Source organism: Heterocephalus glaber, unplaced genomic scaffold (assembly GCF_053883595.1).
Source record: "Heterocephalus glaber isolate CG9 unplaced genomic scaffold, H.glaber_assembly_v1.0 deba00001673, whole genome shotgun sequence".
NCBI lineage: Eukaryota > Metazoa > Chordata > Mammalia > Rodentia > Bathyergidae > Heterocephalus > Heterocephalus glaber.
In genome coordinates, this window is record NW_028258410.1 from 3,684,063 (window position 1) to 3,751,821 (window position 67,759).

The window sequence follows — 67,759 nt, forward strand, 5'->3', positions numbered from 1 at the left end:
AAGAAATTCTGTTTTAATACTGCACTTACTGTGAGCACATTCTACCACACACAGCCCTCATGAGAGCCCTTTTCACCTCAATGTTCCTCAGGCTGTAGATGACAGGGTTGAGTATCAGGGTGATGACCCCATAGAGCATGGAGATGAGTCTGTTCCTGGCAGGGGAGTATCTGCTGGAGGAGGGCCAGATGTAGGTGAAAATGGATGTGCCATAGAACAGACAGACCACCAGGATGTGGGAGGCAAAAGTGGAGAAGGCTTTGAGCTTCCATTCTGCAGACTGGATCTTCAGGATGGTGGAGATGATGTAGACCTAGCAGATCAAAGTGGTCAAGAAGGAAATGAATTCACTGATACCCTCTACCACTAAAAGAAGCATTTCAGCCATGTAAGTGGATGAGCAAGACAGAGCCACCACTGGAGGGATATCAGAGTAGTACTGGTTGACCAGATTGGACCTGCAGAAGGACAGGCTGAAGGTAGAGTCTGTGAGGATGGCAAAATTCAGGAACCCATCTGCCCAGGTCTCAGACAAAAGCTGGACACATCTAACTTTGATTACAATGACAGAGTAATGAAGGGGGAAGCAGATGGCTACACACCAGTCATAAGCCATGACAGCCAGCAGAAAGACTTCAGTCCCAACAAGTGCCACCAGGAAATACAGCTACAGAGCACACCCAACAATGGAAATGCTGTGGTCCTCAGTAAAGAGTTTGTGCAGAATGTAGAGGACAGTTGTTGATGGGCAGTATGTGTCTAAGAGGAACAAGTTTGCCAGAAAGTAGTACATGGCAATGTGCAGCTTTGCCTCTGTCCTGATGGTCAAGAGGATGGCCCTGTTTCCCACCAAGGTGAGCTGGTAGATGATGGCAAGGCCCACAAAAAGAGGGTAGCACACCTCAAGGAGATCAGAGAGCACCTTGAGGATGAACTGAGTCACCATGGTGACATTGTAGATGTCCATCTCTTCCACATGGGTCTTTCTGGAGGGAAGAAATCAAGGAACACAGGTTAGGGAGTCAACCAATGTGCTTCTGAGAAATTCTTGGAAAACAGTTCCAACTTTATTTACAAATCTCAGTAATCTGAACTACTGTATTCACAGTTTTTCTTGAAATAGTTACCCTCTGATGTTCATGGGGAGGGTGCCCTGTGATTACTATAGAGATCCTTGACAAGTCATCTCATTTATTATGATTTTTAGCTTTCCACATTGTTTGTGGTTGAACATTCATGGAGAGCCGATGGTGGCTTTCTCACATCCTTGTGGGGACTTGCTTCATGTGTTTCATGTTACTTTGCCGAGGAACTTTTATAAGCTGTTGAAATACTAACATCTTTGGAAGCATAACCTGTTTGATGTATTGGGATGTATTTTAGACATGTTTCATACTATATATCAAATATTCATGTATGATATAGATTATGATTATAGATTATATATACAAGTATACTCTTTATACATAACTTTAAAAAATACAAGGAATTATACAAATAGAAAGTCATAATGAGCCAAAGGATTGTATAAATGGTATGTTATCTGTTCAAAATATCTACTGAAAAGACATAAGAATAGAATGCCATTGTAAGTTCAAGATCATAATATTGAAATCTGAACATTAGATTTGCCATAGCAGTCCACATAATCACAATGTTTAAGAAATTCATTGAAATTCTGAACATCAATACTCTGGAAATTGTTCTGTCACTTTGTAAACTTTTTTCCTTCAAATTGCATATATGTGATAGTGAATTCATAAATGAAAGTTGTCTTGAAAATAAAATGCAAAGGTAGGTCTCGCGGAAGATGCCAAAACAACCCGCTGCAGACAGGCAGGTCTGCCCATGCCCTACCGAGGTCCTCAGTCACACAGAACATATCAATTCAGCCTGCTGCAGACAGGCAGGTCTGTGCACAGCCTACTGAGGTCCCCAGTTGCATAGAATAAGCTGAATCAGCCTGCTGCACACAGGAAGATCTGTGCACACCCTACGGAGGTCCTGAGTCATGCAGAAGACACCGAATCACCCCACTGCAGACAGGCAGCCACCTGGTTCCACACTACAAAGAAGCAGAGGACACCAGACCACGAGACCAAGGTAGTGAGTCCCGCTGTTCCTGGCCCAGATTTAGGGGCTTCTGAGCCATCGTCCCACTGCACCTGGTACAGAGGAAGGGGCTTGCAGGCCACCATCCCTCTCACCGCTCCCAGCCTAGAGGGAGGGGCTTCTGGGCCACCATCCTACTGCTCTTGGTCCAGAGGAAGGGGCTTCCTGGTCAACATCCCTTCTGCTGCTCCCAGCCCACAGGAAAGGGCTTTTGAGTCACCATCCCTACTGCTGGACCCGGACCCTGTCACATCTGACCCAGCTCAGAGGAGGTAATCCACGCAGGTGCTAACAGACCCCCAGCACAGTCGAAATGAGAAAACACATAAATAAGTCTCAAAACCAGACTTCCAGATCACCTACAGGAACCACAAAGAGAAATGAGATGGAACACTCTGATAATCATCTGGACACACTGAACTGGCAACAAAAGGGGATCTGGAAAAAATGAAATCAGAAATAATTTCTCAGATAACAGGAGAAATTGTGCCCCTAGTGCAAGACATGATTAATAAATCTAGAGAGGAGCTCAGGAACATGATGGAATCCCAACATAAGAAACAAATGGAATCCATAAAACAGATGCAAATAGATTTCCAGGACATGAAAAACTCCATTGAAAGTCTACACAGCAGAATGAGACAATGTGAGAACAGAATTTCACATATAGAAGATAAGATTGCAATTAGTGACCAGGAAAAGAAAAATTGCTTCAAAATTAGAAGGGAACATGAAATCAATCCAGCAGCTGCTAGATGATGCAAAGAAGAATAACAGAAGACTGATTGGAGTCAATGAAAAAAACAGGAGAGAGTGGAGATGACATAAAAAAATCTCTTCACAGAAATAATGGTAGAAAACTTCACAAGCAGGGGAAAAGAGTTTGACATACAGATAAGTGAGGCATATAGGACTCCAAATAGCCTTGATAAAAAAAAATCTACACATAGGCATATAATTGTTAAGATTCCAGAAACTCAACAGAAGAACAAAGTTCTCCAAGCAGTCAGAGAAAAGAAACATATCACATACAAAGGAAAGCCCATCAGAATCACAGCAGACTTCTCAACACAAACCATCAAGGCAAGAAGAACTTGGAGTGACATATTCCAAGCCCTAAAAGAAAACAGCCGCCAACCCAGATTGATGTACCCTGCAAAACTATCTTTCAAAATGGATGGAGAAATAAGATACTTTCATGACAAAGAGCACCTTAGGAACTTCGTGAATACCAAATCAGCACTCTAAAGAATTGTACACAATAACCTAGGAACAGACATTGATGATCACAACCCCAGGAAACAAAGCATAATGAATCCATCTGACATGACAAGAAATTAAATGTAAAGGGGGAGAACCCAACAAAAAGAAAAAGTCATGGCAATGACAAGTCAATACATTTCAGTTATAACCATCAATGTTAATGGTCTCAATTCACCAATCAAAAGAAATAGACTGGAAGAACGGGTCACGAAACAAAATCCAACAATATGCTGCATACAAGAAACACACTTAATTCAAAAGGAAACTTATAGATAGAAAGTTAAAGGGTGGAAAACAATGCTCCATGTGACGGGAACCCGAAAAAATGCAGGAGTAGCTATCCTCTTTTCAGACCAAGTAGATTTCAAACCAACACTGATTAAGAGAGATGAAGAAGGACACTACATACTTGTAAAGGGAAGAATTCAAGAGAAAGAGGTGACAATCATGAATATCTATGCACCAAACACCAGTGCACCCAACTATATAAAACAAATACTAATGGACATGAAAAGTCATATATGCACTAATACAATTGTAGTGGGGGACCTCAACACTCCACTGTCACAAATAGATCAACTAGACTAAAAATAAGAAACGGAATACTAGAACTCAATCAACCTCTTGAACAAATGAAATTAACAGATGTTTACAGAGTCTTCCACCCCACAAAATAGAATACCCATTCTTCTCAACTGCACATGGGTCATTCTCCAAAATAGACCACATACTCACACATAGAACATGTTCAAGTAAGTGCAAAGGAATTGAAGTTATCCCCTGTATATTATCAGACCATAGTGCGATGAAATTGGAGATCCATAGCAAAAGAAACTCAAAAAATTTCATAGACATGTGGAAATTGAACAACACACTTCTGAATAACCAATGGGTCACAGAGGATATAAAAGAAGAAATCACAGTTCCTTCACTTAAATGACAATGACAATACAACATATCGGAACCTATGGCACAGAATGAAAGCAGTCTTATGAGGAAAATTCATAGCAGTGAATATGCATATTAGGAAAACAGAATGAGCCCAATTAAACAACCTCATGCTGAACCTCAAGAGTCTAGAAAAAGAAGAGCAGGACAACCCCAAACCTCATACAAGGGCAGAAATTATAAAGATCAGAGGAGAAATCAATGCAATTGACACTAAGAGAACGATACAAAAAATCAATGAAGCCAAGAGTTCGTTCTTCGAAAGAATCAACAAAATTGACAAACCTTTAGCCAACCTTGTCAGAAAAAGGAAAGAAAAGGCCCAAATCCATGCAATGAGGAATGAAAAGGGTGAAATTACAACAGACTCAGCAGAAATCCAGAGGATCATCAATACTTATGTCTAGAACCTATATGCCAATAAGATGGAAAACACAGAAGAAATGGACAGATTCCTAGACACATATGAATTACCAAAGTTGAGCAATGAAGATTTAAACTTCTGAACAACCCAATATCAACAAATGAAATTGAAAACATAATAAAAAAAATTATTAACTAAGAAAAGCCTGGGCCCTCATGGCTTCACTGCTGAATTCTACAAGACATTTAGAGAGGAACTACTGACACTACTGTTTAAACTCTTCAATGAAAGTGAAAGGGAAACAATACTCACAAATTCATTCCTGGAAGCAAGTATCACCTTGATCCTCAAAGCAGAGAAAAAACAAATCAAAAAGGATAACTATAGGCCAATCTCATTAATGAATATAGATGCAAAAATCCTTAATAAAATACTGGGAAATCCAATGCAGGAGATCATCAAGGAGATCATACACCCTGATCAAGTGGGATTCATCCCAGGGATGGAGGGATGGTTGACAATATGCAAATCAATCAATATAATACACTATATCAATAGAGCCAAGGACAAAAACCATATGATTATCTCCATAGATGCAGATAAAGCATTTGACAAAATCCAACATGAATTTACGATAAAAACCCTACAAAAAATTGAAATAGATGGTCTCTACCTCAACTTGATAGAAACCATCTATGAAAAACCAACAGCCAATATCATACTAAATGGTCAAAAACTGAAATCCTTCACACGAAAATCAGGAACAAGACAAGGATGTCCACTATCACCACTCTTGTTCAATATAGTTCTGGAAACATTAGCCATGGCAATTAGACAAGAGAAAGAAATAAAAGGAATAAAGATGAAGAAGTCAAATTGTCATTATTTGCAGATGACATGATACTCTATATAGAAGACCCCAAGAACTCCACCAAAAGTCTTCAAGACTTAATAACCAATTTCAGTCAAGTAGCTCGTTACAAGGTCAAAACACAAAAATCAATAACTTTCCTCTACACCAATGACAAACTCACTGAGAGAGAAATAGGACAAATAATTCCTTTCACAATAGCACCCAAAAAACTGAAATACCTAGGAATAATCCTAATGAAAGAAATCAAAGACCTCTTCTCTGAAAACTATGGCACTCTGAAAAGAGAGATTGAAGATGATATCAGAAAATGGACAGACATCCCCTGCTCCTGGGTAGGAAGGATTAATATAGTGAAAGTGGCCATACTTCCAAAACTGCTATATAGATTTAATGCAATTCCAATGGAGATCCCAGCAGCATACTTCATAGATGTCGAGAAAACAATCCAAAAATTCATTTGGAACAAGAAGAGACCCAGAATAGCAAAAGCAATTCTAGGTAACAGAGACATGGCAGGGGGTATCACAATCCCCAACCTGCAACTATACTACAAAGCTACTGTGATATAAACAGCATGGTAATGGCAAAGAAACAGACTTGAGGATGATTGGAACAGATCAGAAAATGCAGAAACAATGCCAGACACACTCAGCCATCTCATCTGAGACAAAGGAACCAAACACCTTCACTGGAGGAAAGATAGACTCTTTAATAAATGGTGCTGGAAAAATTGGGCTTCAACTTGCCAAAGATTAAAACTAGACCTGTATCTCTCACCATGCACTAAACTAAAATCAAAATGGATTAAAGATCTAAATATTAAACTAGAAACTCTGAATCAGTTGGAACAGAGGTTAGGTAGAACCCTTGAAGACATTGGTGTAGGAAAAGATTTTATGAACAAAATCTCAGTTGCCCGTGAACTAGCACAAACAATCAACAAGTGGGATCTTTTCTTATTAAAAAGCTTCTGCACAGCAAGTGAAACCACAAGCAGTGTGAAGAGACAACCCACAATGTGGGAAAAAAATCTTCACCTGCTCTTCCTCAGACAAAGGTCTACTATCATGAATCTATAAAGAACTTGAAAAGATCAGACCACCCAAATTTAAAGACCCAATTGAAAAATGAGCATCTGAAATGAACAGACATTTCTCACACAAAGAAGTAGAAATAGCAAAGAAATACATGAAAAAAATGTTCAACATCACTGGTCCTTCGAGAGATCCAAATGAAAACAATGCTGAGATTCCACTTTACTCTAGAAAGAATGGCTGCTATCATGAAATCAACCAATAACAAATGCTGGTGGGGCTGTGGGGAAAGAAGGAACCTGCCCCACTGCTGGTGGGAGTGTAAACTGGTGCAACCACTGTGGAAATCAGTATGGAGATACCTCAAAGAACTAGGACTGGAAGTCCCATTTGACCCAGCTATTCCGCTGCTGGGGATCTTCCCCAAAGAATTAAAAGAATCATACCACAGTGATATATGTGTGCCCATGTTCATAGCAGTGCAGTTTGTAATAGCTAAAACTTGGTAAGAGCCAAAATGTCCATCAACTGGAGACTGGATAAGAAAATGTGTTTTTTTTTATAAAATGGAGTACTACTCAGCCATAAAGAATGAGAAATTGGAGACATGTATAGCTAAGTGGATGCACATTGTGGCAATAATCTTAAGTGAAATAAATAGGACACACATGTGTAAATACCAAATAGTTTTTCTGGTATGAGAAACTGAAAGTGTAAATAAGGACTAAATGTATGATAGGTGATGTGAAATAGGAAGAAAAGTGGCAAAGGTGAAGGAAGTGGGAGGGCTAGGGGAAAGGATAGAAAGGAAGGGGATTAATATGAGAAACTGGAAAACTAGGAACTAAATGTTTGTAAAATAGGGAGGACTGGAGGGGTTGAAGGGAGGGCTGGGCAAGGGTAAAAAATAAGAACCAAGAGGGACTATGTAAAGGTGCAAATTTCCAATGATGAATGCCATTATATTCTCAAAAAAAAAAAAAGAAAAGGTAGCCACCTTCTAATATACTCTGGAGATCTCCTACACTGCTTTGTTTATGTGTGATAAGTAATGATTTATTTTCACCAATGATATGAAGTTCCATTCTGATTTAATTTTTTCTTCTAAGATGTAAATAAGAATTGCCAAGAGTATGGGCCCAGATGGGGTTACATTTATCTCCTTAAGCAATATCAGTTTTGTGCCATAATTTGGAGAAAATCAACATTTTTGGACAATCTCTTCAAATCATGAAATATAAGAGAAGAAATGGTGATAAGAATGGCAAAGTTCTTGTGCACCATCCAGTTTTAAAGAAAGCTTAATGACTGACAATTATTTGAACAAAAAGCAATTGTCATGTCAGTTGTTTGGTTTTCAATGTTCATGATTATAGAGAACTATTAAATTTTTCTCTACATTTCTGCATATAACTTTTGAAAACAGAAAAGCAGATATGGATAACTATTACAAAAAGTAATTTCTTAAGTATTGAATATTAATTTATATATAAATATTTATTTTAATTTTTGGTCATTTTAAAACTTGACTTTTTAATATAAAAATTATATGAAAGTCATAATCAAATTAATATGCATAATATGTTGTTTCTCATTACATAATCACCACATAGACATCAAAAATTGTAACAGGTTTTGCCTAAATTTTGCAATTGATTAATCTTGCTCAGTGAAACTTATTGCCTTCATCAATAGAAAGAATTTTTAATATGATGAAGGAGCTTATATTTATGTGAACAATCTCTTATACAAATTAATCTATATCTTATATATTTCTGGTCTAATTTGGAAAATCAACAGGATATCTCATCAATAATGTGTTATTTAGGAAGAATTTCTTTAGCCTGCCTCTTTAATCTGAAAGACCAGTGGCATAGTTCATGATTCAGGAATGTTCCTATGAAATGTCATCTCCCCACATGATTTGTATGGTTACTGGAATCAATGCTTATTACAAGTATTCAAATATGTAGTGACAAAGAGCACAAGGAATATGTGTCTAACATAAATTTCTATTGGAAATTGCCCAGAATTTGAGCACACTTATTAGTTATGATTTGCACTCTTGCCTATAGTCTATCCTAAAAGTACTATTTTTCTTTTCAGAAAAGTTATACCAAGTAAACAACACTTCAAAAATAGCACTAACTACCTGAGCAAAAATGTCATAAGTGGATATTACAGCTAAAGAAAATTAAAATTGTGTTATTTACTATCAAAATAAAGAATATATTCCTTTGAACAAAAAGAGATCACATTACTGAGAAAAGTTTTCAGCGAGTACAGAACATTATGCAGCCAATGGATTGCAGCTGTCAATAAAAGCAAACTCATCACTTATACCTGGAACTCACATCAGTTTTTAACTTATAGTTCATATTATGCCTACCTCCCTAAAGAAATATCCTAAGAATTCCACATGGAATATTCTTATTTTGCCCAGTAATCCAAATGAGGAACCACTGGCCAATAAATTTCATGTAAGTTTAACCATCATTGTCAATCACAGGAGAGACATTTTTGTTGGTTTTTATGATCTAGGGTAAGGTAAAAGGAAGATTTTTTGTAGTAATTTCATGAGCAAGTAAGGATAGAATAAATTTGTGCTGCAGGCATGGTGGGACATCCCTATAAACTCAGCAATCCAGAGACTGAGGCAGGAGGATGGTCATGAGTTTGAGGCCAGCCTGTGCTACATAATGAATTCAAAGCCAACTTGAGCTACACAGTGAGACCCTTCTCCAAAACCCAAAACAAACAAACAAACAAACAAACAAATAAATAAATAAATAAATGAGTAATATTTAATTGGTGTTATGCTAACTTTGCTGTGATTATAGTAATCAATCTTCCAACATATGGCTATTCCATTAAAGTCTTTTATAAAACATTTTCATGGGAGAACAATAAACATTTTTTGCAGGTTTTTTTTTCTTAAATTCTTTTATTGGTACATTTTAGGTATACAATATGTTTACATTTATCATTGGGTGCTTGTACCTGTACATGATGTATCTTGGTTTTCATTTTTTCCCACATTATCTGGGTGCCCCTCACTCCTTCCACCCTTCCCTATTTACATAGACTGTTTCCATTTGTTTTCTTTTCTCATAATTTTTTTTCTTTCCTTTTCCCATCCCCTCCCACCACCCCTGCCCCTTTGGACCTTTACCTATTTCAAAGTATCACTTATTTATTATTAATCCTTTTAATCCTTATTTACACTTTCAGTTTCTCACACTAGAGAAACTATTTGGTATTTACAAACGTGTGTCCTATATATTTCACTTAAGAGTATGGACTCAATATGCATTCATTTAGCTATGAATGACTCTAGTTTCTCATTCTTTATGGCTGAGTAGTACTCCCTTTTATAAAAAAACACCCCACATCTTCTTCATCCAGTTTCCAGTTGATGGACACTTGGGCTGTTTCCAAGCTTTAGCTATTACGAACTGTGCCACTATAAACATGGATGCACATATATCTCTTTGGTATGGTTCTTTTAATTCTTTTGGGAAGATACCCAGCAGGGGAGTAGCTGGGTCAAATGGGACCTCCAGCCCTAGTTCTTTGAGGTATCTCCACACTGATTTCCATAGTGAGAACATTAAACTTTAACTGAATTTTAATCATGATGGCATACTTTTATTTTGTGAAGACTATGTGTCATCCACATGAAGAACCAACATGAGAACAGTTTAGATTAAACGTGTGTGGAGAAACAAAAGCATTTTACCTATAACTCAACAGACAAGTGTACATTGATATATTGATTAAAAATATAAATAATCCTTGATGATAGATGATAAATGGAGGGAAGGAGGGAGAAAGAGACCAAAACAATTGCAGTATGGTTAGGGAATATAAGGCCAAATGAGAGAGCTACAGTATTTCAATTTTTCAAGTTATGATGTTTCTAATTTTTCAAAATAAAATGGAAAATTTCAAACAAGAACACAAAAAATAACAGAGAGATTAATAAATCTCACACTTCACCCTGCAATCACATCCCTGATCAACTGTATGTTACTGTAGAAAGAGCAACAGCTCAATTTCCTAACACACCTCACCTTTGGGAACATTTCAGGCACAATCATGTGCTCAGGTGGGCCATGTGCTTCTTGTTAACATAGTTCATGGGCAGGTGCTGGGCTGGAGGGCCTGGGTTCACTTTTCAGCAGCTCAAAAGGAAAAAATTCATGTTTGCTATTTTGGCATTTTTTAGTCTTTCTTCAGGTTTTATATTAGTGTTTTGTAGTTCATGAAACAGAATTTAATCTATATTTTTATATATGACTTTAATTATTTTGGGCATGGAAGAATATTGATACCCATTATAAAATATGCAAATATGCCTATATATTTCACATCCCCCAAATCCTTATCTCTTCCTCTGGAATTCATCTGAAATTTGTGTGACTGGAGATCCCAATGCCTTGTCTTTGAGAACTTCTCTTAGCCATGGTGCTCTTTCACACTCAGGGCCTTGCCTCTCTCCCATCTGAACCTGCAGATCTGACTATCCCAGCAGCCTCCCATGCTTGGTACTCCTTAGGGTCCTCCTGCTCCCAGGCCTGGACCCAACATGGAGAGAACCTGGCTCACAGCACCTCCTCACCCAAAGCTTCAGAGGCCCAAGTTCCACCCACCCATCTCCCACTCGGCTAACCATGCACTGGCCAGGTTGCTTTACACAGGACAGGGCTGCTCAGACCCTTTCTCTGGGATGCTGGGTCCACAGCAGTTCAGCCTGGCGCTCTGCTGCCTTGAGTTCCAGACACCCTGGTGGACTCAGCAAGGATCCCCACAGGAGAAGACAGGAGGTTTGGGAGGCAGGCCTGGCTAGCAGGTTCTGCTCAGGACAGCCAGGGTCAGGGGAGCTGAATGTCTCCTCTGGCTCTATGTCCCAGGCTCCATCACCTCTCTGTCCACCCTGGTGACCATGCTGTCCACACCTGCCCCCTGAGACACATACATGTGAGCACTGCACAGCACACAGCCTGCAGCTGCACCAGCCCCACCAGGAGCAGGAGGGGTCTGCATCGGGAGGCCCTGGAGAAGGCTCCTAATTGCAGTTCCAGAACCCTGTGTGCTGTAGCTGTGAAAGTGTTATTAGGTCACTATCAAATGCAAGAGAATCCTAGGCACATTACTTTGTATCTGAAATAGCTTTCATAAAAATAATGATTACTCTTAGACACTGTGTATATTCTGACTCATCTCTGTGTGTGTATGCAACATGTTATATATAACATCTGGCTCATAGAATTAAAAATATTAATGCTAAGCTATTACACACATTGTACTTTTGTCTTCAAATGAGATAGAATGATTCATCCAAACTCTTCAAAAGTTATTTAATTTCACCACCTGCTGTGCAAGCGCAAGGACCTGAGTTTGATCCCCGGTACCAAAAAATAAAAAAGAAAAGAAAAAAAGTTACTTGAGCTCTTACTAGTCTCACTACATTGTCCAAATATATATGTATTATCTTTTTAAATTAAATATTTTCAAGCTACATGTATTGATACTCAGGCTGAAATATTTGAAAAACATCTTGCTTATTAGACATACCACAATAGTTTTAGCTCTGAATTTTTGTTACTTTTTGTAATTTATCACTATTATCTATTTTCTTGTTTTATTTATTTTTATGATGGAGTTAGCAGTATGGGGATACAACTCACCCAAATAACATCAATGAATATGCCTTTCAGTCTGCTGATTACAATTTCCAATCTACTGTTCATCCAGCTGGAAGACAATAGGTTCAGATAAATGAGATACATATATGTGATATGTGTATATTCCAGCGTGTGATCACTGATAAAGTGGTTAATTTCTACATTCTTTTTCACAGTAGTGGAAGTGAACCACACTTTGCCTTTTCCTTTTATCATCGAGTGTGTGGTCAGTGCAATAACTCAACAGATGTCAGAGTAAAGTGATGTAAGTCCTGGACACCTAAGAGTGTGTCCTGAGCTGGCTGCTTCACTGTAAAGCACAAAGTGCCTGGAGAGAAGACGACCCTTTTTTCAATAACCCAGTACTACGTTATGACTCAGGTAATCTGCTTCATTTATTTTTTTATTCATTTTATTGGTACATTTTTGGTATACAATACAGTTACAATCATTGGAAATTTGCACCTTTACATAATCTCAGTTCTTATATTTCCCCCATTCCCCTGCCCCCCCTTCAACCCTCCATGCTGTATTTATTGTAACAGTTATTCTTTGTAGACTATAAAGATCTATGGCTTTATATTTCTAGAATTTAAAATATTAATGCTAAGCTCTTATTCATTGCATTTCATATTAGTCTTCAAATTAGATAGAATGATTATTCCAAACTCTTTCTTCTAAAAAATTACTTGGTCTCTTACTAGTCTCATTACACTGTCTGTATAGGTTTGATGTTCACTTTGTGTAGATTTGTGTGACCCTATGATGTTCATGTGAAATTGTGTTGGATGTGTAGATCCATGTAATGCACAATGAATGGACTCTTTACAGTGTTTTCACCTGCAGCTCGTCAGTGTGACACATGCATTCAATACATCATTTAATACCCTTTATCAGCCTTTTTGCTATGCAGCAAAAAAAGTAATGTACATGCTGCACTTAGGAATTTAAGTATTACATTTTTTTTGGTGTTATTATTAAATGTCTGACTAGTTTTTATTTTGCCTTTTAACTATTCCTTGCTGATATAGTTATACAATAGATTTTAAATTTTTGATATAATATACTGTGTGTTTGGTTATAGGACTCTCTGCTTGATGTTTCAAGCAGTTTTCTTTCTGATGTAGATTCATAATATTTTCTCAATTGAAAATCGTAATAGAATTTCTAGTTTTACTTTTTTGATGACTCTCCACACTGATTTCCATAGCAGTTGTGCTAGTTTACATTCCCACCATCAATGTAGAAAGGTTCCTTTATCCCCAGGACTCACCAGCATTTGTGATTATTTGATTTCTTGACTACATTCTTTCTGGGGTAAGATGGAATCTCAGTATCATTTTAACTTGCATTTCTCTAATGGCCAGTGAGGTTGATGATTTTTCATTACTTATTGCAATCATGTTAGGGGAACTAAATCAGACACACAAGTTTAAACCCAAAATATAAATAAAGAAGAAGATAAGGGATTGATAAGAAGTAGGGAGAACTGTTTCAAATGAAAGGAGAAGAGATGGTGCAGAAGAGGAGAAAGGGGAAAAGGATTTGTAAAAGGAGAGAACTGAATAAAAATGTAATTAGAGTTTTTTCAAAGGGGAAGGGGAACAAAAGTTGGAAGGAGGGGGTAGGGATGGTAGGGGAGGGACAAAAGAGATGAAGATGGGTTATGGACATCCACCAAATCCCCATGAGAAATGTAATCATTATCTATTTCAAACATTTACTAATAAAATACATAATTAATTAAAACAAGGAAAACAAAGAAAATCACGATGTCTGTGAATATGGCATTTTTACTTCTTTTCTTTATCCATGACTACAGACAGCTATCACTTTAGTGATATGTGTAGTGAGAACAGCCTCAGTCTACTTGGTCTGCAGGCTTCAAGCGCACATTACACTTAGGTTAATGACACCCACAGCTTCACACACTCATCAGCATGATGAACTCATCCTGAGGGGACTTGTGTGCAGCCTGCTGACATCTCCACCTCCCTCCCCTGTCCTCCACCTCTCTTCATTGTTCTTCTCCATCTTCCATGTGATTTCCACCACGTTAGGTGCTCAGACATGTTGGATCATGCAGCAATCACCCATCTGTGCCCAGCTTCTTTCACTGAGCTTCCAAGGTTCATCCCAGGTGTTTCACAAGTAGGGTTTCTTGGGGGATTTATTCCAAATAATATTGGTGTCTGTGAATCACATTCTATTGGTATGTTCATCTGGACACTGAAATTATTTATTACCTGTCTTTGATGCTCTGAATGATACTGTAGTTGACTTGGAGTGTAGATAGCAATTGAATATCCTCATTTCCTTTAACTATATGCTTAGCAGAATTTTGGAATCCTAAGAGTTCTTTTTTACTTCATAAGGAATCTCTGAGATAGATTTAATATTTTCTAAACCTACTGATACTTTCAAGAACATGGTACAAGTGGTAATTTCCCCCGAATCTTCACCAACACTTACTATGAGGTCTATGAGGTGGGATCAAAACATGCTGAATGTTGGCATTACAAAAGTAATTATAACAGTAAAATAGATATTTTCATTAATCCCCTCAGAGTACTCTCCTCCCTTTGTACACAGTTCCATCTGATCCAGCTATTTCTCTACTTGGTATCTTCCCAAAAGAATTAAAAGCAACACACCATAATGATATATACACAGCCATGTTTAAAGTAGCACAATATGTTAGCTGAATCATAGAAACAGCCAAGATGCCCATCATCAGATGAATGGTTAAAGAAGATGTGCTTTTATATTAAAGGGAGTACTATGCCATAAGGATAAAATTGACACATTTTTAGGTAATTGATATGCCTTAAGACCATGCTTGTAAGTGAAATAAAGTGGACATACATGTTTAAATATTGCAATGTTTCTCTGGTGTGAGAAACCAAAAAGGGTAAATAAGGACCAAAATATCTAATACATATTAGGAAATAGGAAGAAAGGGTTCAACTGGGAAGGGGAACAAGGGAGGGGGGAGGGGAAATGAAAGAAGGGAAAAGAAACAAAGACAATAGAAGGAAAAAGTGGAAACAAAGCTTTTAAATAAGGATGGGAAGGGAAGACTGAAGGGAAGGGAAGGGATTGGGGAAAAAAGAAGAATCAAGATATATCATGTGCAGGTAAAAATTCCTATGATGATGAATGTGATCATTATGCATATCTACAGTATACGCATAAAACTGTATCAATGAAAGTAACAGTTTTGGTGAGTGTAAAGAAAATGTTCCATTTACACTGCCTGGAACACTATTCTATCCTAAAATGGAGGAATTTATTTCATGTGCACAAGTATGTCTCCACCTGGAGGACACTCTACTATGTGAAATCAGAGTCGGTAGAAGAAGACAAACACTCCATGACTCACTTATATGTGATTCTCACAAAGTTGACTTCATAGACCTACAAAGAAAAATTAATGTTACCTGATTAGCAGAGGGGATTAGATGGGGAGATAGAAAATATTGACCAAGTGTACAAATTTCAATTGAACAGAAAGAATAAGCTTAAGTGATTTTCTTAATTACTTTTCTCATTGCTGAGATAAAATATCCAACACTCAGAATTAAAAGGAAAGATTTATTTTAGCTCACAGTTTGTAGAGGTTTCAACCCATAGTTGGCTGACTCCAAGGCAGAATGGCATGGAAGAGGGGCACGACAAAGGAGAAACAGTCCATGGCTGGCAGAAGGCAGCAAGCAGCAAGGCAGAAGCCTCTCCCTTTTATCTCTTCCAGGCTTTTGGATGGCGCCACCCACAACCATGGTGGGCTTCACATTATCCACACCCAGAACCATGTTTAACATATCAGTGGACCAATTTAGTGATCAAACACTCATAATCCTAGCATAAAACAATTTAATCACATACCCTAGATCCAGCCATCTCAGAAAAGCTGTAACTATGTGTGCATGAGGCTGTGGGTGGACATCTAGATACAAGTCATAAGAGTGATCAGTTGCACAGAATGTTGACTCTAATAGCAATGTACTGCATATTATTCATATGTAAAAAAGGAGATTTTATGTTTCCTGCCCCAAATTGGTAATATCAAATGATAGAGTTCTTAAATTGCCACATTTAAGCAGTATGTTTAGTAAAACATAAGTAATCACACTGCATCATATAATTACATACAATTGTTATTTTTCAATGAACAATTGAATTAATTAGTAAATGAAATTATTAAAAACAAAAAAATTCTAGAAATAAAAAATGTCCCATAAGAAAATACTTGAGTTTCATGATTGAAATACTCTACTCATGATGATACATTAATTCATAATGCACAAGAACAAATAGTAACATGAAATTTTATGAAGCCACTAAGAAAAATAATACCATCTTGGTAGAAAGACAAAAAGAACAGGAGTGACACAATTTTATAATTTAACTCTGGAAAATAAAAGTCAACCTATTTGTTCATTCAAAATTCTGGAGGAAAATATACCTGAACAGAAAATCTGAATACAAATTCAAATTGAAATTATTAGGACAAAATACATTTATGTTTCAATAGTCAAAGATTCATAATTGTTAACATGCTATCTTTGCAAGAGTGACATTTAAATACAAATTAGAGATTGACTTTTACATTGAAAACAGCTAGGCAAATGAGCTATGTACAGACATATTTTGTGGCTATGTTAGCTTGTTTGGGGCAAATATTTCTACAAATGCAGAAATCACACTAACTTTGTACCTTACATATAGTTTCGATTGTCACCTATACCTAGATAAAGCTGTAAGAACAGATGTAGCCTGCTCAGTGGTGAAACGCTGAAATTTGAGGTATCTCCAGCATCAGAGCAGGGTGAGCCACATCCAGACCTTCACCAGGAGACGATCTGGTGCCAAACACCACTTGCTTCTGCCAGGAGCAATAAGTACAGGAATGCAGGGAGCCCGATGCACCTGTTTTTCCACTGCTGGGTGGGGGCTAAATGGGCACCAGAGCCTCAATGCTGAGTTTTTCCAAGGCAAGGCTTCTACATGAAACAGGTGGAGAATTTGGAATTCAATTTGGTTCTGAGACACAAAAATATTATGTATTTTAGTCACTCAGATGCAGATTCAGATATTCAGAGTCAGAAAAATAAAATGCTTACCATTATGAGTAAATCTATTAATACAGGTTACTTGATGAGAAAAATTTAACTCACATGGAAGCATCATCTGCTGCTCTCCAGGTAAATACCAATATTACTCATGGCTCCATCTGTTTCTGTTACAGTCTGATTTCCTGTTATTCATTACAGCCAAGGTTTGAGAGGATCAACATGATGAATCTTTTCATCCAGAACCCAAAAGCTTCCAAACTACAGTATTTTGTAAGCCAGTTGGTTTGTGTCCTAGTTTTCATTTAATGTATCAAAAGTATTTTAGAAGATAAAGCACAAAGGGCTGGCAAGGTTCTCAATGTTGATCACCCCATTGTGTTCTCAGGCCTAAGTTGTCCCCGTCTAATCTCCTTGTCACTTATCCCAGTCTGAGTAGAAAAGCAAATGCAAAGAGCACAGTGCAGAGAACAGGGTCTTCTCACAGGACCACTTACTATGCTTCTCCAGGTTGGTCAGGTCCAGCACCTGAGGTTCTCTCAGCAGCACAGGTGTCTGCTAATTTGAAACATGTATTGCATGCCCTGCTCTTATGGTGCCTGACTTTGCTGTCAGCTCAAAGTTATGGGAAATATATTCAAAACATATGTGGGCCAGATATCTAGTGTTTCACAAATGGATATAGAATATACAACATATACAAAATACCCAGCAAGGTAAATAATATGTAAATTTTAATTTCATCATAACAAGTACAGACAAGAAAATATATAAAAACAACTAAAATATATAATTCACAAGTGTAGACTGTAATATAAAAACAGACAGCAAGTAAATTAAATCACTTTCAGCCATATGTTAATATTCATGTTTCAGTCAAAACATCCTTGACTGAGAACTCAGAATCTGTTGAACATTCTTTGCAAAGCAGCATTGATCTCTCTGTTGCGTAGACAGTAGATGATGGGGTTCACGAATGGTGGCACCACGCTATAGAAAATAGCAGTGAGCAGATTCTTAAGGGAAGGTTTATTTGCAATGGGACCTAAGTAAGCTATTGCTCCTGAAATGATCAACAATAGGAGAATGGCCAGTTGTGGGGTACAGGTGGATATGACTTTGTTTCGGGCTTCCACAGAATGCATCTTGAGCACAGTTGAAAATATGTTAGTGTATGACATAAACATAAATGAAAAACATATTAACACAAGACAAATGCTTAGAGCAATGATTACAAATTCTGAAAACTGGACATCTGAAGATGAAATTCTCAGAATTTGAGGTACATCACAGAAATATTGTGGGATCACATTGGTCTTGGTGAAGGGAAGCCTGAACAGAGCACCTGTGTGGATAGCAGAGTAGACCAGACCAGATGCCCAGGAGCCAGCTACAGCCTGGGAGCACAGACTTGGGGTGATGATGAGCCCATAGTGCAGAGGGTGGCAAATGGCCACGTAGCGGTCAAAGGACATAACCACCAGGAGGGCAAATTCCACAGCTGCAAAAAGGACATAGAGGAAAATCTGTGCAGCACACTCTGCCAGGGATATGGTTTTTTTGCCTGTCATGGACTTCACTACAGCTCTGGGAACAACGACTGTGATGCTCCCGAGGTCTAGGAGGGCCACACTGCTTATAAAAAAGTACATGGGGGAGTGCAAATGTATGTCTGTTATGATGATAATGACAGTCCCAAGATTCCCTGTTATTGCTCCCAGATAAATCACTAAAAAGAGCACACCTTGAAGAACCTGAAACTCCCAGGAGTGTGTGACATCCATGAGGAGGAATTCTGTGAAGACAGTGAGGTTGTCCATGTCTGCCCACCTGGTGAGGTCTCTGCAGAGTCAGAGGTTAAAGTGAGCTGATGATGCTACAGCAGATTGTGGAGCACCTATTAAAACTACAGTATGCCTCCTAATAAGGAAATCAGGATAGAATAAATGGATAAAATAAAGTATCCTGAAATCCAAGGAATGTGCATATTTCTCTTTTGTTTGTGAAACTGCTGATAAATATCCTGATAGGTTCTACATGCATAGTCTGAGAATGATGCCAAGCTGGTCATGACACTGGTCTCCCCCTTGCGGTGCTTTCAAGAGGTGTGTGTGTGTGTGTGTGTGTGTGTGTGTGTGTGTGTGTGTGTGAACACTTTCTTTCCCTCTTTGCATCATCATTTATGACATTTGATTCAGGTTGTAGAAATTCTCCTTTTCTTTTGGAGATGTGTAAACCGTTCTCTTCTTGAGCTTACTTTTCTGTATGTTTAAACTTAAACAAGCAAAGAAACTTCTTGAAGTATGCCTCTGAAATGGAACCTTCTGCTATGCATGGATTCTAATTATTTAGGTGCCAATTTTTCTCCTGAATTTCCCTCTACTTGCTCTCAAAGTTTTACTAAAATGTCCTCATTCTATAATCAGTATTGTAAATTTAATTCACTTATTTATTATTGTTTTGAAGCATTCCAAATCATAAGTATCTATTTAGAAATTATCTTTTCAGTACTAAAATTAGCTACATAGACTTAACCTTAGTATTATTTCATTTTCAATGTTGAGAAACAAAATTGAAATACGATAAATAAACTACTAGCATCTATATATTTTAATATTATATATATAATTTGAAATTACAGAAACATTTATAAATTTTTCTTTTCCATGTATATTATTTGCTTAATCACACATTCATATGGCTTTCCAGTTATTTACAGGATATTTTATATAAATTAATTTATCTGAATAACATGTGGTTACTTTTATTTGCTTTATTTCTCTAAATGAGAAAATCTTTTGAGCACAGAAATTTACTCTCAAACCAGTACTAACTGATCAAGCTGATACTATTAACATCCAGTAGGTTACTCCTGCAAATCACTTATACTTATTTTTACTTTCCTTTATCAAAATAACAGATATGAGCCATGAATGTCTCTCTCCCATTCTCAATCTTTTCTTCTTACACATAATAAACCCCAAATTCATTTCTATTCTTCACAGTTATTTTTTATTTTGTTTTTATAACAGTGATTGAACTTGGGTCCTTGTGCTTGTGAGGCAGGTAGTGGAACCACTGAGCTAAATCCCTGGCCCCTCTTCACAATCATTGTAATCCAGTGGAGAAGAGGGAATCCAAGAGTTGTTTCTTCTAAATCCCCATTTTTCTCAGTATTTTGAAATTATTTAGCTCCCAATTAAAAATGTGGACAACGGAATGATTGTGAATACGAATTTTCCAGAAATTACTAAATGAGTGATAGAAACTCACAGACTGAAAGTTAAAGGGTGGAAAGCAATTCTCCATGTGACAGGAACCCCCCAAAAAGCAGGAATAGCTATCGTCTTTGCAGATCAAGTGGATTTCAATCCAACACTCATTAAGAGTGAAAACGAAGGGCACTACATCCTTGTAAAGGGAACAATCCAGCAGGAAGAGATGATATACATATATATGATCATAAATAAAGAGATCATAAATATGAGTGCACTGAACACTAGTGCACCCAACTATATAAAACAAATACTAATGGACATGAAAAGTCATATATGCACTAATACAATTATAGTGGGGGACCTCAATACCCCACTGTCAGAAATAGATAGAACTAGACAAAAAATAAGTAATGAAATACTAGAACTCAATTGAACTCTTGAAGAAATGAACTTAAAAGATGTTTATGGAGTGTTCCTCCACACAAAATCAGAATACATATTCTTTTTATCTGCAAAGGGATCGTTCTCCAAAATAGGCCACATACTCACTCATAGAACATGTTTAAGTATGTGCAAAGGAATTGAAGTTATCCCCTGTATATTATGAGCCCATAGTGTGATGAAATTGGAGATCAATAACAAAAGAAACTGCAAAAATTTCATAAACACATGGAAATTGAACAACACACTTCTGAATAAGCAGTGGGTCACAAAGGAAATTAAAGAAGAAATCAGACAGTTCCTGCAATTAAATGACAATGACAATACAATATATCAGAATCCATGGGACACAATGAAAACAGTCTTATGAGGGAAATTCATGGCAGTGAATGCACATATTAGGAAAACAGAGCAAGCCCAATTAAATAACCTGATGCTGAACCTCAAGTTTCTAGAAAAAGAGCAGGACAAACCCAAAGCTCGTACAAGGGAGAATATTAATATATCTAAAGAATTAACATTATTATCTTAAAAATCCAGCTATTATTAAAAACTGCCCATAATTACAATAATAGACATTTCAACATTGTTAACTTAAAGACTATTTGTGGTTTGATTTGAATGAAATGCCCTATAAATTTCATCTGCTTATAGATTTCTTTGTTATCCTTTTAACTCTAGGGCAAGAAAATATTGAATATGCGTGGACTAATGCTGGCTTCCAAGGTAATAGTCATTTCCATCTTTGACCTGGACTAAATATGAAAAAAAGATCTTTGGAGGGCATTTGAGAACTAATTGCCTAAAATGAACTCTAGAATCTGAAACACACTGGCTATTCTATAAGCACACAAAGATCATAAGGAACCAAAACCATTACACTAGCTTAAGACTTTAAAGTATTTAATAGGTGCTTGTATATAACTAATGCAGTTCTAATGTTAATAGAAATACTTGTATTAATATGTAAAAACATACCTGAGCAGTGAAGTAATGAATCAGACTTCAGTACAGGAATATTAGTTTTGCACATTAGGGCACTTGATGAGATCCTTGCTCCTGCTTCTTTCTTCCATGAGTAAATGCAAACGGACTTGTCAGTGAGACTCCCAGTGTGGACATGAAGGCAGCCCTGCTTCTGAAATACCTGTGAGCCTGGTGAGTCTTCACCAAGCACATGTGGGGGTCACACTTCTGATGAGCTCTGAGGACCTGGTGATCCCAGCTCCAAGTAGCCTGTGTTTCTTCCAGCATCTAATAGGAGAGCATTCTTTGCCACTCCATTGAGACTAATTAAATTTTCCAGTTTTGTAGGACTAAGTTGTGTGTGATATACAATTATTAAATATGGAACCATTAAAATATTTCATACATCACTGGGTAGTCAATACATTTTCAAGTTCACATCTCATTATAAAATTGATTTTTTTGATTTACTATAGAAAATCCATTGACAAGTGTGCTATGTTTGGGAGGGTGGCTTCCCTATGTGAGTTGGTATTTTTCAAATGATCAATACTTGATGTTAAAAAATCATGCATGAATCATACAGAAGTCTAAAAAATTTAAATTGGATCTTGAAAAATTCACTAATTGGGCTTCAGATTACACATTTCATATATTCTTCAATAAAACACAAGTACTTTTATGTTACTTATGTTACTATGTAATAAATGACAAATAGTCTTATATGAAAGTGTGATTAAAATACTCCTTCCCTTTCTAATCATACATCAATGCAAGACACTATTTTTCTTGTTGGTCAACCAAACACAATACTGCAACAGGAGAAAGAGATACGGGTTTTCACTTGTCTTACTGAGCCAGACAACAAATATAATTTCAAATATACAAATGTTTCTCCCTTCTCACTAATTTTAGTTTTGTCACACAATGCATTTTCCATAAAAAATCTGGCTGCTGGGTTATGTTATAAAATTTCTTATATTTGTTAAATGTGGTTGGATACATTTAAGTTTTGTTCATTTAAATGTGTGCAAATGTTGCCTGAAAAGACCCTGCTCTAATAATAACCTTCCGTTATTGCTCCTCTTCTCTATGGATTTGGTCTTTTTCTTAATTTTATTTGTATGATTTGATATACATAGTAATCACATTCATCATAGGGAATTTTTGCCTGTACATGATATATCTTGATTCCTTTTTTTCCATTCCACTCTCCTACTTCAACTTCTCTTCCCTGCCTTATTTTAAAATATTTGTTTCCATTTTATCTTTCTGTTTTCATCTTTTTCTTTTCTCTTCCTTCCTTTCCCCTTCCCCCTCTCTAGTTCCTCTTTTGAACAGTTTCTGCCCATTTTATTATACATTTTATTATACATTTTATTATTTATGCTTTCAGTTTCTCACACCAGATACAGTGCAATATTTATACAGGTGTGTCCAATGTATTTCACTTAAGAGTATAATCTCAAGGTACATCCATTTACCTAGAAATGTCCCAAGTTTATCTTTCTTTATGGCTGAGTAGTATTTCATTGTACAAAAGAACCACATCTTTTTTTATCCATTGATCTGTTGATCGGTATGTGGGTTGTTTCCAAGATTCAGCTATTAAAACTGTGCACATAGGCCCACATCTATTGCTGTTGTACGATGCTTTTAACTCTTTCAGAAAGATACCTAGACCTCTAATCCTAGTTTTTTTCAGGATCTCCAAGCTGATCTCCATAGTGGTTGCACCAGTCTACACTCCCAACAACAATGGAGAAAGATTTCTTTTTCCCCACATCTCCTCCAACATTTGTTATTGGTCAATATCTTATTTTTTTGGTTGACTTGATAGCAGCCATTCTTTCTGGAATGTGATGGAATCTCAGCCTTGTTTTAATTTGGATCTCTCATTGATGGTGAGGATCAATAGAACAGATTTGAAGATTCATAAATAATCTCAAACATATTCAGCGACCTTATCTTTCACAAAGAAGTCAAACACTTTCACTCAAAGAAAGCCACATCTTTAATAAATGGAATCACTGACTTTCTCCATGCTGAAGATTAAAACTACATCCATGTTTTGCACCATGGATTAAAATCAAAATGGATCAAACATCTAAATATTCAAACAGAAACACCAAATCTGTTGGAATAGAGAATAGGTAGAAATTTTGAAAGCATGAGTGTAGGCAAAGACTTAATGAGCAAAACTCTGATCACATGGGAAATAACACAAAAACTCAACAACTGGAATCTCCTCTTATTAAAAAGTTTTTACACAGAAAAACAAATCACTTCAATCGTCGGTACCAAAAAAAAACAAAAAAACAAGAAAGAAAGAAAATCAAATCACCAAGAGTGAAGAGACAATCCACAATGTGGGAAAAAATTTTATCCAGTTGTCCCTCAAATAAAGGATTAATATCTAGAATATATAAAGAACTCAAAAAAATTAGACATGCCCCAGTTTAAAGACTCAATCCACAAACAGGCATCTGAGATAAATACACACTTCTCAGATAAAGAAGTATAAACAGCAAATAATTACATGAATAAAAGGATTTGATCTTTTTAAACCCACATTCAAATGAAATCATATGGATTTTCTTCCTGTGCCTGGGCTATATGCATAGTATGATGTCCTCCAGTTTATCCAGTGTCACAAAGGACAGGATTTCCTTCTTCTCTGGGATGAATGGCATTCTGTGTGGTGTTCACATTACACTGTCTTCCTTCATCAATGGTGGACACAGAAGCTGATGCACATCATGTCTCAGCTGTTGTGGGCAACGCTGCAAAGAATGCAGTGGTGTGCTGGGTTCAGTGTGCTGATTCCAGCTCACTATACTAACACAAAGAAGTGGGGTTACTGGGTCACTGGGTAAGTCTGAGTTTCCTGCGGAGATTTTGTATTGTATTCTGCTGTGACTGTGTTAATTTATGTTCTCATCAGTAGTACACAGGAGCTCTTTTTCTACAGCCTTGATGATACATATCCTTTTTCTCTTTGATAGTTTAGTTTTCCGATTCCATTTCCTGATGAGACTGTCCTTCCTCCATTATGTGTTCTTGGTTCTTTCATGAGCATCAGTTGATCTAAGTTCACTGTTTATTCTTGGGACTTTTCCTCTGTTGGTGCATGTGTCTCTATGTCAGCACCATGCAGTGATTACTCTTTCTGTAATACAGAATTTATCATTTCTAACAGAAATAAGTTTTAGGTTTTCTTTACATAATTCTAAAACCATGTAATCAGAAAGCAAAGATAATTTCACTTTGTATCAGTCAGTGCTTACTAGAGAAGCAGATTTAATGTAAGATATACGAATACATAAGAATTTACAAGATTATCTCACAATGGCCACACACAGTCAGGTGTGGAAGAGTGCAAAAGGGCTGTCTGCACACTGGAGATCCAAAGGATCCAGTTGAAGGCCTAAAGCTCACTGTAGTGTCCTATGCAAGACCTTATCAGAAGGCTGAAAGGTCTGTTCTGGAAGCCAGGAGATGATGTCCAAGGTGAAGGTGAAGACTGCATTCCCTCTTATTTCATTCAGACATCAAGCCTATTGCTTGGTACCTCTCACACCAAGGATGGGTCTTCTGTCTCCAGTAAATCCTTTTAGCTACATGCAGAAAAGAACTTGATCAAATTAGTTGAGAGTTTCTTACTCAAGTTGACACAATCAGTTAACTATCACACACATTTTTATTAAGTCTATCAGTACATGTTAGGTATGCAATATGAGGACATTCATCATTGGGAATTTGTACCTTTACATGATATATCTTGGTTCTTACTTTTACCCATTCTTCTGCCCTCTCTTTCACACACTTCGTTTTCTTAATTTTATTTGTATCCCTATTATTCCTTTTGTATAAATGTTCTGGTACAACTTCTAGTATCATGTTGACTAGAAATGGAGCTTTATCATGAAAGATTGTTGAATTTTGGCAAATTATTTTCTGAATCTTAAGCTTATCTATCAATTTGTACTTCATCCTGTTAATTTGGTGTAACCCATTTATTGATTTGCATATATTCAGCCAAATTTGCCTTCTGAGGGTAAAGCCCAAATGATCATGAGTCTCCTGACTATGCTTAGGGCCCTGTGTGCCAACATGGCTCAGGGAGAGAAGATGTGTGTCAGCAACCAGGGCAGATCTGCCATGAGTGAAGCAACTCAGGAGGAGCAGTTGTTTTTTGACTTATATCCCCTCAGCATTGCCTAACCATCAAGACCTCAGCAGAGTTGGAAGGCATTTGAGGAAGGCTCACACTGAAGATGTCATTGCTCTCTATGAACTCCAACAGGCTGGAGAAAGATGTTCCCAATGGCAACATGACAAGGTACCCAGGTGCAGACAGAGTAGAAGAATGGTGCAAGCTGAACTGATGAACCTGAGCTTCCCAGTGATACTGTCAATCATTATGTTCTGGTCTCTGAAATAAGTAGGAAGAACCTTGTCTCTGTATGAGTGGACCTCAATGGCTCATCTGTGCAGCACAAGAATGGAAGCACAGAAGTGACCCAGACTCTGCACAGTGGGACCTCTATGGACTATGAGAAGAATGCAGCACATACATCCTCAAGGGGCATGTGGCCATGAGCATAGCCACTTTCTTGACTGGAACCAAATGGCATCTTCTAGATCCTTTTGTCTGGTCAGCTTTGTAAGATTCTGACCTAGATTTCCTGCCTGGCATGGGAAAGTGTTGGGTCTTTCATGAAGGTTCAAAATAGTCCTTGTGCCATCATAACACATTCTTTGATGACATCATGGAGGGAGATATTGTGAAGGTGGGGCTTTCAGGAGTTTGCACTAAGAAAGTCGATCTGGTGGTCAATGTGAAGTCCAAGTATAATTTCAATAACCAGTGAAGTGTGAACTTAGAACTCCTAAATTAGGTTCCTGTTCAGATCAGAATGATAGATGCAGAATCTCTCACAAAGAGCATGAATGGCTCAACAGAACCAACATGACTTTTGGGTTTCTCACTGTAGAGGAACCACAGAAACATTGTCACCCTGACACTCTCATGTGGCTTAGTAGAGACATGCAACTATCTAAAAGAATTAATACCTCCCTGGTCTTATTTTTGTAAAATATTCTGGGTGAAAGGAAGAAATTTGGTAGATGCCTGACATCTTCTATCCTCATTTCCCTCCCCAACTCCTTTTACTTTTTGATTCTAAGGAAAACTGATAAAATCTTTAGCCTTTGCTATTTTCTTAAAAATATTTTGCATTTTCTGAATTTAATAAAAAATGAGCCAGTAATATAATTGCTAAACTAGAAGAAGAGTCCCCCAAAGCCTGAAGATTCAAGGAGGAAGAGATGCCCCAAGCTCTCTGGCTCTCTGTCATGGTGAATCAGTGAGTGGTCTGTGACAGACACATTCCTGGTGGTACTAGATCATTCATAATCACCTTGATGTTCATGGCTATATTTCTTTTTTTTCTTAAATTATTGTATTGGTACATTTTAGGTATACAACAAATTTACATTTCTCATTGGGAACTTGTACCTTTACATGATGCATCTTGGTTCTTATTTCTGATCAATGACCAAAACTGTCAAAACTAAAAAACACGGGTCCTCCAGCATTAGCTGCATGCACATTTAAAATTGTTATATCATTTTAAATTTATCAAATGATCATCAAATTGTGACTTTCGCTTTTCACAGCTTTTGAGTTTGTCTATTCTGTCTGGTGTAAGGGTAGCTGCTTCTTTCACTTTTGATTTCCATATATTTGACTTTCTTTCCTTTTGCTTTGTATGTATTTTTACTGGTGAGGTGAGTTTCTTGGAGACAGCATATCACTGAGTCTAGTTTTTTTATGCATTCAGCCAGTCAGTACTTTTTAGTTGAGAATTTAGTCCACTTTATTAAAAGCTACTGTTGAGTCCAATCATTGCATTAAATTTCTCATATTTCTACTGAAAAAAATTGTATTATTCTTACTCTTGCTCTTTTAAGATTTGGTGATTTATTGTATTCATGAAGTTTGACTCATTTCTATTTTCTTTTCTTTTTCTACTTTGATGGTGAGTTTTATAATTTCACATATTTTCTTGATAGCAGTTGTCTTTCTTTTGCCTTTGGACATAGGCGTTCCTTAAGCAGCTGTGTAAATCCAGATGGAGTGATGGAGTTCTTCATTTGCTTGTTTTGAAGTCTTTATTTATGAAGGATAATTTTGCTAGAGATAGTATTGTGGTTAATTTATTTTTATTCACAACTTGGGATAAATCAATTCATTCACTCCCAGACTGTAGGGTTTCTTCCGGGAAATATGTTGTTAGTCTAGTGAGGGTGCCCTTAAATGTAACTTGGCACTTTTGTTTGGTAGTAATAAAAATTATTTGTCTCATTGTTATGGTCTATATTTGCATGTCCCTTAATAGCCGCATGGATTCATTGATGGAACTGCTGGGAGGTGATTGAGTCATAGGCTGATATAGCTGACTTGTTCTCAGGAAGTAGGATATTAATGTGATAGCTGTATCACTGTAGGAGTGAACTGGAAGTGTATATCTCCCCTCCTGGCTCCTCTCTCTTTGCTTCCTGGTCACCATGATGTGACCAGCATTCTTTGGTCCAGGCCCTTCTACCATGCCCTCCTGCACTAGCTTCAGACAATCATGGGCTAAAAATGTGAGCCATGATGAATCTCTCTTCCTTTAAGTTGTGGATGTCACATATTTTCCACACATAGTAGAAAAGTGGAGCAACTGTTTGCTAAGGAGAAAATCTATACAAATGTTACATTTGACTCTGGCCATATATGTGAAAACATAAGTCAGAGTTACTAAGGAAGGTTGGTTCTGAATAATTTCCAGTAAAAGGATACATCTAGTCACAGATCCCTTCTGCTGACTATCCTTGAACACTTGGATTTTTATGACTCCAGCAAGAACTAATGTCACCTGTATCCCTCTCCCTCATGCTCTTATCTGCTTATGTTGCACCAGTGTTCACTCAAAGTGACAGAGAGCACTTCCTTAAGAAACCTATGAGCTGGTGCATCCCTGGACAAATAAGAAGTGGTATAGAGCTTCTTCCTCAGTGATACAGTGTTAATAAAATACAGTCCTATTTTTATACGATGGAAAATACCTAGAAGATAATTGTGTTTAATTTAGTAGAGGTATATGAAAAATAAAATTCTCTACCCACATGAACAAATCCTGGATTCTATATGTCAAAACAGTAAGCTTGACTTAATGAATGTAAGTATTCCATTAAAAATGTAGGGAAAGGCCTGGGATTTAACTCACCAGTTCCAGCACCTGCCTTGCAAACGCAAGGACCCAAGTTGCTGTTGACTGATGTCTCATAACCATTGTTTCAAATCAACAATCAAATTACCAAGTATGGATATAGGGGAAACAAGTAGTTAACATATAAGTAAAAGTTAATGTTTAGACATTAATTTTTCTTATAATGAAAGTACCTTATTTAATTTCTTAAAGTCAGTATTTTATTTTCAAAGTTTTTGGGGAAAACTGAAATTGAGAAGCTCCATAGACTCTTCAACATTTCAGAACTTGACAACTGATACAGAAGAGGTTTTGTTTTAATACTTTTCATTCAGTTGTGAAAATGTTTTTCATGGTTGGTGGTATGCAAACCTTTTAGGTTGCTGTGGTCATTTTCTCCTCTACATTTTATGATGATTCCCTAAAAGATTTATGTTCTCTGAAGCCTAATGCTGCATGAGGAAATAACATCTTCTAAGCAATTTTTATTAAATTTACAAGAAAATGTGGCAGAAAATAGATTCATTTCACATATGTAAATAAATAATTATATATATTATTTATGCTCTATGCTTTCTTTGAGCAAAGAAGTTAATAGTTCTATCAGGCAGGATAAAAGGAAGGAGAAATGCTATAAATTGTTGCATTTTATTTTTGAATCATTTTTTCTCTTTAAATATTCTATCAGTATAGATTATGTGATATTAGCTTTCAGTAATATTAATTTGTGGACCATCAATTTGTGTTTTAGAAAATAGCTCTGTGATTATATAAGTTATGAGGATGCATACAAATGCCATTAGCAAAGCAAACAAGTATAAAAAGAGACAACATGTTTAGAACATATAATTTTGAACATGCATATTTCTTTACTAGGAAATATGGTTACATGTGCAAAGTTGATGGAGAAATGGAATTGAATACACAGGGCAATACATTTGCTTTAAATATTATCAATCAAGTCTATACTTTCAGATTGAATTTATTTCATTAAACTATATTCTGTGGAAAGTATAGCTTTATGTTTATGTCAAAATGACCATGATTTAGAAGTCACAGAAGCATTCTTATTTTGATTTTTTTCTGCATATGTGGTGTGGTTGAAAAGTACAATGAATGTTTAAGTTTAAAAATGTTACAGTGAGATACATTGCCTTAACCCCTCTTTTTATGCCTGCCTCCTTGTCCTCAATACATTAAAAACATTTACCTTTCCTAGACATTTTGACTTTGGGAAAGTGCCTGAAATTTCACTTTTCCACATCCAGTGAATAAGGTGGATGAGGACACAGCATTGTACTTTTTTCAGCTTGCCTTTCTATTGGATGTCATTTGGCACCAACATTATCCTATCTTTGACCACACCTTGAAAGGATGCATATGAAAGCAGACTTCAGAGCTGCTTCAGAAAGTGGCAAGGATGATGGATGTCAGCTGAAAAGGTATTTTGAAAGGGACTAGTGGTAATGTATATTTTACTGTAAAAATTATAAAAAGTAAAACTATATTTGATCATGCTTTGTATGTTTTTTCTTTCTAATAGTCACTTTCATAGATGAGGGATGATTTTCACTAGTTTGCATTTTCACCTTCCTGATGATGTAATGCTGAGCACAATTTCATATACCTGTTGGCCATAGGTAAGTGAAAAAATATCTATTCATATCCTTTGTTCCTCATTCATAGACTGGTTTTTTACTGTTAAGTTGTGTTATTGTCTTACACATCTTTTATATTAACTTCATATAAAATGTGAGGATTCCAAATATTTTCTCCCTTCTTAGAAATGTTTTATTTTCATTTTACAGTTCCTTTACTGTGCAGAAGCTTTTTCCATTGAGGGTCATCTCATTGGTCTCTCTTGTTTTTGTTGTCTGTGTTTTTGCTCTTTCCTTAAAAAAATCACCACCTTGGGCCGGGGATTTAGCCTAGTGGTTCTGCCACCTACTTTGCAAGCACAAGGTCCAGAGTTTGATCCCTGGCATCAAAACAAAAAAATCACCACCTAGACCAAGGTCAACAAGATTTTCTTCAGGATTTCTGAAGTTCCTGGCTTCAAATTTAAATCTCTGATCCGTTTTGAGTTTTTTATGAAGAATATGAGATGACTGTCAAATACCATTATCATGTGAGAGAAAATATTTATTTCCCAATATTACTTAAGAAATTGTCTTTTCCCTGTTTTTATGGCCCTCTTGTCAAAGACCAGGCCACCATATGCAGTTTTATTGTTGAACCCTGTAGTAGGATCCATTGGTTTCTGTCTTTTGTTATGCTAGTATCATTACTAATAGTATTGCAATAGAATTTATAGTCCAACACTGCTTTGGAATCTTTTCTTCTATTTGTGTGAAAAATACTTTTTGTAGTTGGTAGGAATTGTCTTGAATTTGCAGATATCTTTATGTAGTGAGGATATTTCAGTGATATTATTTCTTCTTCACATTAAAAAAGAATACACATGGATTCTTCTATATCTGATTTAATTTCACCTGATGACATTTATCCCTTCTATTTCTTTCTCTTACCCAAGTTCTCTGGCTGAAATTTCAGTTACTATGTTGAACAGGAGTGGTAAGAGTAGGCACTTTATCTTCCTGATTTTAGAGGAAATGCTTTCAGGTATTTTTCTACAGTATGATGTTGGCTATGAGTTTTTCATATATTGCCTTTATTATAACAAGGTAAGATCTTTCCATACCTCATTTATTTAAGGTGTTTCTCTCAAAGAGATGTTGAATACTTTAAAGGCTTTTACTACATCTACTGAAATCAGGGGAATTTTATGTTATGGTATATTAAAGTTATTGTTTCTCCTGTGTTAAATCATACATGTATCCCTGGGATAAAATCAACTTGATCATGGTGCATGACTTTTTAATGTTTTCTTGGCTTCCATTTTGGTTTTAGTTGGGATTTTGGCTTCTGTATCTATCAAGGATGCTGGTCTTCAGATTTGTTGTTGTTGTTGTTGTGTCCTTCTTTGGTTTTGGCATCGGGTAAGACTGGCTCCATAAAAAAAATCTGGAAACATTCCTTCCGTTTCCATTTCATGGAGTGGTTTGAAAATATTGATGTCAGTTATTCTTTAAAGGTCAAGTTAAATTCACTGGTAAATCCATCTAATCCTGTGCTTTTTTGGGGAGATTTTTATTACTGCCTAAACCTCATTGCTTGTTTTTTTATGTTTATATTTTTATATATTATTTGTTCAATTTTGTAATTTATAGGATGTGCCTATAAATTCAATCAATTTGTCAATTTCTTGTAGATTTTCCAATTTATTGGAGTACAAAATTTCAAACTAGTTCCTAATGATTCTCTAGATTTCAATGGTAGTGTCTTAACATCTCCATGGTTCAGGGAAATAAATGAAGGTTCTAAGTAACATGTGGATTGTCATACACATCAGAGTAATATTTGGTATTCAAATTGTTGCATATTTTCCATATCATGCACAACATTTGCAAGGCTTGCTTCCTAAATCCAAACATAACATATAATCAGGTATATCAAAGTCAAAATAAACCAAAGATAACATTTCTTCTTTTAGTAAATTGTATCAGGGTATTTACCTGAAAATCAGTCACCAGTCATTTCACAGGCACTTATATTAAATAATGTGATGTCCCTTTGCACTAGGGATATGTTTTCCCAGACAAAGAAAACAGACACACTGATTTAATCTTTCTTTCATAAGAAAAAGATGGGCTTTCATGAAAGAAATGATCCAATACATTAAACTCAGAGCAACTCAGGAAAGAAATACAATGAAATTTCCTAGTAGACCATAGAATTCAGAGGTTGGCATCAAATGAGGTGATGTAGCTGAAGGAAGATTGTAGGAATCCCAAGTTTCCATTTGGCTAAGTTTCCATGGCAATGCCAGCGCATAAAACCACATTGAAAAGGTAGGTGAAAAGTAGGAACTCTAGTCACTGAGAAAACTAACCCCCCAAGCCAAGAAACAGTCAGTGAATTTAGTGAATGCCCAAAACCGAATTTCTTGGAGTTCTACATCCTGTTCCCAGTTTTCTAGAAGAAAAATTCAACCAGAGTAATAATAAAGACAGTGGTTTATTGGACAGGTGGCCAAAGAATACAACTGCAGTAAAATTAGATACCAGTGTCATTTCTCTCCATTTGCAGTAGTTAGGGATGTAGATCTTTCCTTCCACTCTCTTGAAATTGGGAAAAATATTTCTGCCATCATGTAATGCTATATGACCAAGTTCTCAGAAATCATGCTCTTTCCTCTTCATCCACAGACTTGGTCACTCTGCTTCTGCCAGGGATTCTCACTTGGACCAGTTCCTCTAACCTTAAATATGCACTAATACGGCCAGGGATTTAGCTCAGTGGTTCTTCCACCTGCCTCACAAGTGCAAGGTCTTAGGTTTGATCACCAGTACAAAAAAAAGTGTACTAATCACATTTATGAGTGCTCCACCCTGATGGCCTAATCACTTCCCAAATTCTCCATCTCCAGCGATCATCACAAAGGATTTCTGTTTGAACATATGAGATTTAGGGAGGCATATCATTCAGTCTAGAGCAGAATTGTTCCATGGTTTTGACCAGAACAGTTTAAAATGCCTGAACAGCTTAAAATTACCATGAATTTAGATGAAGAATATGGTAGGCAGTGCTGTTCTTCCTGGTTCATGAATTGCACCAATAGGAGATGCAGGAAACACTTCTGATCTTCCCTAGTTTGTTTAATCAGGCTGCTGGAGAAAGGATGGCAAAGTGTGTATAGCACGAGGTTAGGATAGCCCTGTCTATGGAAAGATACCCACTTCAAAATTCTCTAAAAGTTGTAATAAATTTGGGAAATGAGATTCATTTTCTTAGAGAATTGGACCAGGAATTTGATTCATCTAAATTTAAGCTCAAACCAAGTCCTAGGAATCAAAATGGATCACATGAAAATATGACACATTTTTCAAGTGGATCAGATCTATTGATAGTTTACCTCCTGTATCCTCTTGTTAAAATTTTCAGGTGCTGAGGAGCCGGGCTCAGAGGTGCATGGAGTGGAGCTTGGGGGTGAAGAGGGAAGCACAGCTGATTGGGTGGGCCTGGCCAGGCCAGCAGAGCAAAGACGTTGGTCCAGCGGTGGTGAACATGAGCTTTTGGCACATTATAGAGGCTTTCTTGATCATGGATGAAGATATACCAAATTTTTCAAGTTTAAAGGAAGACACTGCTTATTGAAAGGAGCTTTCCTTGAAGTATAAGCAAAGCTTCCAGGAAGCTCCAGATGAGCTAGTTGAATTCCAGGAAGGAAGCAGAGAATAAGAAGCAGAGTTGGAGGCATAATTAGAACAGGCAGAGCAAAGAAATAAGAGACCTGCAAGCTTATAACCAAAGATTGAAATACAAATTGGAGGTGTTAAAGGAGAAACTAGAACATCAGTATGCACAGAGCTACAAGCAGATTTCTGTATTAGAAGATGATTTAAATCAGACCAGGGCCATTAAAGAGCAGTTGCATAACTATGTAAGAGAGCTGGAGCAGGCCAATAATGACCTAGAGTGAGCAAAAAGAGCAAGAATAGTTTCACTGGAAGACTTTGAACAAAGGCTAAATCAGGCGGTTGAAAGAAATCCATTTTTAGAAAGTGAATTTGATGAAAAGGAATCTTTGTTGGTTTCTGTACAGCAGTTAAAGAACGAAGCAAGAGATTTAAGGCAAGAACTAGCAGTTGGGGAAAGACAACATGAAGTGACCCAAAAGTCAGCTCCTAGTTCTCTGACTCTGGACTGTGAGAAGGTGGATTCTGCTGTCCAGGCTTCTCTCTCCTTGCTGGCTACGCATGTTGGCAAAGGAACAGAAAACAGTTTTCCTTCCCCAAAAGCTATATCAAATGGTTTTGGAACCAGTCCACTAACTCCTTCAGCTAGGATATAGGCACTAAACATTGTGGGGGAATCTCTTACAGAAAGTAGAGGCTTTAGAATCCAAGTTAGCTGCTTGCAGGAATTTTGCAAAGGACTAAGCAGGACGAAAATCTTATATCTCAGGGAATATTAACTGTGGAGTGATGAATAGCAATGGCACAAAGTTCTCTCAATTAGGGCACACGTTTTTCTTCAACAAAGTGGAAGTAAATGGCTTTGACCCAGCTCCTCTTCCTCCTGTTCTGGGCTCCTTACATCCCTCATCAGCACCAGGTATGCTGCCTCTCAGTCTGTGAGTGCCCACCCTCCAGGTGGAGGCTCCTGCCATCCTCCAACAACCCAGGATACCCACACCTCACCCTTCAGTGCCTGGGCCCAGCCCTGTGCCCCTCTTCCTGCCTCCCCATGGCTGGCAGAGGGCAGGCTGCATGCAGTGGCCACTGCTGGGCCTTGCCCAGCCCCAGGTCTCTGTGTGATCTCAATATTGGCTAGTACTATTGGTTTCACATGATTGTGCTTTTGTGGGTCACAAGGTGATACATATGTGTATTACTGGGTCACAGGATGCAGAAGTACCCATTCATCACACCTGCCTCATAGGCCCCAATATGCTGTGCTAATAGAATTTAGTTGTGTTTAGGACATTGCAGATCTCTAGATGTTCTTCCCCAAATCAGATTAACGTGTGTCCTCCTCCAGAGCTCCTACCTACGCATCGTCAGTGCTCATACTCATGTGTCCCCAGTTCCACCCTTATAGTTTGGGCCTGTTTCTGGCAGAGTCAGGAAGGTCACTGAATTAGGGACCATTGTCTGCACCTTCTGATTTTACATAAGCAGTCACCATTCCATATACTTGCCTCCCAAAGCAGAAAAATGCCTGTCTAAGCCATGGGTGGCAGGAGCCTCTGGGGCCTCGGCAATCCTAAGGCTAAGCCTCTGTGTTGCCTCCTCTTCCACGTGCCTCAGACTCAGGGGAGCTAGGTGGCAACCTCCTCACCAGCTTTCTGGTCATACAGTTGAGTGATATTTTCAGGTTTATGTTTTCACATCTCAGGGTCCATCAAGTTATGTAGGGAAGAATTGGGTGGCCTATTTCTGGGAGCTGGTGATGGAAGCTCCTAGGGACAGACTGACCAAAAGTGGTTGTCCCTGTGCATCCTTTGATTACTCTCATGCTGCATTTACTGTTTACATTTGTTTTATTGTACATAGGTTTGTAAACATTATTGCCTAAGATATTTGTATATAACTTGAGCTTTGTAGCTTTTAGTTATTCAGAACTCATGTGGCATGTTAATGACTTATGATGGTGTCCTACTCTGGGCAGCTGTATAGGATCATCATATGGTTAAAAAATACTTCCCCTCCTCTCCCCAAAATCTATTAATGTGGAAACAATAAATTTCACAGAAAAAAGAAAAAAATAAAAATTTCAGGTGTTGCTGTCTGTGTCCTGATTTACTACTGAATTCAAAAAAAGTAATGTTCATTCTTTATATATATCTTCTGACAAGAGATCCACATAGCTGTTGTCGTCCACAAACTCACTCTCAGACCTAGGTTCAGGAGCCCGGACCGGGAGGGTAAGGTGCAGAGTCACCAGCCAACTCTGGGGAGGTTTCAGGAATTCTTCTGCTTTATTGAGGAACTACACAAGCTTATATAGTGAAATAAAAGGGCAATTACATAGGCAGGGTTATAACAGCTTTAGCCTTGGCATAATTTAATTGGATGGAAAGGGATATAATTATACACAATGGAGAACATAGTTAAATTTATTTTAAACTGCATGGGGTGATCATCTGGGTGAGATGGAGGAGTCACCACCCAAACAGTGAGGAGGTATGGTCTACTTGATCTAGTTTCTATGCACTGGAGTGAGCTTGCTCAACTCTTGGTTTTTGTCTCTAAGCATGCTCAAGAGACCGGAGTGCAGTGTACTTGACCCAGCCAGACCTGAACTTCTCCTTCAATAGCTTCTGTGGAAGCACAACCACTCAGAGGCTGGATAGTGACAAGCCTGGTCTCCTTAAGACACACACTTCTCTGCAGACTCATTGTCACTCACCATGGAAGTTCAAGAAGTTTACAGCATGAACATATACCAAGTGGTTCATCAACACAGGACCTACAGAAGTGAAGGATAAAACAAATGCCTCACATGCTAATGCAACATTCTCATTATGGTGTGGCTGTTCACTTGTCTTGTTCAATTTCAGTATCATCTAAGTATTCTGAAATATTTGGGAATATTTTTAAGGACAGTTTTCTATACCTTTCATGGCATGAGTTCCTATGACATTAACAACAAAAAACACCATAAGTCTACATTCCAACCAGCAAGTCAATGCCCACTACCTCACCAAGCAAGAATGACTCTCTGGGACATAGACATAACAGAATCTCTGGACATATGACATCAGAAGAAAGTACCAAAATAAAAGCAAGCCCATCTGTAAGATGACACAATGACATGGCATTCGCACTGCTCAGGAATTGTTATGTTGGAATTATGACTTTGTTTGAATTAGATCCTGTTATATTTCTCCCTGAATTCTGCCTACCTTCATGTCAGTAGCTTTTGTTATCTTTTGGCTCTTTCTTTGATATTCCTAGTCATCTCCCTTGTGTATATGATTGTTGCCAGTCTCCATTTAAAGTCAATACAAGATGTCAGATTATTTATAATAGTATCAGTTAGTCAATCTTCATGAATTAATTGGTTCCTCCAATGTCGGCCAATTTGAAGAAATTCACTAATTTAAGCTTGTCCATACATTAACATTCCTGTGAGGTCTCTGCTACAACTCTTGAGGAGTGGCTCAGGAAATTCTGGCATAATTTGGTCATGTTATCTCAGATGGCTGCAACTTTTAGGGAGGAAGGAAGAGAGGAATAAAGTAGAGCCATCCGCTAATTCTCTATTTTTTTTAAAGAATATAAAACTATTTATTGATCATTGCTCATCATTATTTATAGTAAGATAAACAATGAACAGTAGGATAACATTCTACCACAACTGAAACAGTAACCCAAATACTAAAAAGATTGAGCCTAAATGTAAGGAAGAAGTTGGAGGTCAAGAAAAACACGCAGGTCAATAATTTAGACTACAAGTTTATTCACTCATTTATTCTAGCAGGTCCTAAATTGTGACCACCACTAGCCACTCACTAGGTTTCCATGAGCCAAGTCTTAGACATCCACAATCCTGACTTTTGGTACAGATTTCAACATGTTGTAAAGGAATGGGTAATGAAGAATCATTAATATTCCCTTAAAAAGTGTTCCTTAGCTAATTCAAATAAATTCACTTTTGACTAATTACCTTATTTAGGTGGAGAAGTTGTTGGTAGTTATATAATTTTTCTTTTCAGGAATTTTGCAAGTAAACTGCAGTATTTTTGTAACAATATAAATATGGTTTCTGATATGGCTGCTTGAAAATAACTACATTAAATGGCCTAATTAACTAGTTTTCTTATTAAAGGAATCAAATTTGGATACTGTGAAGTAGAAAAAATACATCATAAGGAATCAGCCCGCTACAGACAGGCAAGCCTGTGCATGTGCTACCGAGGTCCTTAGTAACAAGGAAGATGTGGAATTACCCCGCTGCAGACCGGTAGGTTTGCCCACACCATACCGAGGTCCCAAGTGGCATGGAACACGCTGAACCAGCCAGCTGCAGACAGACAGGTCTGTGCATGCCCTACTGAGGTCCCGAGTCATGCAGAAGAAGCCAAATCACCCCACTGCAGACAGGCAGCCACCTGGTTCCACACTACAAAGATGCAGAGGACACCAGACCACCAGACCGAGGTACTGAGTCCCACTGCTCCTGGCCCAAAGGTAGGGGCTTCTGAGCCATCGTCCCACTGTTCCTGGTCCAGAGGGAGGGGCTTCACAGTCAGCATAACTCCGGGTGCTCCCAGCCCAGAGGAAAGGGCTTTTGGGACACCTTCTGTCCCGCTGCTCCTGGCCCAGAGGAAGGGGCTTCCCGGCCACCATCCCTCCCACTGCTCCCAGCCAACAGGAAAGGGCTTTTGAGTCACCATCCCTACCGCTGCTCCTGGCCCCTATCCCACCTCTTCCAGCTCAGAGGAGGTAATCTATGCAGGTGCTAACAGCACCCCACCACAGTTGAAATGAGCAAACATGTAAATAAGTCTCAAAACCAGACTTCCAGATCACCTACAGCAACCCCAAAGGGAAATTAGATGGAAAACTCTGATAACCACCTAGACCCACTGAACTGGCAACAGAAGGGGATCTGGAAAAAATGAAATCAGAAATTTCTCAGATAACAGGAGAAATTATGCCCCTAGGGCAGGACATGATTAATAAATCTAGAGAGGAGCTCAAGAACATGATGGAATCCCAACATAAGAAACAAATGGAATCCATAAAACAGATGCAAATACATTTCCAGGACATGAAAAACTCCATTGAAAGTCTACACAGCAGAATGAGCCAATGTGAGGACTGAATTTCAGATACAGAAGATAAGATTGTAATTAGTGACCAGGAAAAGAAAAATTGCTTCAAAATTATAAGGGAACATGAGAAATCAATCCAGCAGCTGCTAGATGATGCAAAGAAGAATAACATAAGACTGATTGGGCTCAATGAAGAAACAGGAGAGAGTGGAGATGACATAAAAAATCTCTTCACAGAAATAATGGCAGAAAACTTCCCAAGCAGGGGGAAAGAGTTTGACATACAGATAAGTGAGACATATAGGACTCCAAATAGCCTTGATCAAAAAAAACTATACATAGGCATATAGTTGTTAGATTCCAGAAACACAACAGAAGAACAAAGTTCTCCAAGCAGTCGGAAAAAAGAAACAAATCACATACAAAGGAAAGCCCATAAGAATCACAGCAGACTTCTCAACACAAATCATCAAAGCAAGAAGAGCTTGGAGTGACACATTGCAAGCCCTAAAAGAAAACAGCCTCCAACCCAGAATGATGTACCCTGCAAAACTAGCTTTCAAAATGGATGGAGAAATAAGATACTTTCATGACAAAGAGCACCTTAGGAACTTCGTGAATACCAAACCAGCACTCCAAAGAATTTTACACAATATCATAGGAACACACATTGAGGATCACAACCCCAGGAAGCAAAGCAAAATGAACCCATCTGGCATGACAAGAAATTAAATGTAAAGGGGGAGAACCCAACAAAAAGAAAAAGTCATGGCAATGACAACTCAATAAGTTTCAGTTATAACCATCAATGTTAATGGTCTCAATTCACCAATCAAAAGAAATGGACTGGCAGAATGGGTCAAGAAGCAAAATCCAACAATATGCTGCATACAAGAAACACACTTCATTCAAAAGGAAACTCATAGACTGAAAGTTAAAGGATGGAAAACAATACTCCATGTGACAGGAACCACTCCCCCCAAAAAAGTAGGAGTAGCGATCCTCTTTGCATATCAAGTAGATTTCAAACCAACACTGCTTAAGACGAAGAAGGACACTACATCCTTGTAAAGGGAACAACCCAAGAGGAAGAGAGGACAATCATAAATGTCTATGCACCAAACACGAGTGCACCCAAGTATATAAAAAAAAATACTAACGGACATGAAAAGTCATATATGCACTAATACAATTGTAGTGGGGGACCTCAACACCCCACTGTCACAAATATAAAGATCAACTAGACTAAAAAGAAGTAATGAAATACTAGAACTCAATCGAACTCTTGAACAAATGAACTTAAAAGATGTTTACAGAGTCTTTTACCCCAGAAAATCACAATACACATTCTTCTCAGCTGCACATGAGTCATTCTCAAAAATAGACCACATACTCACACATAGAACATGTTTAAATTAGTGCAAAGGAATTGAAGTTATTTCCCGTATATTATCAGACCATAGTGCGATGAATTTGGAGATCCATTGCAAAAGAAACTCAAAAAATTTCATAGACATGTGGAAATTGAAAAACACACTTCTGAATATCCAATGGGTCAAAGAGGAAATTAAAGAAGAAATCACAGCTCCTTCAATTAAATGACAATGACAATACAATATATCAGAACTTATGGGACAGAATGAAAGCAGTCTTATGAGGGAAATTCATAGCAGTGAATATGCATATTAGGAAAACAGAATGAGCCCAATTAAACAACCTCATGCTGAACCTCAAGGGTCTAGAAAAAGAAGAGCAGGAAAACCCCAAACCTCATACAAGGGAGGAAATTATAAAGATCAGAGGAGAAATCAATGCAGTAGAGAATGATAAAAAAAAAATCAATGAAGCCAAGAGTTGGTTCTTTGAAAGAATCAACAAAATTGACAAGCCTTTAGCCAATCTTGTCAGAAAAAGGAAAGAAAAGGCCCAAATCCATGCAATTAGGAATGAAAAGGGTGAAATTACAACAGACCCAGCAGAAATCCAGATGATCATCAATACCTAATTCCAGAACCTATACGCTAATATGATGGACAACACAGAAGAAATGGACAGATTCCTAGATACATATGAATTTAAAAAGTTGAATGAAGAAGACCTAAAATTACTGAAAAACCCAATATCAACCAATGGAAGTGAAAATGTAATGAAAAACTAATCAACTAAGAAAATCCTAGGCACTGATGACTTCACTGCTGACTTCTACAAGACATTTAGAGAGGAACTACTGCCACTACTGTTTAAACTCTTCAATGAAATTGGAAGGGAAGCAATACTCCCAAATTCATTCCTGGAAACAAGCATCACCTTGATCCCCAAAGCAGAGAAACACCCAACTGCAAAAGAGAACTATAGGCCAATCTCACTAAGGAACATAGATGCAAAAATCCTTAATAAGATACTGGCAAATAGAATGCAGAAGATCTTCAAGAAGATCAAACACCCTGATCAAGTGGGATTCATCCCAGGGATGCAGGGATGGTTCAATATATGAAAATCAATTAATGTAATACACTATAACAATAAAGCCAAGGACAACAACCATATGATTATCTTCATAGGTGCAGAAAAAGCATTTGACAATATCCAACATGCATTTATGATAAAAACCCTACAAAAAATTGGAATAGATGGTCTCTAACTCAAACTGATAGATGCCTTCTATGAAAAACCAACAACCAATATCATACTAAATGGTCAAAAACTGAAATCCTTCACACGAAAATCAGGAACAAGACAAGGATGTCCACTATCACCACTCTTATTCAATATAGTTCTGGAAACATTAGCCATGGCAAGTAGACAAGAGAAAGAAATAAATGGAATAAAGATAGGTAATGAAGAAATCAAATTGTCATTATTTGCAGATGAAATGATACTCTATATGGAAGATCCCAAAACTCCACCAAAAGTCTTCAAGACTTAATTACCAAATACAGCCAAGTAGCTGGCTACAAGATCAACACACAAAAATCAATACTTTTCCTCTACACCAATGCCAGACTCACTGAGAGAAAAATAGGGCAAATAATTCCTTTCACAACAGCATCCAAAAAACTGAAATATCTAGGAATCATCTTAATGAAAGTAATCAAAGACCTCTTCTCTGAAAACTATGGTACTCTGAAAAGAGAGATTGAAGATGATATCAGGAAATGGACAGACATCCCCTGCTCCTGGGTAGGAAGAATTAGTATGGTGAAAATGGCCATACTTCCAAAACTGCTATATAGATTTAAGGCAATTTCAATTGAGATCCCAGCAGCATACTTCATAGACCTTGAGAAAACAATCCAAAAATTCATTTGGAACAAGAAGAGATCCAGAATGGCAAAAACTGTTCTAGGTAACAGAGACATGGCAATTCTAGGTAACAGAGACCTGAAACAATACTATAAAGCTACTGTGATAAAAACAGCATGGTACTGGCAAAGAAACAGACTTGAGGACCAGTGGAACAGATTAGAAGATGCAGAAACCACGCCAGACACACTCAGCCATCTCATCTTCGATAAAGGAGCCAAACACCCTCACTGGAGGAAAGATAGTCTCTTTAATAAATGGTGCTGGAAAAATTGGGCTTCAACTTGCCAAAGATTAAAACTAGACGTGTATCTCTCACCATGCACTAAACTAAAATCGAAATGGATTAAAGATCTAAATATTAAAATAGAAACTCTGAACCAGTTGGAACAGAGGTTAGGTAGAACCCTTGAAGATATTGGTGTAGGAAAAGATTTTATGAACAAAACCTCAGTTGCCCATGAACTACCACAAACAATCAACAAGTGGGATCACTTCTTATTAAAAGGCTTCTGCACAGCAAGAGAAACCACCAGCCATGTGAAGAGACAACCCACAATGTGGGAAAAAATCTTCACCTGCTCTTCCTCAAAGGTCTACTATCTTGAATCTATAAAGAACTTAAAAAGATCAGACCTCCCAAATTGAAAGACCCAATCCAAAAATAGGCATCTGAAATGAACAGACATTTCTCAAAGAAGTAGAAATAGGAAATAAATACATGAAAAATGTTCAACATCACTGGTCATTTGAGAGATGCAAATGAAAACAATGTTGAGATTCCACTTCAATCCAGAAAGAATGGCTGCTATCATGAAATCAACCAATAACAAATGCTGGAGAGGCTGTGGGGAAAGAGGAAAGCTGCTCCACTGCTGGTGGGAGTGTAGACTAGTGCAAGCACTGTGGAAATTAGTATAGAGATAGCTCAAAGAACTAGGACTGGAAGTCCCATTTGACCCCACTATTCCACTGCTGAGATCTTCCCCAAAGAATTGAAAGAATCATACCACAGTGATATATGTGCACTCATGTTCATAGCAGCGCAGCTTGTAATAGCTAAAACTTAGAAACAGCCCAAATGCTCATCAACTGGAGAGGGGATAAAGAAAATGTAGTTTTTAAAAATAAAATGGAGTACGACTCAGCCACAAAAAAATGAGAAATTAGAGACATTTATAGCTAAGTGGATGCACATTGAGGCAATACTCTTAAGTGGAGTAAATAGGGCACATATGTATAAATATCGAATGGTTTCTCTGGTGTGAGAAACTGAAAGTGTAAATAAGGACTAAATGTATAATAGGCAATGTGAAATAGGAAGAAAAGGGGCAAAGGGGAAGGAAGTGGGAGGGCTAGGGGAAAGGATAGAAGGGAATGGGATTAATATGAGAAAATGGAAAACTAGGAACAAAATCTTTGTAAATAGGGAGGAATGGAGGGCTTGAAGGGAGGGCTGGGCAAGGGAGAAAAATAAGAACCAAGAGAGACTATGTAAAGGTGCAAATTTCCAATGATGAATGTCATTATATTGTATACCTAAAATGTACCAATTATTAGAATGAATAATCGATAAGTAAAATAGGAAGAAAAGGTCCAAATGTGTAGGGGTAGTGGGAGGAGCAGGGGAAAGGAAAGAAGGGAATGGAAAAATGCTGAGAAATGGAAAAAATGGAAATAAAGTCTTTGCAAATAGGGAAGAGTGGAGGGCATGAAGGGAGGGCTAGGAATGGGGAAAAAATGAGAACCAAAATGCATTATGTAAAGGTACAATTCCCAATGAGAAATGTAAGTGTGTTGTATACCTAAAATGTACCAATAAAAGAATTTAATAAAAAATATACATCATAAAAGTCTGATGAGCCATAGATCTAGACAACCTCATCCCCCCAGGACAAGGAAGAGCATATCCCCAATCTCACCCAAATTTCATGATTTTATGATCTTGAGTTCTTCACTGTTATTCTCTTGTAATTACTATAATTTCATGTTAAAAATCAAATATTGGAATTTTTAAATTAAAAAATGCTTTCCAATAATTGTTTTCAGTGTGGCACAGCCCTGATTTATAGCAGATCTGATGAGATCCACACAACTTCTGATAGTAGAAAATTAGATTAAATAATGGTTTGTGTATTATGCATGTAATGTAAATTCAATGTGACATTCAATTAAGTGATAAAATAGTAAATAAATATTTGACTGATATCTAAAATGAATAATTTCTTGTTTTAAATATTTTATTTTACAAGGTATTACATTTAACAAATTCCATGGATTATTTTTATGCAATGAAAATCTGATTCATACATTATGCAAACTGTTGGGAATAAATAAATGCATTAAAAATCTCAAAATTGCAGTTGTAATGTAGTACATTTTATTTACTAAATTGTAGAGATTTCCTTCCTTCACCTAAAGTTAGTAACAGGCAGTTATCCCAAACCTACTAATAGCAAAGTGAATGTTGTTGAGAGCACATAGCTGAACAATGCTTCATGCTACAAAATGTAATCAATTCCATATGACTGGATCTCAAAGTGTTCACCCTATAGCACTGGAATCCCAGGTGCATGGATCAGACAGTCATCTGGTAGGTTTCAAAAGTGAACAAGAGTGATGATAATCCAAAGGAGAAAAAACACATCAGTAAATAGTATATAAACATTTCATGAGTGATGTGACTGCTTCACTAATTGAATACAGGAAAGAAAAACACAAATAAATGGAGGACAGGAGGTACTGAGTGCCAGAGAGGAAACCCAGAACCAGAAACACAGACAGTGGTCACAGATGAACTGTGGTCACCAGATTGGAGCTACAGTTTGAGTGGAGTCATGATGCTCAGAATTAGGGAAAAAGCAGGAAATGATGTTTGGTGTATCACATACATGAACAGAAGTCTGGAAATAAAACATTCTTATTTCTCACAAAATGCAGCTCTCTAGTCACACTTGGTGGAATTGCAATGACAAAGCAAAGCAATTTAATCTGAGTATCTGAAGGCAGGCTGAGAAATTATAACACTGCCATAAAGAGTGTTTGTGGTGTAGAAAGTAGCACTTGCAGTTTGAATACCTTTAGGCTAAGATGACAATAAGTGAGCTAATTGAGCTAAATGTCTAAATCAGAGACCCCAGATGAAATGCTTTCCTTTGAGGGTGAGGTAGGCAGTCTGACACTGGATGTAGGCACCGAGAAAGCAAGGGGGTAGTAAAATATTACATAGAAACCAAAACTGGAAAAGGGGAGAATAAAATGAAAATATAAGGAATCCTATGAGGATATGTGCTAAGCAATGGAGGCAAAAAAAGCAGCAGGAATACCTGTTTGCAGATGGTAAGATAAGACTTGGAAACATGTATCATTAATACATTAGAGGTAGAGCCATAAGCATGGGTGTGGGCTACAGATATAAACTGATTTACAGTAGGTTCAGTTATACCTCTAATATCTCATGATCACTAAGACTCCTTGGAATCCGAGATGTCTATTTTTGGATGCCAAAGTCTGGTTCACAGTGTTTAGAAATAAACATAGTTTTATGTATGCCTGTAGATTTATGTATGCTGAAATATGTATTTTTATGTAAACAGGAAATTATTCTATGAAATGTTCCAATGAAGACATTCTAAGAGCACTGAGTCACTCTATTTCAATTGTGTGCTTGGTGTGAGCATAGACCACACAAAGCCCTTTCAAGTGCCCCCTTCACCTCCATGTTCCTGAGGCTGTAGATGGCCAGGTTAAGCAACAGAGTGATAACCCCATAGAGCATGGAGATGAGTCTGTCCCTTAAAAGAGAGCTTAGGTTGGAGGAGTGGTGCAGGTAGGTGAAGATGGCTGTGCCATAGAAGAGACAGGCCACCAGGAGGTAGGAGGCACACATGGAGAAGGCTTTGTACTTCCCTTCTGCAGACCAGATCTTCAGGATGGTGGACATGATGTAGCTGAAGGAGATCAAGGTGGTCAGGAAGGTGCTGGTCCCAAAGATCCCTATCACTAAAGCAAGAATTTCTGCCATGTAGGTGGATGAGCAAGACAAGGCAACAATTTGTGGGATATCATGGTAGTACTGGTCCACCAGACCGGACCCACAGAAGGACAGGCTAAAGGTGGACATTGTTTGGATGACAGAATTGAGGAATCCAGCTGCCCAGGGCCCAGACATCAGCTAGGCAGAGAGATCATTGGTTATTATGACAGAGTATCAAAGAGGTAAGAAGATGGCTATGTACCAGTCATAAAACATGACAGCCAGCAAGAAGACTGATGGTCCCCATGAAGGCCACCAGGAAATACAACTGCAGAGGACACCCAACAAAAGAAATCCTATGGTCCTCAGTCAAGAGATTGTTCAGGATGTTGGGGACAGTTATTGATGAGCAGAATATGTCTAAGAGGGACAACTTTGCCAGGAAGTAGTACATGGGAGTGTGCAGCTTTGCCTCAGTCCTGATGGCCAAGAGAAGGGGCCCATTTCTCACCAAAGTGACCTGGTAGATAATGGCAAAGACCACAAAGAGAGAGTATCACACCTCAGAGAGGTTAGAGAGCCTAATATTTTGTTACAAGATTTTCATCACCAGATTCCTGCAAGAAAAATGGCAGGGGATCCCCACAGCAAGAAGCCCATCCTTGAATCTGAGAAAACATTTCCTGTATATATCAGGGCCACACTGAAATCTGTTCTATAGCTTACATTATCCCCACTGTCCCCTATGAAAAAACATGAAAACAAGAACTCAGCTGGGGATGTCCTTCTATACCTCATTAGGCCAAATCACTGCTAATATGGGCACTCATTGCTAATCAATTTAAAGGGAGCTCAAAAAATATGAACTGTACAACTGTAATTTTTTTATTGTAATGACCTAGAGATAAGAGGAAACAAACTTTTCTTCCAGTAATTGCATTGTCAAACAAATGTAAAGAATAGCTTGCAATTTGAGAAGAGAATTTTACGGGGGAGCCCAGTCTGGAAAACTTAGCAACTTACCAAGGTCCTTCCTCAAAAAAAAAAAAAAGGGCTAGAAATGTAGCTCAGTGCAAAGACCTGGGTTCAATCTCCACTAACAAGAAAAGAAAGTGAATAATTATGTGATCTTTTCAAGATATTCTCTTGTAATCACAATAATCATTATTGCAAAATATTATACCAGCAAAATGGTATAAATTTTCATTTTTCATGCTAAAGCACATAAATTTTAATAGTTTTATGTAAATCTACATATTTTATATTGTTAAGATTACATATAAGCATGAAAACCTGTGTTGATAAACATAGAGTGAATGGAGAGTCAAATTTATTTAAGCCTGTAACTGATAATTTGATTTTTAATAGTACTTTGGTTAAAAGAATCTCTATCAATAACTTTTACATCTATGAATGCATATGTAGATGGATAGATGAAACAACAAATTTTAAATTAGTAGACTGAAGTGAATATGTGTTTTATAATTTCACTTTTCTATTAACATAATTTTAAAAATAAAATGTTATAAAAAGTCAAACGAATATAAAAATTAACACAAGGAAAAATCTGTCTCACATCCCACCTCTGAGTTTCAACCCTTGACCAATCTGCTGACAGTTGGGAAAAGAGCAGCACTCCCAACTCTGTTCCTTGTTCTTTGGGAAATTCTCTTTTGCATATGGCCTTAAGAACTTTATTCTGGACTACTATGCTTATATTTGCCTATTTTTACTTTAAAGCCTTTCTTTATTTGAAAAGTTGGAAAAGTTATAATTTCCCTTTCACCTCTTGTTTATTTTGTACTTTCTGAAACATTTTTACTTGTAATGCATATGTATCACCTTTGACATTCAGGTATTGGATGAGAGAGATGGACACTATTGTAGAATAAGGGCAAAGTTCTACATCATTCCTCCCATGCCTTTTTTCCCTCTCCTCTGCTGGAATTAGTCAGGTTTCCATCACTGTGACAAAATGAACAAGATAACATAAAGGAGTCAAAGTTTGTCTGGGCTCATGGTTTCAGAGGTCTGGGTCCATGGTTGACTGGTTGCATCACTTCTGGGCCCATGTGGAGGCAGAACATCATGGTGGGGAGTGTGTGGCAAGGCAGAGCTGCTCACCTCATGGTGGCCAGTAAGCAAGGAGAGAGAAAGCTGCCAGGCCACAAAATGACCTCCAGAACACAATTCCACTGTCCTAACTTCCTTACTGACCCTTGGTGCCTACATATTCCAACACATCCAAATAACCACAGGCTGGTGACCAAGCCTTAGCACATGAGGCTTTGCAGGATGTTTAGAATCCCATAACACCTTGAACCAAGGAACATCTGTCAAAAATGTTATTAAGGAATCAGTGACATACTCTTCCACACTACAGAAATGCAGGTGTTGAAATTCCAGCTCCAAACACCTCCAGGCACCTAAGCTCCCTTGTATCTCTTCACTGTCCTGAGCACATGACTCATCACTGCCAGCGGGAGACCTCCAAGCACAGTGCATTCTGACTCTGGAGCTCCAGCCCTGGCTCTGGCAAGAGGTCCCTTGAAACTGTCCTAAAAGCAGCTGCAAAAATTCCAACTCCACAATTAAAAGAGTTTTCTGATCACCCTCAGGTAGCACGGAGCTTTAGAAAAATTTTACTTGACACAGTACTTAGGAAACCATGTGCACTGTCAGGCACTGCATATATTTTGTTTTTATTCTGGTTAATTATATATATATATATATATATGCAACATAACATATTATTTATAACTAATTTTCTTTAAACTGTATGGATATCAATATCCAGGCTAATGTACTTGAAAAACATCAGCTTTAGAACACATTCCAACCACCTCTAGCTCTGAATTGGTGTTCTGGCAAATTAAATGGGACTCACTATTACTCATCTCATTTTCATGGTGGCCATGTGGATGGTGTCATCACGCTCCCATGCAAGTGTTATCAGCTCCTGTGAATTCCAGGCAAGTCGCTGTGACTCACAGCCACCTTTAGCCAATCCAGCTACACGGTGAATTTGAGTTGGCAGAGGTAGGGTTACTGAATCATTTCAGAAGCATATTCATGACCAAATAAGAAATAGATTACATTTCCCATAGTGGCATCATCAGACATTCTCATCAGCAGTGTCTGAGAATTCCAATCCCTAAACATCCTCACCAAACCTTGGCATTGCTGACATATTTTGTTTGAGTCACACTACCTCATGGTAGTATAAATCTTCATTTGCATAACACCGTTCATGTTGAAGGAATTCCCCATGCTCACTTAGAGTCCATTTATCCTATTGATTTGCCCTTTTTTGTGTATGTCTTGTTTTTATTCCTCTTGAATGTCATTGCTAAAAAATAGATTCTGGACTTAGATCATTCTCGGAACACAGTTTGAAAATATTTTCTTTCAGTCTGTACCCTCTTATTAGCTTTTATTGGCATACTTTGATATGACATGATAATGAGGTTTCTTTTGGGAAGATGATACATACATGTAACATATCTTAATCAATTGCAATCCCTTGCCCCTGTATCCCTCCACCCCTTTATTCATCTCCAGCAGTCTATATTCTGGTTTCCTCTCTTCCCTACTTTATTTGTTCATTCATTCATTCATATAAGAGAACACGTGATATTTAACTGTCTGCATCAGGCTAATTTAACTCACATGATAGTTTCTAGTTCCATCCATTTTCCTGGAAATTACATGATTTCATTCTTTTTTTCTAATGTGTATATATACTACATTATCTTTATCAACAAAACTGTATGTTTTGTTGTAGAGGTGTTTCATTCCTTGATTAGATTACTTTCTGAGTATGTAATTTTTTTATGCTATTGTGAATGGCACTGTTTTCCTGATTTCTTTCTCACCAAGTTTATCACTGTTGTATAAAAATCCTATTGATTTTTGTGTTTTGATTTTTAACCTATGTACATTGCTGAATTTGGTTATTTCTAAGTGACATTTAGTGGCACATTTTGGGTCTTCAATGTAGACAGAATCGTCATCTGCAATTAAAGATAACTTGATTTCTTCTTTTCTCTATATCCCATTTATTTTTCTTGCCTAATTTCTCTGACTCATAGTTTAAATACTGTATTGAACTGAAGTTATATTGGAGCTCATTTTAGAGGAAAATTTTAGAGGGAAAGCTTTCAGTTTATTCCCATTTAATACAACTTTGGAAGTATGTATGCCAGAAATGACTTTAATCAGATTGAGATAAGATACTTCTATATCTACTTTCTTCAGGGTATTTTATTATTATGAATGGATTTTGGATTTTGTCAAAGACATATATGCAGTCTACTGAGATGATCATATGATTTTTGTCCTAGCTGGTTTATGTGATATATATTATTTGTATATATTAAAATCATACCTGCATCCTTGGGATAAAGCCTACTTGGTCATGTCATACAATATATTTGATAATTTCTTTCAGTTTTCCAAAATTTTGCTTAATAATTTTTCTTCTATGTTCATTGAAGAGATTGACCTGTAGGTTTTTTGTTTGATTGTTTAGTTGTTTAGTTGGTTGGTTTGATCCTGGTTTGATTTTGGAGTTAGGATAATACTAGCTTCCAGAAATAAATTTGGCAGTACTCCATCTCTCCATTGAAGATTTTGAGGAATACCAGAATTAGAACTAATTAAAGTTCTTATATATTTCAATACTTAATTTATCTGGACTTGGGCTTTGCTGAGATGGTAGTATTTTTTTATTACTGTTCCAACTTCATAGCCTACTATTTGATTATTCAGGATTTTTATATCTTCGTTGAGACTTGATAATTCATATGCATCTTTGAATCTATCCATTTCTTCTGGATTCTGCAATATATTGGAGTACAGGATTTCAAAGTAGTCACTAATAATCTTATGGATTTTAGCAGTCTGCTAGGCTGTCGGTTTCTTCATTTTTAATTAAATAGATTTAGGTTTTTTCTTTCATTTTTTTAAGACTGCTGTTACAGTTTGTGTCTAAATGCCCCCCCAAAGCCTCACGCAGTCATGGGGGGTTGCTTTTCAGAGGTGGCTGGATCTAGAGTGTGTGGTGCTAGGATCAAGAATGTGTGATTACTAATTCACTCCAATGCCAAACTTCTGGCTAGGATTAAGGATGTGAGTACTACACCTGCCAGAGAGCTTGTAGCCTGCATAAAAGATAAAGGATAGAAAAGGGCCAACGTGCTCTTACTTGCCTGCTTGCTGTGGAATATTTATCCTCTTCCATGCCCATCTGCCACGCCACCCTGCCTTGGACCCAGCCAACTATGGAATGAAACCTCACATATTGCAACAAGTAAAACTTTCCTCCTTAAACTTTGGGTGTTGTGTATTTTGCCTCAACAACAAGAAAGTAAGTAACACAATTGGCTAAGAGTTTTTTTTAAATTCTTTGCAAAGGACAAGATCTTCAGTTCAATGATTCTGTCTGATTTTTATAGTGTAAATTTTATTAATGTCTGCTCATCTTTATAACTACCTTCCTTGTACTACTTTTGATTGGATTGTTCATGTTCTGCTAGAGCCTGGAGGTCCATCATTATTTCATGTAGTCTTTATGTGGCTAATTTTTTTTCCTTACTAACCAGTTGATTCATGATGAGCATGTTTAATTTCCACCCATTTGTATGAATTCTGTGTTTGCTTTTGCCATTAATTTCAGGTTCATAGCAATGTGATCTGAAGACAGCATGACATAATTTGATTATTTTGCATTTACTTATTAATGCTTTATTGGTTTATGTGGTCTAATGTGTAGAACATTACATATGCTGCTGAGAACAATATTGTTCTTGGTTCCAAGACACTATATATCAATTAAGTCCATTTACTCAAAGGGTTGATTTGACTTTGGTATCCAGTGATATTTTTCACTACTTGATTTGTCTGATTGTGACAATGATACATTGAGATCCAACATCATAGTGTATTGATGCTTATCTGATCTTTCACATCCAGTAGTGTTTCATGAAGCTGCGTGCACTGTTGTTTGGTATATACATGGTTTCAGTTATCTATTTTGAATTGCTCCTTTAACTAATATGTACTGACCTTCTTCACTTCTTCTGACCAGTTTTAGCTTTAAGTTCACTTCCTCTGAAAATAGAACAGTTATTCTGACTAGTTTCAGGGTTATCTTGATATGGGATATTGTTTTCCATTGGTTGATTTTTACTGTATGAATTGTGGGTGTAAATGTTTCTTGTATGCACCATTAAATTGGATTTGGTTCTTGATCCATTCTGTCAATCTATGTCTTTCAATAGGGGAAGTGAGCCCATTCACATTGAGAGTTATTATTGAGAGGTGTTGAGTTATTGTTGTCATCCCTTTTTCTATTGCTGAAATCCCCCCTTCTATTTAACATAACTCCTTACTATGTCTCTTGTTTTTCATTATATTAGACATTTTTGTCATCATCAGCTTTATAGTCTCTGTCCACGATATTTTTGAAAATTTTTGTAGCACTTGTTTGGTGGTCATGAAGATTTAAGATGGTCTCTCTCATGGAAATACCTTACTTCTCCATGAATTCTGAAAGATATTTTGCAGGATATACCATAGTAGGTTAGAAAGATTTTTAAAGAGATTAAAACCCTTCATTTCAAGATTTCCTGGCCTTTAAAGTATTTGTAGAGAAGCCAGCTATAATTCTAACTTTATAGGTGACTTTCTGCTTCTCTTTAACAGCTTTTAAGATTCAGTCCTTATGTTGGAATTCAGAGATTTTAACTATGATGTGTCTTCAGCAGTTGCTTTTCTGATTGTGGCTATTTTGGGTCATACAAGCCTTACATATCTGTATGCTCAATTTTTTCCCATATTTGGAAAGTGTTCTATTATTTTGGTAAATAGGTTTTCTATGCTTTTTGTGCTGACTTCTGACTTTTCACCATGCAAATTATCTTAGATTAATCCTATTTACATCATGTAGCAGTTGCTGTATCCAGTTTTCATGTTCTTTTGATTTTAAGGTGTCTCTGAACAATTGCTTCCCAACAAAACAGGCCTCTTTTATAGTCCTCACACTCTGTCTTCACACTGGTCACTTCTGCTGCCAATACTTTTAATAGCATTTTAACTTCCTGAATTTTTCTTTGGTACATCTTCACAGATTATAATTCTTTGCTATAGTGGCCATTCATGTTTTGTCTTTTTATTTTAACTCAGCTAGCTTTTATTGGTATCTTCTATAAATCCATTTATCATCTCACTTATTACATTTATTATTCATTTAGTAATGTCCTCTTTGACCTTTGCCATGTTATTTATATTTTTTATAACCTCTGTACCTTTTATGCAACTTTGGCTGTGGCTTTTATTTTCAATCCTCAGTGACCTATTCACTGGCTTCATGGCACTTGGAGGCATTTGTTGCCTTGTCTTCTCATTTTCCTGTTTTGTGGGGATAGGGTTTCTGTGGGTTCATGGGGATGGGGGCAGGTGTTGGTGTGTTTGGTGTGTTTGTCTGTGTTTGTGGGTTGATCATTTTGGAAGACACCATTACTAGTGCAGACACCTATTTAATTAATATCTGGTTTCCAGTGAGGCATTATGGTAGTGGCAAACTGTAGGCATGTGAATCACACAAGAAAAGAACGCCTGAATTTATTTGAGGAGAAGCTGCATGTATTTGCCCCAGCACCTAGTTTTACAGGACATACTGTTACTGCCACAAAAATCAGTATGGATTGTAGTATTAAAAAACCTAAATAATAGTGAAAACTATGCCACCTTAACAACAACAATACAATCAGCAACAACAATAGCTACAAAGACAAACTGTAGATTGACATACCCTAAGAACAAGTAATGTACTGCTAATTATAAAAACAGATTTGGGCCAGGGATTTAGCTCAGTGGCTCCGTGCCTGCCTTGCAAGTGCAAGGTCTTGAGTTTGATCCCTGGTACCAAAAATACAAAACAAAACAAAACAAAAACAAAAACAAAACAGATTTATAATCATAGTTAAACACCAAGACAAACAAAATATTGGTACACAGTAAATAGTTGCTAAATTGAACAACTGTCACTACGCTAACAATAGAACAGCATTCAATAGCAATAATAGCTACCTGATTATAGAAAGATTCTTAAACTTTTTAACAGTATCCAATTCCTGAATTTCATTCACCCAGTCACTGTGGAAAGGTACCAATGAAAACCATGGAGTTATTTTACAGTTGTTCTGTGGCTTAGTCTCAACTCCTTCCAAAATGATGTCTGAATAAACACTCTCAGGCAGTGTGGTAGACACCGCACTGAGTTTTTTCTTCAACTCTAGCCTGCCATGAAGGAGTCACTTTTGTTAGGAAACCCCACCCAGTTTTGGTAGTTTATAATATCTGTGGGCTTCTCTTAGGGTGAGCACTAGTGCTCCAGAGCATTATTTCTCCCTGGAGTTGCTGACTTTCTAGCAATTGACCTTATCCATGATCATGTTGGTTGGTTGATAGGCACCTCTGCTGCCCAATGTCAAGAGAAACAATTACAGGCTGGGCTTGGAGTTGGTGGGTGGCCACAGCTGGTATGTGGAACACATAATAATTTGACCTTTACTTGTTTTTAGGACCTCCAAAGTTGCATTATGTCATTTACTTGGGCCTGCTCCACTTTTCTCATGTGTGCACCCATAGCTATAAATTTTTCTCAGTACTGATTTTGTGTTTTATAGATTGTGATAAGTAAATATTCTAGTATCACTTGATGGAAGCATTTTTGTAATTTCTCCAAAACCTCATTAATCTGTTAATAGTGCATTATTAATCCTCTTATGTTTGTGTAATTGCTATAGTTTCTTTTATAGTTGATGTGCAGTTTCATTCTGACAGGATGCATGAGATTCTTTCAAAGTATTTTCTTTTTTTAAAAAAGTATGCTCTTTTGTAGAAGGCTCTATGGCATACTGAAGTGAAAGTGTATTCTGCTAACATTGAACAAAAATTTCTGTAGCCATCAGCGAGTATGTTTGATCCTTAGTATAGTTTAATTTGGATGGTTATTTCAGATTTCTTGTCTATGTGATCTATGTATTTGTGATAAGGAACTTTTGATGTACCTCACTTTAATGCCAAATAATATGTTTTATGAAGTGCATATATAAAAGCTCAACGCATATATATTTATGATCTTATCCCTTGGAGACTTCTTACACTTATCGATATTTGATGGCCTTGTCTCTTCTGACAAGTTTTCAGTTGAAGTCTACCTTGCTAGATATGAATGTAGATATTTCTGCATGCTTTAGTGCTCTATTTGCTTAGAGTAGTATTTTAATCCTAACACGTTGAGTCTCTGTATATCTTTACAGATGAGATGTGTTTCTTCCAGACCACACAAGGATGAGTACTTTTTTGATCCAGTCTTCTGATTTGTATCTTTTAACTGCAGAGCTGAGACAACATATATTGCTATCATTAAAACGTGAACAAATTCCTATTAGTTTGGGTTTTGCTGGTAATTGGTTTCATTCTCTTATTCACTTGTCTCCTTTTTAGGGGGATTTGCACTTTTCCTCTTGCACTGTGTGACTATGGTGTCACAGAGGATGAAAGATTACTCAGTTGAAGATCACCTTATAGTCTAAGAGGCCAAAAAGGACTGCTTTACTAAGACACATCACCATGAGACAGTCTCTGAAAATCAGTGCCAAGCTGAGAAACTCCTGGCCTTTCATTTGCAACCCAAGTATGTGAGAACAAACATGTAGAAGAAAACCATCCATATAGGAGTTTTTTTCAGGGAAAAGGGAAGGAACACTATGGTCTGTTATGTGATGCAGGTGGATGTAGGTTGAGCAAGCTTATTAGCACCCAAGAAGCACAACAGCTGGGCAAAATCCCTAAAATAACTTGTTGATGCTGCTTAGCTGTTGCCCTGCAGATTTGCTGTAATCTTTAATAGTGCACTCCAGGAGCCTTGTGTAATTGCTCCAAGGGTCCTTTCATCTTTACATTCATTTCAATCACTGCTCTGGCCAGCATCTCCACATTACCCTCTTTCTTGTTTATATCTCTGATTGACCAGAGAAGAGGGTTTACAAGGCAGGGCAGATATTCCAATAATTATAAGAACCCAAATGTGACTGTTAAGGCCAGAGAAACACTTTCTGGGGTTAAACCGGTAGGTAATATAAATCCAATGATCCAAAGTAAGGTTGCAAGCCTCCATTTGAAGCCTCTGAAATTGAAGTTGTAGTAAGCCCTGGAGATTAGCAATGTCTCTTTCCTGATTTGTAAGAAAACACCAAGGTGTTACTGGAACTCCTCCCAAGATACTGAATGAGTAAAAGGAACAGGAGTAATGCACACTGAGCACAAGCCAGCCACACAACTAAGTCGACTACATGTCCATAGGGCTTGTTGGTGTTCACTGAGACAGATGACAGGTGCTTCAAGGCCACCAAGGTTTGTAGAATTTCTTTGTCAGTACTAGTCAGAGCCAGTAATTCTAAGGTAACATTTTGTAAATAGCCATTCATTGCCTGAGAAGTTTGGATAGAATGAGTCAAGGTGACTGATGCCATAGCCGCAGTAGCAATTAACGTAGAAGCACCAGTAATATTTGCAATCAAAATGCCTAGAAAGTTAATTTGTCTGATATGTTCAAGCACCCAGGTGATGTGTTTAAGAGTGAAATTTCACATCCACTCCTGGATAAGATTGGTAGGGTGCCAAGATTGGGCTCCTTTGCTATGTACTGTCATACGAAGACTGTTTAATTCAGAGACATTAAAATTATTCATATGCTATTGGGGCTGGAAAGGAATACAATAACTATTGGTAGTACTGCTGGCTATGCATAATGGTAACATTTTTGCCAGGAAATACCATGCATGGGGCAACAGATGATGACAACTGGAATAGCCAGACTGGCCACAGTCCTTCCCACAGTCCCTTAAGTGGCCAGGAGGTGGAAGCTAGGCTGACTATAATAGAGATGTCATTAAAAAAGGTAGTTTGGGATTTCCCTATGTAACTACATTGAAAACAGGTGAGGTGAGAATGTGAGCCCAATAAACCACACCACTCACATGCAGTGTACATTTCAGCAAGCTCAGAAATATAGGAGGTCTTTTTATCTTTATAATTTTGGAATTGTAAGTGATTTATGCCAGCTCTGCAAGAAATGCATTTTTAGAAGTGAATTCTCAAGCTTTGCAGTGTCTCCTCAGCTTCACAGGTAAGTTATGTTTCCATGCTGTTGTAAAATCTTTTGAATCACAATTTTTAAAATTTGAAAATAAAATGTGCTTTGTGTCATTTTTCCTTCAGGAGGAGTCCTTCTAGTATATTCCATATTTTTCTTAATAATTGGATTTTGAGGAGCCCATTGTCTTGCTTTATAGTAGCTTGTCTTGTGGGGGGTTTCGAGGATATCCTGGCAAAGATTATAACATGCCAGAGTTGCAGGAATGTTCATAAGGAATTGGAAGTATAAGCAGAGCCACATTCTGTTTTGATTTGTAGGGGTATTGCTATTACAGAAAAACATGAAAGTAGAGCTGTTTCACATTTTTTTATACTTTCAGCATACAGTAAAGGAGGCATATATGTAATCAGAGCAGGTATCTATAGAAACATGAATATATTTAAATTTATGAGAAGGATTATGATGAGTTGTTAAATTTTATTGTCTTTCAATCTATGGTGTCTCCTGTTTGAATAGATCTTAACTCTTTCTGACAGTTGAGACATATATGAACCAATTTTTAAGCTTGATTATCAACATGTGTAAGGATTGGACAAGCAATTCATCCCCTTTGTAAAAGAATTGATGAGAAACAAGAACATCATCCAGAGCATTGCATTCCACTAGAGAGCCAGGAAGGCCAGAGTGAGAGCATATATGTACAACATAAAAGAGCACAGTGTGTTGCTTCACAAGTTTTACATGTGTAAACATGTCAAAGAGGGTCTCATCATTCCATTAGGCACTGGTGTAATCTCCAAAACATATGCTGAATCAGTGAAAATATTGAGGGATTAGGGAACTGTTAATTTTTAACAATTATGGTTGTCTTAGAAGTTGGATTCCTATAGAATGATAATGGATAACAATTATAAAGTTTTATAGAGAAAAATGATGTGAAGGGAACAAAACATATCAGCATTACAATCATTATATCATTATAGTACATAACACTTTTATCTAAATTTGTTATTTTTAATAGAATGCAACATAAAACATAAGTAGACATTTTATGTGACATTGTTTAGACTATATAGTGTTTGAGCATGTATTTAACATAGGTATCACATACATATAACAGTCACATAAGCATAACCCTGAAAAAGTTTTAGCATCTTTTGGCTGGTTGTCATGTTGGATCAACATATGTATTTTATCACAAATAACTGGAAAACAATTAAGGGTAAGGAAGATATTTGAGCCTAAATATTTACTGCCATAAATAATTATAGCATGTAAGTCATAAATATGATGAGAAGGTTTTAGTTTTATATCTTTGAAGACATGTACATTTGGGGAACATAAGTATATTTAATATACACTGGTCAGTAATAATGACTGTCACAATCCAGATCAGAACTCCCCAAGGATGCAATTTTGCCTTGCTTCTGGCATTGACCAGTCTAGGTGCCTGTGCTGGTCGTGCAGAAAAGCTTGTGTTTAGTATTAATCTCAGAAATGAATTAAAGCCTTTGTCTGAAAGCACCAGACAAGGAAGGAAGTGACTGATGAAAGCCAGAGTTTTAGCTTCCTAATCATCCTTGACTATGAAAGAGCTTTTAGAAGAAACGAAACCAATAGGAACAAAAGCTCAAAATAACTAAGCAGACAAATTCTTTCTCTAAATTGACTCCTCTTATAAACTTGTTCCCAACATATTGAACCTTCTAGTTTTGTTGGATTTCCTGTCTTCCTTTCCTGGAAGGAAAAATAAAGTTCATCATATTAAATCATCACACATAAAAAATCTCTATAGCTTTCTCCATATTTTCTTTTTTATCCTATTTACCATAATCTATCCATGACAAACTTTGCAAAGGCCTTATAAAATTTAAAGTGTTGTTCCCTCTCTCTCCCTTTTTGGTCTCAGATTGTATTTTAAATTTGGCTGAATGTAAAAAATATCCAAGCAAACTTGAATGATTTTCTTATATTCATTAAAATATCAAAAGAGCCAATTAAACCTGTAATTGTAGTCTAAGAATATACAATGCACAAGAAATATTTTAAGCATGTCAGTTAAATAAAAATGCTAACTCAAATTGGAATGCAAGATTAAATTTATCAATTAGCTAAGATTTGAAACAATGGGCTCTAGCAAATGTAGGAAATGGTTTATGTCCAGGAGACCACCTGGAGCAATATACCAGGAACAATTTTTCCCTCCCTGTATTTGTTTTCCTAATTTTATAATTTATTTTCAGTTGATTTTCACTATTGAGTTTCTCATCATGCCCTTTAAAATTGAGTTCTTCCTCTGTGTATGTAACCTCCAAATAGGATAACTCAGTTACATATTTGACTCCCAAAAATGTTCAGACATCCAAGAGGCAGTACTTGTAGCTTAGTTTTCTACTTTGGCTCCTGCATGACATTGTCTAATCACTTCAAGTGTATTGTTTCTCCCTGCATCAGTTTTGTGCTCTTTAGAACAACACTCTTGGTGCTCTACAATTTCTGCATGGAGATAGAATCTCTAGGCAGAGTGGGCCACCCCAAAATGGGGGAGAATAATGAGAAATAAATTTCCCAGTTCCCAGTCCATGCAGGTACAAAATATTGGGAGAAATAAATTTAATTATTCAGACCCAAGTTGGAATCCAGAGGAAGCAGAAGTGAGACTTTAATTTATACTCTTACAAGAGTTCTGCCTGGGGCCAGGGATTTAGCTCAGCAGTTTTGCCACTTGCTGCACAAGGGCAAAGACCCGAGTTCAATTCCTGGTACAAAAAAAGAGTTCTGCCCATACATACCAGTGAGCATGAAGGAGTTGACAAAGTGTAGGTCATTTTAAATTCATAATAAAAGTCCCTTCTCTATTGTATAAATTTGGATTCATTTTCATATTTATGGCTTGAATATCCAGGAGAAACCTTAAATTACTGTGTACAGGCAATACAGATTAATATGAGTTTGATAGGCAAACTTGAGTGAAAACATGCTCTTAATCTTAAAGATTTTACCTATATGAATTGATCTAGTTTGCCCATTGTTAACCTATGTGATCCACAGCATTTGAATAAGATCATCTGAAATCTTACATAAAGAATTTCCCAAGGAAATCTCAAGAGTCAGAAAAAGAAAAATTGTTGAGCTCAAAGCAGCTGCAGGTGTTGAAACCACTTACTAGATTGAAAAGACAGATGGACAAACACACACAACACATAAAAACACACAACACAGTTGGATTTAAGTAAGTGTGCACACTCAGATATATTCATCATGGTGTCCTTGAGCCTTTGTAAAAATGATGTTCCTTTTTCCTGATAAATTTACCCTAATTTAGCATAATTTACTGGCTTGACATTTATTGTCTTCAGCATTTTTTAGAAAAAACAGGTCCAGTTGGCATACAGTATTGTAATTTAGAGTATCCCCTTTTGGCTAACTCTTTTGGTTCCCTAGGTGGTTGGAGGTAAAAGGTGGCTTTCAAAGTTAGCTTAGGGAAAAGGAGGAAGCATTGTAAATGAGCCTTTCCTTGTTTGAATAGAGCAAATAGCGATTCTGCAGAGGTGCCATGCAAAATAATGCACAACTTTTACAGGACCTAAAGAAAAGCTTAATTTTTTTTCCTTTTTAATGCTTTTATTGGTACATTTAAGTATACAATACATTTACATTTATCATTGGGTGCTTGTACCTTTACGTGATATATCTTAGTTCTTATTTTCCCCCCAATACCTGTGCACACTTCACACTTCCCCCCTTTCCTATTTAAATGGATTTCATTTTCATTTTTTTCTTTTCTCATAATTTTTCCTTTCCCTTCTTCCCTTTCCCCTTCTCCTCCCACCACCCCTACACCTTTGGACCTTTTCCTATTTCAAACTATCAATTATTCATTTTAATCATTTTAATCCTTATTTACACTTTCAGTTTCTCACACTAGAGAAACTATTGGGTATTACATGTGTATCCTATTTATTTCACTTAAGAGTATGGCCTCAATAAGCATATATTTACCTATAAATGTCTCTAGTTTATCATTCTTTATGGCTTAGTAGTACTCTATTTTATAAAAAAAACCCACATCTTTATGCAGTTTCCAGTTGAGGGACACTTGGGCTGTTTCCAAGCTTTAACTATTAAAAACTGTACTGCTATAAACATAGGTGCACATATATCGCTGTGGTATGATTCTTTTAATTCCCTGGGGAAGATACCCAGCAGGGGAATAGCTAGGTCCAATGGGACCTCTAGACTTAGTTTTTGAGGTATCTCCATATTGATTGCCACAGTGGTTGCATCAGTCTGCACTCCTACCAAAAATGGCAAAGGGTTTGTTTCTTTCCACACCCCCACCAGCATTTGTCATTGGTTGATTTCTTCATAGCAGCCATTCTTTCTGGGGTGAGGTGGAATCTCAGTGTTGTTTTCATCTGCATCTCTCCAATGACCAGTGATGTTGAGCATTTTTAAATAAATTAATTTGCTGTTTTTACTTCATCTGAGAAATGTCTGTTCAATTCGGATGACCATTTTTGAACTGGGTTTTTGAATTTGGGAGGTCTAATTTTTTTCAATTTTTTAAATTTTATTTTATTTTCCCCCATTAAGTTTACTGGTACATTTTAAGTATAAAATACAGTTACAAACATCATTGGGATCTTGTACCATTATATGAGTATATTGTTTCTTATTTTTCCCCTTCCCCTGCCCTCCCTTCACCCCCTCCACCCTTCCATATTTGCAAAGATTTTGTTTCCATTTTTTTCCTCTTTTCATATTTTTCCATTCTTCCCCCTACCTCTCCCACTTACCCTGGTCCTTTAGACCTTTACTTCCTATTACAAAATATCAATTATACATTTTTAAAATTAAAATATCAAGACTAGGAGACATTACCAAAGATTTTACAGAATTTAAAAGGATATAGAAAGCATATTTTAAAAATCTGTTTTCAAATAAATTTGACAACTTCTAAGAAGTACCTTGGAAGACAAATTAATGAAACTAACTCTGGAGGAAATATAAAGTTGGAATAGCATCTATTGAACAAAGTATATTCCTAGCTTGAAAACATGTCTATATGACAACAACAGGCTTATATACATTTTAAATGATGATAAATTATATCAAACATTTAAAGCAGAAAAAAAAGGAACACTTCTCCCCTAATTTTAGGAAATCAACATTGTGTTAATCCTGAAACTGGATAAAGATAATAGAAGAAAAAAGTATGAACATAGAAATTTGTTAACAAAACAAACTATTAGAAGCAAGATCTGGCAGTATGTAGACACTGGTTTTGTTATAGAGATGGCAGTGTTGGTTCAGCATTGGAAGATCCACCCCAAAATGTCATCATTTTAACAGAGGAAGGAAAAAGCCATATGATCCTGACAGTAGTTGGAGAAAAAGTATTGGACTAAATTCTACAGCCGTCCAAGGTTAAAGCTATCAGGGTTAGGATTAGGCAGTGTTGGTGTAAGAAAAGACATATAGATCATTTGAATGAAACAGAGAATCTAGAAATAGAACCACATATACATGGTCCACTGATTTTTGAGAGATTATTTAACATTAGCATTTTATAGAATACAAACTGAATTCAAGAGCAGAGGAAAAGAAAGTGTTTTCACCAAAGAGCACTAGAACACCTGGTATTTGTACATAAAAAATTGACCTCAAACCTTTATTTCCACACATAAAAATAACTTGAAGGGATCTATGGACACAAATATGAAAGCCTAAAAGTACAAAACTTTAAGAAGAAATTACAAGGGAAAATGTTCATGAATTTAGGGTAGGCAAGAACCTAGGATATAAAAAACATGATGTGTAAAAGAAAATGATAAATTAGATTCCATCCAACTTTAGAACTTTAAATGACATCATTAAAATGAAAAGTAGTCCTTAACCAGACCATATTTACAATGCATATAACCTATGACCAGAATATAAAAAGAACTCTTACAGGTCATTAATAGACAACCCAATTAAAATGTAGACATAAGAAAATGATAAATAGCCAGTATAGCCAAGGAAAGGAGTGTCAATGTAGAAGCAGAAAAATATTAATCAGTACAATAATAAGAATTTTTGAATTATACACTCATTAGGGAGATGAAGTTAAAAGTTTTAAAAGCCTTGTCATGACTTATCTTTTTGTTGGATTCTCCCCCTTTGCGTTTAATTTGTCATGCCCAATGGATTCATTCTGCTAGGCTTCCTGGGGTTGTGATCCTCATTGTCTTTTCCTAGGGAACTGTCGAAAAATTTTTTGGAGTGCTGGTTTGGTATTCATGAAGTTCCTGAGGTGCTCTTTATCATGAAAGTATCTTATTTCTCCATCCATTTTGAAAGATAGTTTTGCCTGGGTACATCAATCTGGGTTGGAGGCTGTTTTCCTTTAGGGCTTGAAATACATCACTCCAAGGACTTCTTGCCTTGAGGGTTTGCATTGAAAAGTCTGCTGTGATTCTGAAGGGCTTTCCTTTGTATGTGATTTGTTTCTTTTCTCTCAATGCTTGTAGAATTTTCTTCTATTGGATTTCTGGAATCCTATTACATGCCTATGTGTAGATTTATTTTTGATCAAAGCTAGCTGGAGTCCTATATGCCTCACTTATCTGTATGTCAAGTTCTTTTCCCCTGCTTGGGAAGTTTTCTGCCATCACTTCTGTAAACAGTTTTTTTTAATGTCATCTGCACTCTCTCCTCTTTCTTCATTGACTCCAGTCTTATGTTATTCTTCTTTGCATCATCTAGCAGCTGCTGGATTGATTTCTCATGGTCACTTACAATTTTAAAACAATTATTTTTCCTACTCACTAACTGCAATCTTATCTTCTATATCTGAAATTCCATGCTCACGTTGGTTCATTCTGCTGTGCAGACTTTCAATGGAGTTTTTAAATCTCCTGGAAATCTGTTTGTATCTGTTTTATGGATTCCATTTGTTTCCTATGTTGGGATTCCATCATGTTCCTCAGATCCTCTAATTTTTTATCTGCATCCTCTCTAGATTTATTAATCATGTCTTGCACTATGAGCACAATCTTTGCTGTTATCTGGGTAATTATTTCTGATTTCATTTTTCCAGATCCTCTTTGTTGCCAGTTCAGAGAGTCCAGGAGGTTGAGTACCAGATTGTTCCATCTTGTTTCCCTTTGGGGTTGCTGTAGGTGACCTGGAAGTCTGTTTTTGAGGCTTGTTTACATGTCTTCTCATGTCCACGGGGGGTGGGGTGGTTCTGGCGCCTGTGCGGCTCACCTTCTCTGCCCTAGGAGCATGGAATGGTGGCAGGGGAGCTTCCTTCTGGGTGCTCGGACTGGCTCACCTTCCCTGCCCTAGGAGCATGGAATGGCGGTGGGGGAGCTTCCTTCTGGGTGCTGGGACTGGCATAGAATGACTGCAAGCAAAAATGGTGATGGTGGTGACTGAAGCATCAATGCCCTTGTCTTCTCTGGAGGCTACAGTGCCAATGCTCTTGCTCCCTCGCCCATGTCCAGTAGTGTGGCGGATGGCACACAGGGACAGAAGCCTCATCCTCCTCAACAACTTGGCACTGAATCTTCTGCAGTGGCTGCCAAAGAGCCTGATGGGTGGTGGGAGGGAATGCTCTGCTGCGGGCAAGGGAGGCGAAGGGAGAGACCTGGGAATCCAAATTCTTTGTATATATTTGATAGTAGACCTCTGTCTGAGGTACAGCTGCTGAAAAAATTTTTCCCACACTGCAGGTTGTCTCTTTGCTCTGTTGGTGGTTTCTCTTGCAGCCCAGCAGCTCTTTGATGAGATCCCAGTTCTTGATTCTTTGTGCTAGCTCCCGTGCTACTGAGGATTTATTCATAATGTCTTTTTATGCCAATGTCTTCAAAAGTTCTACCTAACTTATCTTCTAACAAGTTTAGTATTTCTGTCTTAATACTTAGATCTTTAATCCACTTCAATCTTAGTTTAGTGCATGGTGATAGGTATGGGTCTAGTTTCAATCTTTGGGAGGTTGAAATCCAGTTTTCCCAACACCATTTATTAAATAGGCTATTTTTCCTCTAATGATGGTGATTGGCTCCTTTGTCTAAGATGAGGGTACTGAGTATGTCTGGAGCTATTTCTGCATCTTCTAATCTATTCCACTGATCCTTGGGTCTGTTTCTTTGCCAGTACCATGCTGTTTTTATCAAAGTAGCTTTGTAGTATAGTTTCAAGTTGGGTATTGTGATAGCCCTGCCATGTCTCTGTTACTCAGAATTGCTTTTGCTATTCTAGGTTTCTTCTGATTCCAAATGAAGGTTTGGATTGTTTTCTCTAGTTCTGTGAAGTATATTGTTGGAATTTCAATCAGCATGGAATTAAATCTATATAGTTTTGGAAGTATGGTCATTTTCACTATGTTGGTTCTTTCTACCCAGGAACAAGGGATATCTTTCCATTTTCTTGTATGCTCCTCGATCTCCTTTTACAGAGTGCTGTAGTTTTGAGTGTAGAGGTCTTTTGCTTCGTTTCTTAGGCTGATTCTTAGATATTTCATTTTTTATATGCTATTGTAAAAGGAATTATTTCCCAAATTTCTCTCTCAATGAATCTGCTATTTGTATATAAGGCTATTGTTCTTGGAGTGTTGACCTTGTGTGCATATACTCTACTGAATCTGTCAATTAGGTCTAAAAGAATTTGACAGTTTTTTGGATCTTTTATGTAAAGTATTATATAACAGTAAATAATGACAGTTTCATTTCTTTCTTTCCTATCTTTATTCCTTTTATTTCTTTCTCTTGTCTAACTGCTATAGCTAATGTTTCCAGAACAATATTGAACAGGAGAGATGACAGTGGGCATCCTTGTCTTGTTCCTGATTTTAGCATGAAAGTTTTCAGTTTTTGACCACTTAGTATGATGTTGGCTGTTGGTTTCTCATAAAGATCCTAAATCAAGTTGAGATAAAGAACTTCTATTCCAATTATCTGTACCATATTTATCACGAATTGATGTTGGACTGTGTCAAATGACTTTTTGGCATCTATTGAGATTCTCATATGATTTTTGCCCTTGACTCTGTTAATATAGTGTATTACATTTATTGATTTACAGATGTTGAAACATCCTTGCATCCCTGGGATAAATCTGACCTGGTGAGGGTGCATGATCTTTGTCATTCAGTGCAGTCAGGGCCTAGGAGTGGGAACCAGGCATTAGCAGCTGGGAAAAGGAAGCTAAGGAGGGAGGGCCAGGAGCTCATGTCCTGTCCAGCGGGAGAACTTTGAAGGGTGCTGTCTCCAAAGAGTGGGTTGGGCAGTGCAGAGGGTAAGCCAAGGCTGCCAAAGAAGGTCAGAGCTGGGCTCCCAAGCCCCTCCCACAACAGAGCTCCTGTCTTCCTGCTTGCACACTGGCTGTGTGGTGGCTGCTGAGTGGGCCCTGGGGACACCAAGCAAGGGATATCAGGAGGCTGGGCCAAAGCCCAGAACTAGAGCCAGACCACCCACTCTAGGATGAGGGCCCAGTCACTCCCCTCCCAGACCTGAAGCTCTTTCTCACCGGACATGGACATATCTGAGCCACCATATTTGCAGGGATGTTTTGGGGGTCCTGAAGCATTTGAGTCTAACTCACTTTTAAAAAATATATTTTTTGGGCTGGGGATTTAGCTCAGTGGTGCCACCTGCCTTTCAAGGATAGAGTCTCAACTTCAATTCCTTGCCAAGCACATGTAAGACGCTCTGTGTTTGACCCCCGGCCCTCACACAAAAAA

The 67,759-nt window shown here is 37.3% G+C and overlaps 1 protein-coding gene and 3 pseudogenes across 1 annotated transcript; 1 reads left to right on the forward strand and 3 right to left on the reverse strand.

Moving 5' to 3' along the window:
* Nucleotides 1-25: 25 nt before the first annotated feature.
* On the reverse strand, nt 26-967 carry LOC106009093 (olfactory receptor 5V1-like; annotated as a pseudogene).
* Nucleotides 968-18,253: 17,286 nt separating this feature from the next.
* Nucleotides 18,254-19,174, reverse strand: LOC101724505 (olfactory receptor 14I1). The gene has a single exon (XM_004841214.1). The coding sequence runs from the start codon at nt 19,172-19,174 to the stop codon at nt 18,254-18,256; it is 921 nt and encodes a 306-aa protein (XP_004841271.1).
* Nucleotides 19,175-34,248: 15,074 nt separating this feature from the next.
* Nucleotides 34,249-35,768, forward strand: LOC101713544 (nuclear distribution protein nudE-like 1 pseudogene; annotated as a pseudogene).
* A 10,773-nt stretch (nt 35,769-46,541) lies between these two features.
* On the reverse strand, nt 46,542-50,132 carry LOC106009081 (olfactory receptor 5V1-like; annotated as a pseudogene).
* Nucleotides 50,133-67,759: the final 17,627 nt, after the last annotated feature.

What these genes read in the sequence shown, in the direction of transcription:
- LOC101724505 (XM_004841214.1), bottom strand. Translation starts at nt 19,174, where the DNA reads ATGGACAACCTCACTGTCTTCACAGAATTCCTCCTCATGGATGTCACA.